General features: G+C 30.5%; 5 protein-coding genes and 1 non-coding gene across 6 annotated transcripts; 5 read left to right on the top strand and 1 right to left on the bottom strand.

The window, feature by feature from the left end:
- The first annotated feature begins 5,241 nt into the window (after window positions 1–5,241).
- On the top strand, window positions 5,242–7,032 carry LOC108337575 (uncharacterized). Its single transcript, XM_017574131.2, has 3 exons — window positions 5,242–5,888; window positions 6,003–6,396; window positions 6,469–7,032. Exons 1-3 carry the CDS (start codon window positions 5,641–5,643, stop codon window positions 6,877–6,879), a joined length of 1,053 nt encoding a protein of 350 aa, XP_017429620.1. The 5' UTR covers window positions 5,242–5,640; the 3' UTR covers window positions 6,880–7,032.
- A 4,491-nt stretch (window positions 7,033–11,523) lies between these two features.
- Window positions 11,524–12,860, top strand: LOC108337016 (uncharacterized). Its single transcript, XM_017573453.1, has 2 exons — window positions 11,524–11,857; window positions 12,043–12,860. The coding sequence occupies exons 1-2, from the start codon at window positions 11,524–11,526 to the stop codon at window positions 12,858–12,860; spliced, it is 1,152 nt and encodes a 383-aa protein (XP_017428942.1).
- Window positions 12,861–25,431: 12,571 nt separating this feature from the next.
- Window positions 25,432–27,462, top strand: LOC108336248 (strigolactone esterase RMS3). The gene is made up of 2 exons (XM_017572632.2): window positions 25,432–25,947; window positions 26,505–27,462. Exons 1-2 carry the CDS (start codon window positions 25,577–25,579, stop codon window positions 26,932–26,934), a joined length of 801 nt encoding a protein of 266 aa, XP_017428121.1. The 5' UTR covers window positions 25,432–25,576; the 3' UTR covers window positions 26,935–27,462.
- A 22,361-nt stretch (window positions 27,463–49,823) lies between these two features.
- LOC108336336 (U-box domain-containing protein 4) lies at window positions 49,824–51,985 on the bottom strand. Its single transcript, XM_017572754.2, has 2 exons — window positions 50,721–51,985; window positions 49,824–50,272 (listed from the first exon to the last, which is right to left on the bottom strand). The coding sequence occupies exons 1-2, from the start codon at window positions 51,696–51,698 to the stop codon at window positions 50,195–50,197; spliced, it is 1,056 nt and encodes a 351-aa protein (XP_017428243.1). The 5' UTR covers window positions 51,699–51,985; the 3' UTR covers window positions 49,824–50,194.
- An 11,617-nt stretch (window positions 51,986–63,602) lies between these two features.
- Window positions 63,603–63,676, top strand: TRNAT-AGU (transfer RNA threonine (anticodon AGU)). Its single transcript has one exon. It is a non-coding gene; the product is annotated as a tRNA-Thr (tRNA).
- Window positions 63,677–63,707: 31 nt separating this feature from the next.
- Window positions 63,708–66,368, top strand: LOC108337319 (mitochondrial outer membrane protein porin 2). The gene is made up of 6 exons (XM_017573816.2): window positions 63,708–63,847; window positions 63,928–63,995; window positions 64,411–64,521; window positions 64,633–64,719; window positions 64,791–64,999; window positions 65,847–66,368. The coding sequence occupies exons 1-6, from the start codon at window positions 63,796–63,798 to the stop codon at window positions 66,151–66,153; spliced, it is 834 nt and encodes a 277-aa protein (XP_017429305.1). The 5' UTR covers window positions 63,708–63,795; the 3' UTR covers window positions 66,154–66,368.
- Window positions 66,369–72,089: the final 5,721 nt, after the last annotated feature.

Below are 72,089 nucleotides of genomic sequence, written 5' to 3' on the forward strand. Positions count from 1 at the left end.
TTATTAGAGTCTCTAAGTTACTTAGAATTGTGCCACAAAGGGTATAATTCAATTTGGGTCTATAAGTTGAGTTTTTGTAAGTTTTTGGGTGAAATCTTGAGGCTACTTGTTTAGATTGATGTTAGAAGGGTTTAGACACACTTAGTTAAGTTTAATTGAGTATATAAAACAATCTAGGAGAGTTAAAAGTTGGGAAAAACTGTTAGAATTGGTAAAAATTGGTATAGGTTGCGTACTTATACATAATTGGTGTTGTAGACTATGCAGACTCGCTCAGCGAGTGGATTCACTCAGCGAGTGGTTGTAGAAATGAGTTTTCTGTCTGAGGACTTTCGCTCAGCGAGAGGGTGTGCTCAGCGAATGGTTGAGGTCTGGGAGTACTATCAATTTTATCTGGATAGCGAGTGGATTGCGCTGAGCGAGTAGGCTTTAGCTGAGCGAACAGACTTGGTGCGCTGAGTGAAAATATCAGATTTTCAACTAAGTTTTTATATGTTTTCTTTAAGTGTGTACAATGTATGTGAATGTTTGAATGATTGGTTTCTACTACTTGTTGTGAAGTATGAATTGAATTGTAATATGAATTGAAATACATAATGTTTGATTATTGATGTTATGTATGTATTTGAAGTATGTTTACTGGACGTAATTCCATGACTCAAGGTGAGATTTCATGGTAGTGCCTTGGTTGATGTTGATGTTGTTGTATGAATTATGGAGTTTTGAAATGGTAAGTCTATTCCGACACTCTAACGATCATTCATTCTCAAGTAAAAAGGAATGACGCATGTGGTGAAAGTAGCAGGAGGTTCTTGTCTATAGGCTTTGAATTTAGCCCTAGGCATTGAATATGGACTAACCTTATATGGTGTTGGAAGTACCAGTTGTACCATACAAGTGCATAGACTACCAATAGTTCGACATTCATACCTAATCTGGATGAGTCTTGATGAGGTCTTTTCATGTTAAGATGTTTGGGTTGATATATGTGATTTAAATGATTTATGTATGTTACGTTATAATTGTGATATGATTTCTTTGGTATCTAGCTTACCCTTGCTTTTTTGTATCTGTCTTTGTATGTTGTTTCTTTTTTGCGATTATCACCTAATGGTGTGAGCTTAAGATTCATCTTTTCAGTTGTTCAAGCAAGAGGTGAGGAAGAAGCATATGAGTTGCTAGATAAATCTAAAGGAGTAGATATCTTCTTTTAAGGAGGTTTGTTTTACCTAGTTGTTCTTGTAGCATGTATGTAAGTTTTATACTATTAAAATGGGATGTTACATTCACTGTATTAAAAGATAAAAATATATATATTTAACCCTTTATTAATAATATAATAATATTTACTAATTTTTTCTTTACTGAAACTTTCAATTTATAAAATTCATTTGTAAAATTTGTAAGATATGAAATCAATATTCACGTTCATCCTCGATTTAAAGTAAAATAATAAAATATATTAAATAAGATATTTTACAATAAATCATATCTCCTTCTTCAACTTTTCTTACGTTGTATATAATAATATTTTAATAATTATTAAAAAAAAGTAAAAGATAAAAAATGTCAAGACTATCTCACAAAAGTTATGATAATTGACGGAATTCTTTAGTTTTTAGTTTTATTTGTTAAGTTAGCATGTTATTGCATATTTAATGGATGATAAAAGTACAACGATAAAATTCAATAAAGAAAATATAGATGTGCTGATTTTGGTAACCTTCACGTTAAACATGTTTGTTTATTAACAAGAGGGTGAGTTGAATTAATTAATGTAAATATGTTGGATGAGTACAAACTTTTTGTCTGTATTAAGTGCTTATTTTAGATTAGTCTAAGATGGAACCCACAAGGAGACATTAAAAGTAAGGTTAGGTCGTGATTAGGTATGTGTCTCTGTAATCTCTTGTTGAGAGAAGGGGTCATTTTTTCCAAAACAACAAATAGTGATAAGTAACTAGTAATTATATTAATTTTTAATTTTTTTAATTGAAAAATTATTTATCAATATTTTATAGGTAATTAGTTACAATATTTCATTAAATAGACGAGACGTTAATTGGTCTAATTTATTACATAACATTGTTAATATTTGACAATTTTTTTTATCAACTGTATTCATCATTACGGAATTTTAATAATATTCTATGAATAACACGTGTTTAAAAAATATAATATGTTAATATAATGTAATATTTCTGTTAGAATGTTAATTTCTTTTAACCTAAATTCTCTCAATAAATTTAGTTTTAATAAAAAAATCAAAATGTTTTCTGTTTGGATTCAAATAAAAATAAAATAAATTCCATACTATAAAATTTGTTATACTCCATAAAAGAAAAAGCTGTAATTAAATTACTTTTAAAACAGTATATGAAATTATTACTTTTAATTAGTGATATCATTTGGTAACTTTCATAAAAAGAGAACTGAATAATGCAATAATATATAATATAATACAAATGTCCCCAGAAAATAGTAGCAGTGTTTTAGTTTAGCTGCAGTTGTGCAAGAACAGTGACATGTTTCATAATTCATATGATGCCAATATCTTCTTTGCATGTAACAAGTGAAAAAGAGATATTTACTTTTCTTTATATATTTTAAGAAAAAAAAAACAAAATCAATAAGAATAGTTATATATAAAAAAAATACGAGTAATTTCGTAAAAACTTGAGTAATTTACACTGTGTTGTATTATTAGGGGTGTGTATAATAAGTTATTTATATTTTTCTTCTATTTTTAATTTTAAAATACAATTAAGAATAAGGTAGAAATATAAAATAGGCTTAACTGTCTATAGTATGGGGTGATTTGTTCAAAGTAGTCCTACTCTTTTTCTGTAATACATTATTGTTTCATGTTTTGTAAAAACGATTCAAGTTGGTCATTTTTGCTTATAACATAAAAGAAATATAAGAGTATAATTACCTTTGTGGCCAAAAGTGAATGAGGTGTACAATTTTGTGCAATACGTGACAAGTTAAAATCAATTGAGGTGTAAATTTTAAAAATAAAACTGAATGACGTAGAAAATGTTTAACTGCGAGTTAAATGAAGTTACAGGATGTTAGAATCCATTCGCGATTTGAGGTTCAAGAATCTGGTGAAAGTAGTCTTCAATTTGGGTTCGTGATTCATTGAATATGAAATTAGAAAAATTCTGCCCGCCAAGAGCTTCACCAAAGTTACCATCGACTATTTTTCTTATTTATTGTTCAACCTTCTTCTTTCTCTTTGAATGGTTTTTTTTGCTGGTTGTGGGTGTTTGAGGTGAAGAAGAAGACAATGTTGGTTGCCGAAATGTTGAAAGAGAGTTGAAGTTTCTGATTTTTTGTTAATTAAAAATTGGTAATTAGGGTTTCTGATTTTGCACATGATTTTTTGTGGATTGGTTGCCGAAATGTTGGGAGAGAGTTAAGATTTCTATTTTTTTTGAATTGTAAATTGGCAATTAGGGTTTCTGATGGTGGAAATTGCAATTGAAGTTTTTGATTTTAAACATAATTTTGCACGAACCTAACCTTTTTCTTTTATCCAATTTCAACTTTTAACATTTTGTCAAGTCAATTTACCTCATTTTGTCACGCAATCAATAAACGCATAACTCATTCACTTTTAACAACGATTAGTGTTAAAGCCAGAAGAACCAACTTGTACAATTTTTACAAAATATGTGACAATACTGAAATGTTGGAAAAAAAAATAAAATTACTTTAAACACATCCTAAAATAGGAACCAAATGATGTATTGAGTCTATAAAATATATACACTGTATAACGAAATCTTCATTATATATATTATCACTATTATTATAAATATAATGTTGTAATAAAAACAATAACATAAACATTCATGTCATATATATCAAAACGATAAAATTATTCGAGAAAATAGAAGATCAGTGGACAAGGAATAAGTTAGGTCAAATTTATCTTTAATTATTCTCTCTTATTTTATGAACATGAAACTTAAGAACATATGCTTCAATTCCAGCTACATACCAATTGATTAGGACGATGTTTTCTTTTGTATAAAGTATTGATTCAAAATTATGATCAAGTCATTATTTAAATTTAATCTCATATCGATCAACAAATAAAAAAAAAGAATATGAAATAAAATATGGTTAATTTAGCAGTTTAACATAATGTATCACTCATCAAGCTTTCTTCTTCACCTTAGATAACTCATCAGGCTTTCTTCACTGAAATACAGAGTATTTTCATATCATCAATTCATCATTAGGATTTAGAGGCTCACTGAAAGTAAACTTAGCATGTTCTACCAATTCATACATACCAGAAGAGAGAGAGGTGCTATGTACTTTAAACTCTGAAAGATTAATTATGCGTCTATGAACTGCTTTTGCAGAAAAACAAAGAAATTGGATTGAACAGAACAAGGAATATCTAAAACAAGAATCAAGTGATGGTTTTCAAATTTCTAGAGAAATGCAGGCTAATTTTTGCAACCATCACCAGAAATCATCTGCAACAACCTCTTCCAATGTTGTCAAAATCGCAATCTCGGATCGTAGAATCTCACGATTCAACAATTCGACTCGTAGAATCGTACGATTCTACGATTTAAGATCGTTACGATTCAGCATCAAACATTCAAATCGTAATTTTAATTTGAAAATGGAACGACCGAATTTAAAGGCTAAACCCAAAACCCCTATACATCATATCGCACACCTCCACCGTTTAACCTAAACCTAAATTTGAGCCACCCAGAAACCCTAGCTTCTTGGACCCGCCTGCGAAACTGCGCATCCTGTCACTTTTTCGCTTCCACTGAAAATGGCGAAAAGACACGGGGAGGAATTGAACTTGAACCACACTCGAATCATTGAGAAGAGAAGAACCATGAGCGTTGAATCCAGTAGCAACGTGGATTTGAGAGAGGAAGCGTGTAGGCAAATTGCTAGGTTTTTCTACATCAATGCCATTCCCCTGGAGGTTGCCAAAGGTGAAGCTTTTCAGAAAATGGTCAACCTTATTGCAGGCCCGGGGTTCAAGCCACCCTCTTATGAGGAACTTAGAGGGAAATATTTGAAGCAAGAAGTTGCTGAGATCAAGGAATCAATAGAGGCGCATAAAGCTGAATGGAAGAACACAGGATGTTCTGTCTTGATTGATGATTGGACTAATAGCTATGGGATCACTATTTGCAATTTCTTTGTTAACAGCCCGAAAGGTACTGTTTTTCTTAAATCTCTTAATGCATCTGAAAACTGCAAAACTGTTGATGGCATTTTTGCAATGATTGATGGCATTGTTGAGGAAGTCGGTGAAGAAAATGTTGTTCAAGTTGTGACTAGGAATGAATCTAGCTATAGAGCTGCTGGGAAAATGTTGGTGAGCAAAAGGAGGAGACTTTTCTGGATGCCTTGTGTTATTGATAGCATTAATTTGATGCTGGAGGATTTCGTGAAAAAGTTACAGATCCATAGAGACACAGTTGCAAATGGGAGGAGAATTACATCTTATATATACTCAAGAAGTTGTCTGGTTTCTTTGTTGCATCATTTTACTAAGGGTAAAGATTTGATTAGGCCAGGAGTGACCAAATTTGCCACATGCTATCTAACTTTGAAGTGTCTCCATGAAAACAAGGGGCATTGGAGAAGATGTTTACATCCAAACAATGGAAATCCAGTTTTTTTTCTAGAACAACAGGTGGGAAACTAGTTCAAAGTCTCGTTATGGATGATAAGTTTTGGAAAAGTGTTGTGGTTTGCTTGCTTGGCGCTAGTCCTCTGATCAAGGTGCTTCATTTGGTGAGTTTGGACCAGAAACCAGTCATAGGTTTCATTTATGATGAAATGAAGAGAGTAAAAGAGAAGATACAGCATGCCTTTAAATTTGTCAAGAAACGGTAAGCTTTTTTAGTGTTTCTCTAATTCACTGTTAGTATGAATTTGATTTGTTACTTTGTGTATATTCTTTCTCTGTGAACTACTTCTGATGAAAGTGTTTTTTCTCTTTTTAGTTATATGCCTTTATGGGATATCATAGATGAAAGATGGGACGAAGAAACTCTTAGGCCTTTGCATGCCACAGTTTATTATCTTAACCCTCGGTTCCACTATGATCCTAGTTTCGAAGAAGATTTTGATGTTAAACTTGGTTTGTACGGGTCTTTAAGCAAGATGATAGCAAAGCAAGACTGGTCTAAGGTTGATCATATGCTTGAAGATTTCAAGCATGCAAGAAACTCTCTTGGTAATGAAATAACCAAGATTGCAATTAAAACCAAGAATCCTGCTGATTGGTGGGATTCATATGGTTCTGAACTTCCCGAGCTCCAACATTTTGCTAAACGAATACTGAGTTTGACAACCAATTCTTTTGGCTGTGTGGATAACCGGAATGCCTTTGATACGGTAAAATTTGTTAGCTCCACTTGTAAACATATCTATGTAGCCATTTTATTCATTTGGTTTTAATTTGTTTAGGTACACATGAAGAGAAGAAATCGTTTGAGGCAACAGATACTGAAAGATGTACTGCTAGTGATGACTAATTCAAAGTTAACCAAAAGGCACCAAGCTGAAAAATCCATTGAATATAGCATAGACGATCTTTCTTCTGATGATGAATGGATTACAGAGAGTAATGAAAGCGTATCTAACAATGAAGAGCCAGAGTTAGATGACTTGTGCTTGTTTATTCCAATTGAAGATGACGAGGCAGATTCTAAAAATGATAATGGTGCTTATGTAGATGATCTACAGATTCATGATGATGATGATATTGAACTTGATGAAGCGGCAGATGTTGATGATGAAGATGGGGAAAGTTACTCAACAGATGATGTCACGGATAGAGGTGTGTTCTTAAAGTCCCCTGCATATGTTCTTTCATAACGAGTAGCATGCTTCTTTAGTTTTACAATTAGTAACAGAAGTTTCAGGTGTTTCTTTTTTGGCTTTATCTTGTTGGCATTAACCAACAGTGACTGAAATCTCTTCCTTCACGACAATTGGCGTCACTCAAAAATATGCTCTGGGCTTTCAACTTTAATATTATGGTTTCTTTTTCTGTTTTTGTACTAAAAAACTTTGCTGTCTGGAGCAAGATTGGAAGCCTTAAAATACATAATGAATCATATATACCTATAGACTCTCATCCATACATACTAATATACTAAAATAATATAACACTTCAAACATCAGAATTCGATCTTGACTTAATTCACCTTCATACGAAACAAAGTCTTACATAGCATATAATAAGATAAGAACATAAGTTTATATACTTTTATAATATTGCAAAAGTTAAATGTTGGTGTTGGAACGTTTTACTATGTTAATATTTTTTTATTAATTGGCAACGTTAATATTTTTATTAATTAACAACAGTTAAAATTTTAAGTGTTGTAACGGTCAAATTATTTATTGTTTTTATTATCTTTTATTGAATTTATTCTTCTTTAGCTTCATAAATAGAGAGTTTTTTCTTCATTCTAAAACACATTCCAAATCAGTCTTTTCTCATTCTTCTCTCTTCTTTTCCTCTTCTAAAATTATTTCGGATTTATTTTATATCTTTTTAGAGATTATTGCTAGTTTTGAGATCATCGGATATATTCTGGAAAGTTCCTATTGTATCATGGGGGAACTTGTGCAATATACGTGAATAAGTCCTTTAAGGATAGTGAATCTATACGCCTCAAGAAATTTTGTTCGTGTTTCTATCCGCTTTTATCCAACATATACATATAAAATATCTCCATTGATAAGAGGTCTTTTAAAATGATACCAAAAAAAATTCGTGAAGACTTGACTAATATTTTACCAGTTGGAGATTTATGTGTGTTAATTCTTCCAATATCTTACTAGTTGGAGATTTATGTGTTAATCCTTCCAACACCCTCTAACACGAGAACAAAATTTGATCATAGAGACGAAGAAAAAAGGGTTATAAAGTAGCTAAGAATGTGTGGAATGGAGAAAGAGGGAATAAAAGCAAAGGAAAAACAGCAATGATAGGGAAAGTGTGTGATTGTATTTGAGGTTTACGCACGCGTGCACTCCATATCTAATCACACTGCTCAAATGCTTCATTTGGTTGGTGTGACTTGTATCAAGTCCCCACCTCCCTACCCTTGTCTCCTTATCTCTTCTAACTTATCCCATTATTTGTACCATCCATTTATGGTTTCACCATTTTTCTCAAGTCAAATTTTGGGGAATCATCCACGTCAAATCACCACATCAAAGTCTCCAAAGTTTTAACATATTATTCCACACTATCCCTCACCACATGAATACTAATCTCTCACTCTATCTATTTATAGGGTTAATATTCTTTTATTGTTATGTGTGTGAACAAAGTTACCCCATACCTAACTCTATTGGTTACTCAACCTTTTACTGTCATATTTTGCCATTATTTTCTCTCTTTTGAGTTGTGTCAACAGAGAAAGAGTTCAATTACAGTTGATTTGAGTTTGAGGTTAACGATAGATGCGTGCAATTATTTCTTATAGACCACACCGGACACTTCAAAATAAAACGTAATTTCATTGGTTTGATCATCATCACCACTTTCCAATTGTAAATTTATTAATGTATTTCTGTTTACAATTTTCTTCCAACGTTAGTGGTCAGAGCATATGATTTAGATACTCCTTATCTACAATAGTAACCGTTGTTCTTGTGAATATAATTTCAGTTATGGTTGCGTATGTAAAATGTTCAAATTGACATGCTATGTCAACAAATAAGTTAATCGTTATTTTTTATATTAATTAATTAGACCAAATTTAAATTCAGATATAAAAACATTTTACAAGAAATATATGTTGGCACAAATGAAAATCATGAGCAGAAAGTTGTTCCTTGAAGTATTATTCAATTCAGTTTTCCTAAACGATCTCTAGAATTCAACTTTAATAGAAAAAGTGTGGCTGAAATGAAAAAACTTCTAAGCAAAATCGTGATTTTGCAGCCGCGCCTATAATGTTGGTTGTTGAAAAATTATGTCAGAATTATTGCGGTGACGCTTTTTGTAATGTGGAAGTTATTTATAACATTGGTTAATTTAATTATAATCCATGTTATATGTTTTATGCAAATATTAATTGAAGATTCTAAATATTAATTAAACATTTTTTTTGTCAAAATAAAAATCACTACAGAAAAAATATAAATTTATTAATCTTTCAATATTAAAATAATACATACTTTTTATCCCTAATGTTAAATATAAAAAATAAAATTATATAAATATTAAATAACAATTATTGAAGAAATGTCAACCAATAATAAAAATAATAAAAGTCATCAAATATGTCTCTTAGAAATAAGTTAGGAAACTAAATATAAAAAAATGAGATGAACATGAAAACAAGTTCGAGATATAAGTATTGAGACAGTTATGAAGATAAAAATGAGATAAATATGTATATGTTTATCTCGTTTTCATACTCAATTTAAAAAATTATTTATTTAAAAGTATTTAACAATTTAAAAACAGACGAATATGCGTAAAGATAAAAATAGAATAAATATGGATATACTTATTTCATTTCCATATTTAATTTAAAAAATTGGAGGTTTTTTTAATCAAAATTAGAATTGATTTTTTTTTGTTAAAATTCTCACGTACTAAACTAGGGAGGTTGATAAACAATATAGAATGTCATAAAAAATAATCAATGTAAGAAGGTTCATTCTTTTAGAATTGAAACATGAGAAGTCGAGTTCCTAACAAAAATTAATTATAAAAAAATTAAGAATTAAATGTTTTTTTTCTATAAACTAAATATATATTTATTTTGTTCTTGTATTTTACGAGAGACATGTAAAATATTTTTCTTAAAAATTGATATATTAAGTGTTTATCATATGACAAACAAAATTTCACGGTGAACTATAATACAACATTGAAGAAGTACTGTTTGTTAGAAATAATGTTTTACATGACTTTTACAAACAAACAATATATATATATATATATATATATATATATATATATATATATATATATATATATATATATATATATATATATATATAGTTAGTTAGTTAGTTAGTTTACACAAAACATAATTTTTAAAAATAGTTTAAAAACAAAAAAAAATATTTAACCAAAAAGTTCAGAAATATATTTTCCAAGAATATATATTTACAAGAGAAAAGAAATTGGTGGAACTATAGAGATGAGAGTTTTCCAATACATAAAGGGTATAAATAAATTATAAACGAAAAGAAGTGCAATTATTTTGTCCACTTAAGTTAGTGATAGATGTAGGTATTTAGAAAAGGTGTAGAATGTTGATTTGGATGAGGAGTTGTAGGTGAATGGAGGTTTGATTGGGTATGGGGAGGCAGCAAATTTAGGTTAGTGAGATAATTTGATTGAAGGCATAGAAAAGAAATAGAAAGAAGTACAAATCATGCACAATGAAAAGTCAAAAGAAAGTCACATCGAAACCCTATTCTTAACGTATAGAGAGTTTGTTCGTGGAAAGTTGGTGGCTATACGCGTGCGAAAAAAAAGGAAAATTATTACACATTTCTCTTTATCCTTCCAAATCTATGAAAAAAGGAACAAGACTAGATACCTGCCTCTGTAGGATGAATCAAACATTGTGGTTTTTTAGTGCATCTTAATCATTATGTCTAAAACCCCTTCCAACATTATTCACGTCCCTAATAATAATACAATAGAAACACTTTCTCCTCCATCATTTATCTATCTTCTATTCTTCTTCTTTCTTCTTCTATTGCTTCTCTTTATAACTATCCCAACACTTCCTTTCGTAAAACCTTGTTCTTATTCATTCTCATTATCTAAAAAAAACGGCTTTTGCACGAGAATGGGCAAATTTGCCTATAATATTACCAAAATGGACAAATTCAACCAATTTACGTAAATGGGGAAGTCGTGGGGGGCCCAAACGACTTCAAATGAAGAAGTCGTGCCCCCTGCACGACTTCATACTGTACATTTGTACAGTACTGAAGTCGTGCACCCCAAAAACGACTTCAGAAGACTGTAATCGATTACAATGTTATGGTAATCGATTACACCTTTTTGAAATCGTGGCCACCCAGCACGACTTCAAATAATATGGGAAATACGCACTGGTAATCGATTACCACAGTTGAGTAATCGATTACCAGGTTGTTTTTGGTGGAAGATTCACATTGGTAAGCGATTACAGGGTTGTGGTAATCGATTACCAGTGTGTTTTTGGTTGGTTTATGAAATTTTGAATTGTAATTCTAGTGGATATTTTGAAGTTTATTAAGTGTGTTGATATGAAGTTGTGTAAGCACGCATTGTTGTTGATTACATTGTGATGTATTCTTTTGTATAGGAAGAGTATGTGATTTGATGTAATAGAAATAAGAGAATATCATAATATGAAAATAGAAACGTAAATTAGTATTTTATTGAATGAAAAGTGCATTACATAAGGAAGAACAACCTAAAATGAAAAGAAAATGACAGTACAAATTGAAAGGCATCTAGGAAGATGATCCACCGTGTGGACCAAAATGACGACGCAGATACTGGATGTCGTGCTCCACATTTTCAACTCTTGCATAGAAGGATTCAAATACTGTAAACCCATTATCCAAGTTGATGGCACATTTCTCACGGGTAAATATCATGGAACTTTGCTAACCGCCATTGGTCAAGATGGCAATAGAAATATTTTCCCGCTCGCCTTTGCCATTGTAGAAGGTGAGACAAAGGAGGCCTTGATATGGTTTTTTCAACTACTTCGAGAACATCTTTGTCATCAACAAAATATTTGCATCATCACTGACAGAGGAAAGGGTATATTATCCGCCTTAAGATCAGATGAAGTTGGTTGGGAACAAGATGGTTTGAACTCTGTTTATTGCATACGTCATCTAGCATCCAACTTCAACAGCAAATTCAAAAATCACGACCTAAAAAAACAATTCATCAATTTAGGTACTGATACAAAAATTCTTCTGACACTTATACTTTTATAATTTTTTTAACATTATTATTCTTTAATTTATTTTTTTATTACCTTATTACAGCTTACGAGGTCAAGCAACCAACTGTTACGACAAAACTTGCTGCATTGAGAAACCAATACCCACAACAAGTTCAATGGATAGATAAAATTCCATTACAAAAATGGTCTCAGGCTTTTGATGGAGGGAGAAGATATGGACATATGACGACTAATCTTGCTGAGTGCACCAACTCCATTTTAAAGGGAGCACGTTCATTGCCAATATGTGCTCTCATCAGAACAACATTTGAGAGGACACAATCATGGTTTGTTGAACGCGGATTAAAGGCGAACTCTATGCTACAAGCAAGACACCAATATCCTGAACAAATCGCCGACATCATTAGGAAAAATCAACAACAATCTGCATATTGTCATGTTCATCGCTACAATCGTGAAAATTCTGAATTTGATGTTCAAGAAATTTCAACACCTCACCACTACCGCCCTGTTCCACTTTCCTACAAGGTCAACCTAAATGAATGGTGGTGTGATTGTGGACACTTCCAGGCTACTCGTCTCCCATGTCATCATGTCATTGCTGTTTGTGCATTTTCGCATATCCCACTAACCCAAGTAATCGATCCAGTATACAGTCTTAACAACATTTTCAAGGCATACGAAGTACAATTTCACCCAATCCAAAATGAAGACTATTGGTCTCTGTATACAGGTCCAAACTTCAAACCAGATCCTAAAATGCGACGCAAAGCATCCAGAAGACCATCTACAAATAGGCTTCATAATGAAATGGATCAATCCAATCCAGATAAGCCAAAAAAATGCTCTTACTGCCGCAACGAAGGTCATCATAGGGGAAATTGTCCTTTTCGCCAATAGTTATTTCTTAATCTTACCAAATTGTAATCAAATCCATTACTGATATATTACTATCAATATTTCCTACATATATTTATTTTCTCTTTTCCTATAACATAACCAATACATAACGTATGTCAAATACAAAATCATTTTCAGAAACGAAACAAATACACACTGGTAATCGATTACACAAAATCTGTAATCGATTACCCGATTGCTTCTTGCTTCACAACCAACCTGGTAATCGATTACTCACATGCCGTAATCGATTACCAGTACGTTTTCTGTCTACAAATTTCAAAACCTTCAGCCTCTCCATTTCAACACTCTGTAATCGATTACTAGGTTCATTGTAATCGATTACATGACCCAGAAGTCGTTTTTGGGGTGCACGACTTCAACACTGTTGGTATGAACAGTGTGAAGTCGTGCTGGGGGGCCACGACTTCTTCTTTTGAAGTCGGTTTTACCCCCCACGACTTAACTTTTGGTCAATTTTTGCCTACTTCAGTAATTAATTGGTCATTTTTGCCTACATTCGTGCAAAAACCTTCATGTCATTCAAGGATATGAGTTTTTCTTCTTTGAAAAAAGACAAGACCACAACTATGAATTTATTTTTGTTTCTTCGTTTGTGTTAAACTAAGCTTTTAAAACTTTGTATGGATAAATAAATAAATCAAACATAATTTTTATAAGAAATTAATTTTGAATTAAACTCAACCTTATAAAATTATTATAAGCCAAATTTTATACTTATTTATATAATTTAAATTAGTTTTATCTTTAATTTATGTGAAACTTTCAATAAAAAAAACTTGGTTATATACAATTTTTGCTTGTAAGTGTTCGTTTCACATTGTTTCAAAAAATTGTAAATTCATATTATGTAATGCATGATAAATTATATATATAATGTTAATTTTTGTATGAAGGTTTTTCATCAAAGAAATCATTATGTTAATAGGTTAGTTAATTACATAACAATATAAATAGTTTAATATTTTACTTCCATATATTTATTTAGATTTTTTCATAATAAATATAGTTTAGTTATTTTTCCTAAAGTGTAATTTGTATATTGATATAGTGTGATTTTTCATGTATTCTTTTATTTTATTTTTTAATAAATTTTTAAGTGGTGACAAATAAGTAATGAATTTTGAAATAATTAATATGTCAAAGTTTATAATAATGTCTAAAATAATTTTTTTAAAATTATATAAAATAACAATGAAATAATTTTAACATTAAATTGATATATAATTTTCTTGATCGGCCATTTTAGAGAATATTACGGTCAGGGTAGTTTTGCATTGATTACTTTGAAGATTTAGTATAATATTACCAATATCCATCTAACATAGAATTGCGATAAAAAAATTATATTGGACATAAAAAAAATGTTTGGTTGGTACACAAAATGAGAGAGTATATCGAATATATATTCTTTTGATTTTAATTCATTTAAAAAATCAAAAAATTATAAAATCAGGCGCATAAATATAATAAAGAGCTTAATGACTATAGACTCCATTGTAAAAGCTTTTATATCAACTAACAAAAAATATGGTTAGTATGGTTCTAAAATAATTATTATAAAATTTAATAAATTTATTTTACATAATATTTGGTAGTTGAATGAGAATGTGCACTGTGATTGTACAAATGATTAATAAATTCGGATTTATGATTAAAATGTTGTGTATAATAAAGTTATTTGTTATATGGTATTATATATTGATTAGAAAGTAAAATGTTATGTTAAAGTTAAAGAAAGATTTTGTTGGCTGTGGGAGAGGCACGTGCCACATATGGATAAAATGAGAATCATTTAGTTGAACGGAAGTTCCACGCAAAGGTTTTTTCTTTTTCTTTTTGGCGCAGATGGGATTAATTCAACTTAACTCAATTCAACAACCATGATTTGGTGAGCAACAGATCATAAGGATAGGATTCGAATCCAATGTATGACTCTCTTTTTCTTGACCAGGGGAGCATCACCTCACCCCCACCCACTCATATATTTTTTTTATTTTTTTCTTTTCTATTTTCATAATTATCATTATATTTTTTAACTTCACCTTCAATAAATTATTGTAATAATACTTATTAGTCTAGAGTTAAAATTTAAGTGTTACATCTCAATACTCTTATATCTCTAATTTTAGGTATGATATTTTTTTTAATAATGAAATATTTTACAACTATAATAGAGTATTTTGGATACTTTGGTCTGTTTACAATATATGTACCAATATATACATAAAAACTTCTTTATACATATGTAAGTTAATGTTTATGATTTGAAAAGTTCTTTTCTTTTTGTAATAAAGTTCTAACTTATTTTTTTTTTCTAATACTATTTTAAAAAGTGAATTTTAAATATAACTCAACTCTACAAAATCGACATACAATATAAGGTTTGTACTTATTTATATATTATAAATTTGTTTTATTTCTAGTTAATGTATAATTTTTAACATATGAAATTGATGTTAAAGATTATTTAAATATATCTTCAGTTTTTTTTGCAATGTTTTTTAAGGATAAAATCATAAAGGAATTTCAAACTCTAAAATAGACAATATTTTGGATGTATACATTAATAGATTTGAAAATGCAAAATTGATGTCTTATGAGGGAACAAAAACTCACTTAATGACGATACACCAAATGGTAAAAAGGTTCCTCAGAAGATCCTCTGTCGCAGTTAGATTGGCTTGGTACTACTACTATCAATCCACTCATTAAATTAAAAAATGTTTCCTTTGTCCTACCCCCGATTTAGAGTTTCTACTTATTGCATATTGTCTTGATGGTTCCCCTACTAATTAGTACATTCCTTTATCTCTAAAGGGCTCCTTTAACTTCTTAATTCAAGAAAAGAAGACTCGTACTTGTTGCTGACTAAGAGTTTTCTATTGTTGCCTATTACTTGAACGACACCCTTCTATGAGATTAAAGGACAAACTAAAGATGAATCGGGATGGATATATTCATTAGTTTCATATCACTTATGATTCAAGAATGATGATAATTTAAATATATATTTTTCTTCAACTATTTGAAACACCTTTTAAGAACAAAACTAAGTTTCAAATTTCAGAAAAGACAATATTTCATATGCAATGATTAACTTTAATGATATTATCTCAACATATTTAAAATTAAATACAAATTAATAATTAAATTAAGATACTTCTATAATTAAGATATTAAGATGAATTATTTAATAGATTAAACCTAGTATAAAATATTATACATAGATAACTCAATTTTAAGAAATTATAGATAAAAGAATGGTTTTATTAAACATGTAACAAAAAAATATGTATCCTCTTGTAGATGGGGTTAGTGACAATGGTGAATCTTTATGAGACTTTCATGTAACATAGTATCTTGAATTGTGTTAATACTATATTAACAAAATTTATGTCACACATGAAAGTGAGGCAAATTGTTGTTGACTTTAAAAAATATAATTTTTACGCTACAAATCTTATCACCCAATATTCTTTCTTACATCCATCATTGCCTAAAAATTCATGTGTGATTTACATTACATTCGGTTTATTATTTTTTTGACATATACACATTATATGTAGGTATGACAAAATAGGTCATGATGATTTGTCATATCGCCAATGCAAGTTTGACAACACACAAACACAAATTTTGTGACTAAACCTATGAGAAATAAATTAACCTATACATGTTGTTTATGAGTTATGCTGAAAAAATCATGCAAACATTACCTTAAACATGGATTGAGTTGAATGTGGACATGTGTTATTTCACTAATTTGTTTAATGTTTGCAAGTGACCTCAAGTGATGTGATAATTTAGGTGAAGACAAGTTTGAATAAAGACTTCACCTATAATATTATGTTTTTGATGATTTCAAGATGTGAAGACTTGATAAATAAAATGTTCAAGTGTATATATTTATTGGATGTAATTTTTTCATAGTTGGCAATCCATAATTCAAATAAGAAGATCGGAAAACATTCTAAAATATTATTAGAGAACTAAAAATGTTTTAGGAAATGTTTAATGGTGTCACTAATTGATTTCTTAAAGATAAAATAGTTAAAAATTAACTTTGCATGTGAAATTAGGTTAAATAATGAATTAATTTATTATTTTCCTATCATGTTATTTTTATAAAAGATTACGAAGTTTCAAATAATTTACTATCACAAAAGTCGATCAATTATTTAAAGATTCACATTAACAAAGATGTATAAATTATTATTATTATTATTATTATTATTATATATATATATATATATATATATATATATATAACACTGATTATCTTATCAATTTCAAACTCATGTTGTTAGAACATCAAAACCATAAATTATATATATTTCTATTTCAGTCTTTATTGAATAATGAAATTTCAACAGAATTTGATTTTCTATAGAGGGACTAAAAACACATTTTGAGAGTATTTCAAATGTTTTATGATTGGAGTGTAGGGTCGAAATTTGTTTAAAGTTTGATGAAATGTTCGGAGTCTGAAAATTATTCTGAAATTCAAGTTTTAGTATTGTCATTTATTTAGTTAGAAAGTATTTTAAAAGATTCTAAAATCAGATTAATATGGATAGTTTAAATTATTAATAACTAGTGAATATAAATAACTTATCTTACCTTTCTATTTATAAATTTCGAAGTAGAATTTTAACCTAAGGAAACATGTTTTAACTCTAAATGGATCAATATTGTTGTTGAATCATAACCAATTAATTTGCTTCTAAACCAATCATTCTTGCTAATGACTCGCTTCGACTCACCCTCCTCTGTGTTACATTTTGTAAAATTCAGAAACCTTATATGATATTCCACGTTTACCACATGAGCATTAAATTGATTTAAAATATGATAAGGATAGGGCCAGCAATTAAATGCATCCAAAAATACATTTTGAAAATTCAAAACACCAGGATAAGAAGGAACCCTAAAATAAAATATTATCAGAGATCATGTCACATTAAAACCACTAAAAATATCTAAACTCATTATTCTTTAAATAGATAAGATTGAATTTAATACCTAAAACGCAAATTATATTTCCGGACATCAAGTTAACAAATATATTTTTAAATATATAAGATTATGCATTAAATTAAAACATTTCAAATAAATAATAATAATATTGGACGTTTGAATTTATTAGTTTAATTTAAAAAAAATAAAGTTAAATAAAATTACAAAAATTAATTAATCTTCACTAACTTTATTTATTTTGACATTCTTAAAGTTAATATAACGTATTTCATTCTTTACACCTTATGGTGAGAAGAATTGACAGTTCTAATAAACTTCACTAATTACACACACTCCCGTACCTACACGTACACGCACACCCACCCATATGCATTTGCACACACACACATATGCACTCGCACACACGCACCCATACATACACGCACACATATTATTTATTTGTATCATTTAAATAATACAATAAAAATATTTGTATCATTTAAATAATACAATAAAAATTGTTTTTCAAACATTTTAATTTTAACTTTTAATTAAAAAATAAACCCTCCCTTATTTGAACTACTTATTTTTATCAAACTTATATTTACAAGAATCGAGAGTAGTAATATTAGATTATAGGGCATCTTCTTTTCCAAGAGATTTATCATCACTAACACAAAAATAGCTTTTAATTTCTGTTATTTTAGACTTTTGACGTCTGTTATTTTAGACTTTTGACGTCTGTTAAATGTCCAACGTCATAGCGGGAGATGTAAATTGACGTATGTTGTCTTTGAACAAATGTCAATTCACGTCTGTTGCATTTATAACAGACGTTAATTGACGTCTGTTGTAAGAACAACCGACGTCAATTTATGGGCTTTTCTTAAAAAAAAAATCGTCGCCGTGAAGGTGAGGGACTAGATAGGTGCCGCTGTGAGGGTGAGGAGAAAAATGCGCATAATAACGGTTCAAAAATAGCCGCCGAAGTTATCCTAGAATGCGCCCAAGAACTGCACCAAAAGACATTGAAAACAAATTTTAATCGGTGCAAATGAAACATAATGGCTCCAAACATAAATAGTCCGTGCAAAATGATTTTAAACGGTGCAAAGTGTAAGAAAACTTACCTGAACGTTAATGACGAACGAGAAAAAGCAGAGGAAGAAGATGAATGCAGCGAGAGAGAAAACGCGTAACTAGTGAACGTGAACGAAACAAAAACTCAAACGAAAACGTGAAAGAAAGTGAGGCTCGCATTTTGAGAGTTTGGAGTTTAAAAGAGAATTTGACGTCGGCCCCACTCTAGATTTGACGCCTAATTGGTAAAAAAATCCATTTTGGCGCTACTTTTGGGATATTTTCGGAGTTTATTAACATCTGGGGAAGGGGATACGTAATCTATATTAGACGCCGACCCCTGCTATGTTTAACGTCTTATGTTTGCAAAAGTGACCTTTCAATTATGATTTTGTAGCTTCTGGCAAAGGATTTGACATCTGATCTGGGGGGCACCGACGTTTATTTTTGGACCTTTTTAACGTCTGATATGGGGGCTTCACGTCTAAAGAAGGATTTGACGTCTGATTTGGGGGGCCCGATGTCTATGTCGTAAAAAAATTAATATTGACACTTAAAATGAGATATTTTTGAATCTTTTTAACGTCTGATCTGGGGGGGCGACGTCTAAAGCAGAATTTGACGTCTGATTTGGGGGGTCCGACGTCTATGTCGTAAAAAATTAATATTGACGCTTAAAATGAGATATTTTCGGATCTTTTTGACGTCTGATTTTGGGGCCGACGTCTAAAGAAGGATTTGACATCTGATTTGGGGGAGTCGACGTCTAAAGAAGGATTTGACGTATGACCCTGAAGGAATTGACTTCTATAATAACATTTTATTTACAAAAATATCACCAGTCACTGTTTACGTTGAATTTTTGGTGGTAAAACGTTATAAGCGTGATGTTAAAGACATTTTTGCAATATTGCATATTATATCCTTTGTATATCGTCATCTCTTTCTTTTAAACCAAAATTTTTATAAGATTTCCTTTAATTCAAGGATATAATCCAAAAGTTTCAAATAAGATTTAGAGTCTTAAATTTTATTTTTGTGTGAGCACATATGAATGAAAAGATCTTATAAATTCTAGTTTTAAATTTATTACTTTTATATTTCAAAGGATGCCATTATTAATTTTCAAATATGGTCATTTAATGGAAAATTAAACTAGCAAACAAATGAAATGGTGATTAGTTATACATCTCTCTCAAGAATAATGGAAGGTGCTAAATCACAAAGCATTTCGTAGCTTTTTAAAGAAATAAGAGAGTCGCAGATGAGAGAGTTATGAGTCAGCAGAAGAATTTGAACATGGAAAAATAATTGTCCCAACTAGGTTGTTCCTTTGTGCCAACATCATATATAGAACCTTGGAACTTTTGAAACACTTGCATTTGTTTCTCTCTCGTTATGTTGTGTTTGGGGCCCCGACATTCAAAGCTTATCAACTTGCTTTTTGGATAACTTCCCTACCCATGCTCTTATCTTCCATTTTTCCAACTCTAAGGTGCAAAATCATTGTCATCATGCAATGCAACACTCCATAAATTGTTTCCTTTTTCACATAAAATTTAAAACACTTTAGTTTTCGTTCATTCATTATCCATTATAGTGGCTAAAACACAACCACAACACAAAAAATAAATTTCTATATTCACTCTGTATATAAGCTCCTTTTGATCATCATATCACTTTATCCACTTTGTCGGACCACACAAATTCCAACCCTGAAAACATGATAATGTATAGTTCTTTTTGCTATGTAGAGGTTAAATTAAAGCATTCAAAATGGTTATCATGAATGATAAAAAAAATGTGATCTGAAATGAAGAATAGATGGTGAGAGATATATATGAGTGGATTGTGAAATAGATTATTCAAACAAGTTCTGGTGATAGAAAAACATGGTAGAGAAAGAAAGCAGAATTGTATTTTATTTTTTAGGTTAAATTAATTGGTGGTGAAGATAAGGTAGAAGTTTATGCCTTTAGGTAGTGGTTTGGAGTAGCATATAGGTAGGGAGAGAAAGGAGAAGTTAAAGCATGGTACATCTTTGTCATATAGATAGTGATGAAAAGGTGCAGGCAACATGTCAAATCCTTCTGTGTCTCAATGCTCTATTCTGTGGCCAGTAACTTGGATGCGGAAACAAGAAAAAAAAGAAAATTAAATGGACCATCTAGATCAAGCATATATATATATATATATATATATATATATATATATATATATATATATAGTAATATTATATATAATTTTATTAATTGAAGTGTGTGGGGGTTTGCTTGGTGAAGAAAAAGAAAGGGTTGAAGGCAACTTCCATTGAATCAGATTCGACTATATATGATAACCTTATAACTCTAACCTTTAAGATATGATCTTGAACTGCATGCAGATTCTGGAGATGTATCTATCTTTGAAACGTCAACACTGAGCTACAGAAAACTGTGTAATTGTGTTATAGTAGTGGGTTGAACATGAATGAATACATGGAGGACCTAACCTTCTGTCATTCTTTTGTCGTCATCACCATTTTCTTTCTGCAAAGTGCTCTAATACTCATGCTCCATATGTTTCAATCACATCTTCTTTACTACTCTAATAACTTGTATCTTTTCTTCCTACCAAAATATAAGCCATTTAAAACATTTGACCTAGGTCCTTCCTTAGATTCTCATTGCACGTGTTTTTTTTTTTAATTTTAATGTGAATTTTGAATGAGTTTTTGTGTTTACTTATTTGAATTTAGAATTTGGATTATTTATCTGTTATTTTGTGTTGTCTTTTTTTGTTTGAGTCTTCGAAATACACGATATAAATATTGATTTTGATGTTTTAAAATACATTTAAAAAAATTAAATAACAATATCAGTATAGTTTGAAGACTCAGCAAATAAATAACATAAAAAACTTCATAAAAATTTAGAGTTCCGAAATTTAGCTTAATGTAATTGTTGTTATTGTTATAAATCTGATAAGTACTCTTTAAACATAAAGATAAACACTCTTTCTACTATATTTAGAAAATGTTTTTATACACCACTTGTATCAATTGATAATCTACTTCTATGTGGTCATTAAAAAAAATAACTTTTTGCACTTGTAAACAAAGAAAAAAAATTGAAGGATAAAATAATAGATCTAAATTGTGTATACAAAATTGTTGAATGTCAAAATAATAGTACTCATGTACTTTTTCTGTATAAAGAGAGAGATTTTATCGTGTTTATTAACTCAAATAAGAAAGAATAGTAGAAAAAAAGGTTGATGTTAGATCAAAATATATATATATATATATATATATATATATATATATATATATATATATTATAAACTTATTTATAATTGATGTTAGATCTTTAACATCAACTTTGTTTTATGAGTTAATTTATTTATACATAAAAGTAATGTAAATATCATTTTATAAATTAATTTTGTGAAGTTGAATCAAACTTAAAATTTATCTATTGATTTCGTAGGATTGAGTAAAACTTGAAATTTAATTCTTAACAATTGATAACTTATTTTATTTATAATTTTATATCATTTATAACCAATAATAATTATACCATTTTTTATATTGATGCCAACTAATGGAAAATAAGGTTCTTTTCTATACTAATATTATCTACATGGGTTGTATAAGTGATATAGGACACTCAAAACAACTTGAAAATAAAAGGTTAAATATGTTTTTTATCTTTTAATTTTAAGTGAAAATTAGAAATAGTTTTTTTTTCAAAATTTTGAACAAATTTAATTTCCTAACTTTAGAAAGGTTTAAATTTAGTTATTTTAACTAAATTTTGTTATATTTATATGATATTTCAAATGCATAATGACATTTGATGATCCATTAAATGGATTCGTCAAATAAATTTTCATTTATATAAATAGGTATTTCTACTTATGATTTTGTGAAATTTAACAAATATATATACATATAATAAAAATATAGCTGTAAAATTGGTTAAAACTTGTTTATCATGGAGTTAAATTAAAAAAATAAATAAATTTTGATATAGATTAAAAGTAAACTTGATTCACTAAAAATTTAACTCCTTGAGAGTTGAATGATAATCAGTTAAATAAATTTTAAATGTTAAATTATATTAAAATACAAAATCTTAAATCTTTTATTTTTAAATGTATTTAAATTTTAATGTGTTTTTGAAAATTTAAATTATATTTGGAGTTTAATATTGTTTTAAATTGTATTTGAATTAAATTTTATTTAATGTTTAATTAAAAAAGTTGTTTTTCTTTTTATAAATTAACAAAAAAATTATCATTAAGTGAACACGTTAATCATTAATTCGTAATAAGTCAACCCACATTACTCATTAATCCATTATGAATGAAACTAAATCGAATAAAATAGATCGTTTTCACATCTCTAAATAAGAAATATGATTGCTCACAAATGTGACAAGAGATATATTTATTTGTGATATTAGTTTTTGTTATTTTATTAATAAACTTTTTATGGCTATTATTGAGACCAAATTCTTTATTATATAAGATTGACTAATATTTTGTAAGAGAAAAAGACAAAATCTTTTAATAATATGATTAAAACGGGTACGAGGCAGCAGCTGAACCAACTGACAAAAATAGATGTTGTGACATAAATTTCTTGGATTATTTATTAACATTAATTGACCACTATGAGTATGGATGCGCCAACTCATACTCTCTTTATTTTATTTATTTTAATTTTCGAATTCACAACACAAAAATATTAAATCTTTTTATTTCTTTATTAAAAAAAATAAGAATAAGAATAGGAAAACAGCTAATTATTTCTTTTAATGTGAAAAATAAGTTTTCTTATCACATTTTTTTATTTGATGGTTGAATTGACCTTAAATTAAAAATTTATTTTTAACAATAACTATAAATTATATGTAATGTTAAATCAAATACGTGCGAAATGAATTTTGTGTAAAATATTAAAAAATTATATAAATTTATTTTTATTAAAAACCTCGCCATTTTTAAATTATTTTAAAAAATTCATAGAATTCAATGAATCTTATAAAGTTATAAAATGTTTTCAAACGTTTAAATTCTTATAATGTAAATTTAATAAAACTTGAACTACAAATTATTAATTGTACAAATCTTTTAATTTTTTAATGAATGATTACATTGCTACATTATTGTCAAAATGTACTATTTGTTTATCCAAAAACAATAACCATTCTTATAATTCTATGATAACCCATAATAAGATCACACCATCTTTTAATTTTTTTTCTTTTTCATTTTTTTCCTGTCGTGCGTGTATCAGCCAATATAACAGTCAAATCAAATCGTTTAAGTTAATAGATAATAACATTATCCGTACATAAAAATCTTAATCTAATTTAAAATATTTTAGTAAATTTTTACTTAGATGGTCAAAATTAACTTACTAAAAGACCTTACAATAATTACATCTCGGAATATAATCATTAAAGTAGTTTTTAATAAATTTAAAACAAAATACGAATTTGGAATAGAAAAATATATTCTTTAACATTCCTCCAATCTGAATTCTGAATAGGTGAAAACCAAAAAGATGAAAGAAAAAAAAAAGTGCAGTGTGAAATTTTCTGCGTCCGTACAATGGGATAATTGGACACGACAAAAAGTTATGATGATTGTCATGTCGCATCTTCATCTCATCCTCTTCAAAAATCTACCATTTGCTTTGTTTTTCTGATTTCTCATTAGTCCAAGTTTTCAACTAATCATACCAAATTCGTTTTCCTGAAAGTAAAATCACACCAAATAACAGTGTTTTCAATCACAAATGTTTAATCAAAATGATAGTTTCACTAATAAATCTCACATAATTAGCATATACTTCTATTCTTAGTTTTACTAATTAAAGTTTAACTTTCGTTGTTCTGTGTAATAAAGGTTAAAACAATTTCATTAAAACACCTCAAGTTGACTATAATAGTACTTTAAACATTTGCTTTCATCTACCGTTAACACCTTTTTACATTTAATTTTCGTTAATCATTTTACTATGCAACGTAATTTTATTCATCTTACTACGTTAACCACGTAATTTATAAAAAAAAACTCTTATTTTTAATACCGCACTGTACGTCAAAAGTGAAGAACTTCCCAAATAGAAGGAAATAAAAAAAAAATATTTCGTTTTCTAGTTGCTTCCATACGGCATCTGCTTTTGCAATAATAAACAAGTACGTCACTGCGTGTACCATTTAGTTTACTTTAACTTATGTAAAAGAAAAAAACACTTTTTGAATATATTTTTAGGAATAGAATTTTCATAATTTAGTAACTTATATAATAAATAAATTACAATTATTTTTGTGTAATGAAATCTAAGACCTAACCTATCTAAGTTGTGTTATTAAAAAGTAGTATAATTAATTAAAATAAAAAAGGATTTAAAGGAAAAAATATAGAAAAAGGTAAAGCAAAATAGAGGGAGAATGGTGTGTTGTGATTGAGTGAAGGGTGGTGGTGGCAGTTATAAATAGCACCCAAAGAGACAAAGGAAACAAAATATAAAATTAAACAACCACCTTCGATTCAACTGTTTCAAACCCCAAAGGCCACGCGCTCTCTTTCTCTCACACACAAACCAAACCCACTCCACTTGTGTGTCGTGTGTGTGAGTGTTCCTCTCTCTGAACAAATTCGGTATGGGGAGTTCCATTCTGGACGCACTCAACGTGCGCGTTGAGGGCACCGGCGACAAGTACCTGGTCCTGGCACACGGCTTCGGCACAGACCAGTCGGCGTGGCAGCGCGTGCTTCCCTACTTCACGCGCCACTACAGCGTCATTCTCTACGACCTGGTGTGCGCCGGCAGCGTCAACCCAGACCACTTCGACTACCGCCGCTACACCACCCTCGACGCCTACGTCGACGACCTCCTCAACATCCTCGAGGCCCTCCGCGTCCCCCGCTGCGCCTACGTCGGCCACTCCATCTCTGCCATGATCGGCATGCTAGCCTCCATCCGCCGTCCCGACCTCTTCTCCAAACTCATCCTCATCGGCGCCTCCCCCAGGTACCCTACCAAAACCTATCCTCATCCATTACTGCAATTTTCTTTCTCTCCGGTTCGATCTTTTGTTACCGCTCGTGTGCTCAGTCTCCAATTTAAACTCTGGATGAGCCGATTTTGCTCATGTAGAACTAGTATGTTTGGATTAAATTTGAAAACACTTTTATTCACTTAACCTTGTAAGATCCAACGAACTTGACAATTTCGTAGTAATTTATGTTGTTTGAGGTGAAAAGACTGTTGACAAGAGTAAAACTGTGTGACGGAGTGTAATTGTTCTGTGTTTGGATTGAAACCACGTAATGGAATCACAAGTTACATTTACCGCATCAAATGGAAAGGGTAATTATGAACATAATAACTAAAGATACTGCTCTTTAGTTTAATAATGAGTTTGAGATAAAAAGGAAAACACGATTTGGGAGTGTTGAAGTTTGATCCACGAAAAGCAGTGGAATTGAAAGGGTAATCGAGGGAAAAGAATTTAGGAGGATGTAATGTGTGAGTAATTGATTGAAGAAGAGTGATTAGAAATCTTACTGGTGGTTGAATTTTGTCAGATTTCTGAACGACAAGGACTACCATGGGGGATTCGAGCAGGGAGAGATCGAGCAGGTGTTCTCGGCAATGGAGGCCAACTACGAGGCGTGGGTGAACGGTTTCGCGCCACTGGCGGTGGGGGCGGACGTGCCGACGGCTGTGAGGGAGTTTTCTCGGACGCTGTTCAACATGCGACCGGACATCTCGCTGTTCGTGTCGCGCACGGTTTTCAACAGCGACCTGAGGGGGATTCTTGGTCTGGTTTGCGTGCCCTGCTGCATCATGCAAACGGCACGTGACATGTCCGTGCCTGAAACCGTGGCCAAATACATGAAGGAGCACATCGGCGGGAAAAGCACCATCCAATGGCTGGACACGGAGGGTCACCTCCCGCATCTCAGCGCTCCCTCCTACCTGGCTCGGCAGTTGGAGATCGCGCTGTCGCAGTAGCGCGTTGAGTGGCGGCGCGTGATAGTTCATTAATTAAATGATTAAGTGTTGCAGTAGTATTAGTGTTAGTATTATTAGCAGTAGAAGGGTAGGGTAGAAGCTACTACGAAGGGTACTAGAAGAAATGTACGAAAGGCTCCGAAAGTGGACACGTGGCGAATAACGTGTGGGTGTTTGCTTCTTGGACTTTCGGATTTTTATTTTAGGATAAGAATCTGCACGTGGATTTCACGTGATGCGTCCCCAGTTTTAGTAGTATCTCTCTATCAACGTAATTATTATTATTAAACTAAAACATTCTCTTTATTTTTTACTAAAATTTATTAAATCTCAATTAAATTTTGAGATTTTTATTAAATTTTAGTGGCGGATAAAGAGAGCGATTTTAGTTTTTTTTTATCGCTTTTTGTAGTTCTTTCCTATTTTTCGAGAGAAAAAGAATAGCAGAAATGAGAGAGACCTGTCTGTTAGTGTGATTGTAGTTTTTATTATTAATATTATTACGATTGCAGTTGGTTGTTGTTGCTATTGTGAAAGGTGTTGCTTTGATTTTGTGGCCCACTTATTATTGGGCCTCAGCCTTATTTGAGGTTTTTTTTTATTAATTTATTTTTCATGTTGCTGTCTTTCATATTTATTCATTTTAATACTTTTTTTTATCTTTAATGGTTAATTAATATTTCTAAGTAGATAAAATTAAGATGATGATTAATTTTAGATGATAATTATTCAACTAGAAATAAGGTATTGCACATTTATAAGAATAATGGAATACAAATTCCTTTTTCTTTAATTTTATAAATTTGAAGGAACGCTTTAGAGGGCTTGGCATTTAATTTTAAACTATTGAAAAGCATTTGTGTAGAAGTAGGTTTATTATATATTCTATAAAAACTAATTGTTTCATAAGCACAAGATGCATTTAAATTTAAGGAAAAATACTTAATGAATTGTAAATTGAGAGACTTGTTTTTCATTTTGTAAAACCTATGACTACTGGTTAAAGCATGGTTGTGGAGTCTGATAGATAGATGAATTAACTTTAATATTATGCAATTATTAAACAATTTATGGTAAAGTCTGATTATCAACAATTTCACTGTAATTAGGTTGTTATTAATAAAAGTTTACTACAAAATCTATAAATATATGTTTAAAGTAAAAAATATGTAATTACATTTACTATGCCATTAAAATATTAACCATCTAAGATTGAACTTTGACATCAAATTGACTTACGTATATATCATTCTAACCGTTTAAACAAATTATTACATAAACTTAGAGTAAAAGACAACCTTTGAATTCTTTCGACGGCTTTCTAAATGTTGAACATTAATCTCAATTCTATATTCCTAAGAATGTGACTGAAATTTAGAAAATTAGTTTTGAATAAAGAATATTAAATTTTTAAGTTAAGCTGTTAGAAACTTTATTATTTTCCAGAAATAGCATTTTAATAATTTTCTATATTTTTTTTCTTCTAAATTTTTAACAACGTATTATTTTTCCAAACATGTTTTTTCTAATGAAAAAGTAGTCGAGGATAAAATACGTTTATGAGATTGAAACTTATTTTTGTATTAAGTTTTTTTTTTACTGTGTATTTGATTATTAACTTTCCTATACTCTAAACTTTAAAAAAATATAATCACTATAAATGTATATTACTTAGTGAAATGTTGGTTTTTTAACGAGGTTTTTTTAAAGAAAGTTAGGTTTTATACCATTATTATGAATTTTTGAAGCTAAATAATAGATAATGAATATATGTTATGTAAATAAAGTTAACTTAAAATTATAACTGATATGATTAAGACAATAAAAAACATTGAAATATTGAAAATAATGATATTTTAGTCAAAGTGAACTCAACTTTTTTTCATCTTCCCTTCCAATTTAATCATCAAATCAATCTTTTAAGAATATATATTATTATAATTATGTATATTGTTTTGATATGAAATATAGATGTAAAAATTGATACACATATTTTTGTGCACACATATTTAGTTGTAATTTTATTGTACATTGAAAATATTTTAATTGTGTTTTATTTTCAATTTCAAAATAATTTGTTATTAGTTGAATTAAATTTGTTATAGGCGCATGTTGTTTTATAATTTTTCTTATAGATATTACTTTTTGTTGATTCTAATTACATTGGATTTTATATTTATTTGATTTCAAAATAATATATGATTTTATTTTTAAAAAAATGGAATCTTATATTATTTTCTAAGATTTTTGGAAGTTGGGTCAAATGTACGAAGTTTTTATGTAGAAACTTACGTAAATTTGGTTTTTCTTGTTTTAGTTCTCATTTTTCTATTTAGGTTTATGAACTTAATTAGAGTCCGGATTTAGGTTCATGTTTATATATGATTAGAGAACATTAAGCATAAATGATTCATTTGTTTAATTTTTTATTTTTAAAAATTGTCCTTTTCCTCCATTTTTAGTTGTCTTTTCGTTTCTTGATCTCTTTTGTGTTTTTTTTTTTCTTATTGAAATATCAATTCAAGAAATAGCATACCGTTTGAATTGATTTTTGCTCTCACCCTTTAACACTTTGAGTTTGTTATTATTTTCTCTAAATTTGATTTAAATTTTTATTTAAAAAATAAATAAGTATTCATTGAAATTTGATTTGATTATAATTTTATATTCGAATTAGATTGAATAATGTTTTTGTGGAATCGAACATAACATGTAAAATATATTTTCAACCTACTAACTATAATTAACTTGGTATTCGTTTTCCAAGTTTCCTTTGTCTTTACCAAATGGAGGGATGTTTGTAGAAGATTCTTTTACGCTTAATTAGATATTATGGTCAATTTTCGGATTAATGAAAAAAGGTGAAGTCAAATCATGATTAAAATAATATTTATAGAGATATTTTGTTGATCATGGCCTCATCTGATTGGGCCTCAATTATGGGCTCATTGGTTCAAGGCCCAATGGCTAGCTTACTTATGAGAAGTTACCCTTGTTCTCTTCTGACTAAGTTACCCAACGTGAAAATGTTCTTAACAGGCATAGGAATGCACCAGTAGGCGGTACCCGAGTTCAACGAGCAACATGGTTGTAAAAAAGATTTACACCTTAATGTGGGAGACACGATATCTAGTACACGACATTCGGTGCTTGATACTTGACACATGGTTATGTGATCCATTCTTCATGGTCTTCAGTATTTGATACCTCTAGCCTGATGTCTCATACCCCGACTAGGTTTTTGGTAGGTAATTACATCTCATTTGCATTTAGTCCTGGTTAAGGTTTATGAGTAGCATGACTGAAGGATCTTTAGATAAGTAAATAGTTTCAATTTAAGAAAATATTTATCTAAATTCAATTTCAAATCAAACATGGGTTCTACTTGTCACATAAGTCACTTAAGTGTTGGGATGATTGTTTGAACATTACTCAATCAATGGTATTTAATGTTGTGACAAAACATTATCGTATAAGTATTCATATGATTGTTTAAGAGATAAAGTTCCTCATTTAAGACATGAATTATAATTTAAGTGAGAAACAAACTAAATTTATTCTTATTATTTTAGGAGTTTGATCATTCAAAGGTCTAGATAAACAAGCAATATAGTACAAACTAGAGTTGTTAATTTGGTTTAGCCTAAAGGGCTTAGACCTAGCCCACGTGGGCAAAGAAAAAAGCTCATAAGATCAAAAAGTCCATATATTAGAAAAAGCCTATGGGTCATCTCGACTTGACTTGGCCTTGAACTTAAGCGGACTTAGGACGACCATCAGCCCGAGTCGACTTGCCTCAACCTTTGGACCAGGTTAACTTAACTCGATCTTTGGCCCTAGTCTACTCATCTTGGCCTTCGGTCTAGACTATCTTGGCCTTCGGTCTAGACTATGTCGGCTCAACTTTCGCCTTTAGTAGACTCAGCTCATCCTTTGGCTCAAGTCAACTCATATTGACCTTTGGTTCAAGTCGACTCATCACGACCTTTGGCCTAGACTCACTCGTCTCAACCTTCATCTCAAGCTACTCGGTTCAACCTTTAGCTTAGATTGACTCGTCTTAACCTTCGACCTTGATTCTATTTATCCTTTGACCAAGGTCAAATGTCGACTCAGCTCTACCTTTGATCCTTACCAACTCAGCTAAGTTTTCAATCTAGGTAGACTCGGTTTGACCTTCGTCTTATATTAAAGGTCTTATATTTGGAAGCTATTTAAAGTCTTGGCCTTAACCATAACCTACTTTAAGAATTTAAGGACTGAAACTTTTTTAGACCCTTATTTAGTGGACCATTTAAAAGGGAGACTTAGTTAGGAGTAGAATGGGCTAACCCATCAACCATTGATCAAATTGACACTTCTAGTGTGAGTCCTTAAACGCTATTAATACACCTAAGCGAAAGATAAATTATGGATCTAACCCATTTTAAAAGAGGCTTTGAGAACTAAACTTTTTTAAACTCTTGTTTAGTGGACCATTAAAAGGAGATACTTATTTAAAAGTAGATTGGAAATACTCCATAAATCATGAAACAAATTTACACCTTTAGTATGAATGCTTAAATGTTATTAGCACACTTAAGCAAGAGATGAGTTATGGACAATTGCCTCTATCTTGGAAAATGTTGCTCGAACACTGCATTAATCATGTTGTGTTAAATTAAATGAAATATAAGGATTATATTATATGATTTGATTTAAAATGATGTATTGGTTTGGGACGGAACATGAATACAAAGTGAGCTTTGTTTTTTGTTTTATTGGTGAGAATTAAATTATTTTCTTTCAACTTTGTTATTATTATAGATTATTATTATTATTATAGTGTTAAGTAATGAAACTTATTACGAGTAAATTGCGATATTTTGATTTCACTAAATGAATTTTTTCATCATGTTATGAGAAGTAATTATCTTAATCACCATAATATTTTTTTTTAATTTATGTTAAAATAAGTGAAATATTATATTTTGATGGATGTTACTTACTATTGAGAATATTTTAGAAGATAGCTTTATCTCTTAAACTTTTATGGACACTAAAGATTTAATTTATTCTTACTTAGATTTTTGTATATATATCTATATATATATATATATATATATATGATTTTTATCTCCTAAACTTTTATAGAGATTAAAGATTTAATTTATGATGCCTAGATATTTGTGAAGATATATATTATGATTATGGATTCTTAAACTATTCTAGAAATAAAGTGTGTGTGATCTTCTGTGTAGATTTTAAATTAAAATTATTTAAAAGTTTATATATATATATATATATATATATATATATATATATATAAATTGATGTTATTTACAAACTTATCATAAAAGGACATATGAAATTAGTACTAAATTAGAAGTTTGTGATCATTTATGGATTTTTAATTAAATTGTAGTCGCATTGTCTAAGGTAGTACTAGAAGGAAAAACACACATGATTTGTCAAAGCAAGAATCTAGTTCCCTTTTCTATTTGAATAATAAACGAATTTGGTTAAGCTAATTTCTATTTTCTATTTTGTCTTAATGTGAATATGAGTAGTTTGTAATAATTATTATTAAAGAGTTTTTATTGTTAACTATTTAAACCCTTTCCGGAGGTGGGTATCTGATGCTTGTCATACTTGAGAATCAGAATTTTTATTAGAGATCTTTGAATAAATGCTGGTTTTGATTAACACATGCCATCAAGTTTTTTTCTTTCTCAAGCCAACTACTAAGTTTTTCTTTTACGAACATGTTAAACTTCAAGTAAACATTAAAAAAAAGATATATAAGACTTATAAAAGATAATATATATATATATATATATATATATATATATATAACAACAATTATTAAATATTAAAATTAAATGATATAGATAAATAATTAGAACCATAATATGTATTTAAAAGAAAAAGGTTAGAATCACTTAATTAAACTAATTAAATCAAATAATAAATAAAAATGAGATTATGAACACTTTATTTAAATAAATTAAACAAATCAAAATCATTAATAAAAATGAAATCTTTAATAAATAAATTAAATAGAGAGAATAATAAATATAGACAAAAATAAGAATATAAACACCTCACTAAATAAATTAATTAAACAAAATAATAAATAAAAATAAAAATGAAGTTATAAAAATCTCAATAAATAAATTAAATAAAAAAATAAATATAATAAAAATAAGATTATGAACACATTACTAAATAAATTAAATAAAAAGAAAATTAAATATAAATAAAAATAAGATTATAAACCTTTCACCAAATAAATTAAATATAAATATAAATAAACAAAAATTAAGTTATAAGCATCTCACTAGATATTAAAAATAATAATTATAAATAAATAAAAATTTAGTTATAAACACATTATTAAAATCAGGTTGTAAACACCTCATTAATAGAGTAAAAATAATTAGCTGATGAGATATCACTACTGACCATTCTTCTTTTTTCCAATCTTTTACCAAGAAACACGTTATTGATAAACCTCTTCACGTTTCAACCACCCTTCTGTCAAGCATTGATGATTTCTGAAACTCAGTCTCGAACTTGAGCTCTGGATACCAGGACTTGATTTGATAAAAATAATAACAATAAAAAAATAAAAATCAAATTATCAACACTTCACTAATAAAATAATAATAATAAATAAATAAATAAAGTTATAAACACTTCACTAATAAAATAAAATAAATAAATAATTAAATAAAATAAAAATAACGACACTAAAATAAAATAAATGAATCAATACATATAGATAAATGACATGTATAAAATGATAAATGTATAGCTTCCCTTATCTCAAAATAACTTGTGTAATTAACTTTATTTTTCAATTGATTGAATAATTTCTCCAAACTAATTTAAAATCTTGTTCAATAAAGATTTTTTTTTCTTTTGAGAAATAAAATAAACAGGAACTTTGAAGTGTTTAGATTTTATAATAATATCTAACATAATCTTATTTAAAAAACAACAAGAAAGGAAATATAAAATTCCTAATTGTATTTTAAATTACTGTTTTCATTCGTAAAACATATGATAAAACAATTAAAGGTAAATTAATATTGACAGAGTAGTAATTCTCATATAAACAATCTTATGACTATTTACAAACTACAACTAATAATCTACAAATATAAACACAAAAATCTTCACATACGTCTTTTATGATATCAATCATTTTAGGTCATTTAGTTATATTAATCTTAATCTCATATGTCAATTTTGACCAAAATTTCATAAGAGTAGTTAAAAGACATTCTCACATTTTAATAACGATAAATCCTAACATTTTTAATTTATGTAATTTAGGTAATCAATAAAAGACAAATATCTTATTGATATTAATATATTCATGTAACTAATCTGTCAAATCACATATTTTTCATAGTACTACTTTAAGAATGTGCATTGTTTAAACCGATTAAATCATTAATCAAATTCACACGTACATCATATAACTCAAAGTCATAGCAAAATATTCAAAGACATGAATTACATGATTTTAGAGAAACATAACTTTAAAAAACATTATTTTAGACACTATTACTTAAGTGACTTTTCTTCTCTAAAAATGAAAATGTCATAATTATTTTTTGGTCAAATTGTAAATTCAGCTTGAAAGATACATCATATAATTTAAATGATTTTGTATCATGGGGATAACGAGAGACTTAAAAGAGTGGGAATTTGTATCACATATTTCATGTTCAAGTGATCTTTGGTTAAGGAGTGGTAAAAATGTCAGAGGAAAAAAAATAAAATTATACCACGTCTCTTTCACTCTAATTACAACATATATATTTTGAATGGTAAGAGTTATGAGTGACATGAAAATCATTTAATAATAATATTTTGTCTCAACTTCCATCGATGAAAAAATTTCAATTTTTATATATTATTTTGAATCTTTCAAAAAAATACGTAGAAATGTCAAAGTGAGTTAATCCGATTCACACGAATTGGAACACCACAAGTTGGGTTAGAAATAGATTCAATTGTCTAATTTTTTAGTGAATCATAAATTTTGTGATCTTATTCGACCTATTATGGATTAATGGATTGACTCACTTACGATGTTTTGTTTTTACAAGTTATTTTATATATTTATTGCAACACAATGAAAATAGATTGATTTAATTCATTTTTTTAAAGTTGTGGAATCAAAGTGTTTCCTTAATTATCCAAATATTATGATAGAAATAATAGTTTGAAATTAAAGGATAACATATATAATTTAGCAAATAAACAAAATTAAACCTCTAAATTATTCAAATATATTGAACAATACTCCAATATTTAAAAATATCAAAATTTGTACCTAAATAAATCAAATTAGTAAATAATTATAATAAAAAACTTATAAAAAATGTAAGAAAATTAATAAAGTGTTACCGTTGGATTAATTCACCTTCAAACTAGTTTGAAACTATATAATTCAGTGTTAAGCGAACCTAATTTAATTTAATCTATATTTAAAAAAATGAAATTTTTTCTATTTAGTCTAACTCAAATTTATGATAAATCAGATTAATTAAAAAATTATAACTCATTTTATCATCTTTAAACACATAAATTAAAATAGTTTCCACGAATGCAAAAGTAACAATCAAAACACCATAATAAATTAATTTAATAAAAAAAATCTTATTTGTGAACTAATTCATTCTGTAAAGCCTAAATATAATGACTTATAAATGGAAAGTAGAAAAGAGAAAATTTGAACTGCAAGAAATACAAAAACTCACTTTATTACCAATTTAATAGGTTTATCTTGATTTATTTCTGGAGACTTTCCACTCAGTCAACTTGGCCATGAAAATAATAAATAATTAACAAGAAAAGCTTAAGATAAAATAAATGTTTTATATTTTAAATAGAAGAAATTTTTTAGTAGATAAAGAGTGAATTTGTTTTTAAACAATTTATAATCTTCTTTTGAAAGTTATTTTTATTTTTTATTTAGTTTAATTTCTTCCTCTTAAATTCAATATGTTAGATAAACAAAACAGATTTCAGTTTATTTCAGTTGTATAAAAGCTGTAAACCTACTCTATTTGTGGTTAATGAAAAATCAGAAGTATATTCAGTACCTGTGTTGTGATTCTCTCTCTGTAGTCTCTCTTTTCTCTTGTGTGTGTGTGCTCCGGCGTGTGGTGGTGGTGCCTGGTGGAGAAGGGTGAAAACCCTAGCAAAGAGTGTCTCTCTTTCGTTCCTCTCATTTCTCTGTTTCTCTCTCTTGGCACGTGGGTATAACTCTTAAAAGAGTAAAGTGCATCTTTTTGGTGTTTTACGTTTCTGCCCTCAAAATCTAATATGGTATCAAGAGCTACGGCTATTTCTTGGTGAAAGTGTGAAGTGGGTGTGTAATCTTTGTCTGGAAGTGTGTGTATCTAGAAAAGAAAATCTTTGGCTGTGTGAAAAATCAAAGAAACCACAAGATTTCAGCAAGAAAGGATGGCAGGATTTGGAGGTATACAGGGACCATTACCAGTATTTGATGGAAAGCAGTTTGATGACTGGCGCATCAAGATGCAAGCCATCTTTGGGTTCCAGGACGTTTCAGAGGTGATACAAGAAGGGTTACCTGAGTTGAGTGACAGGGCCACTGAAGAAGAGAAAAGAATTTACAAACAGCAAGTAAAACTGGACAGCAAGGCACGGTTCTTGCTATACCAGTGTGTCAGCCCAAAGATCTTCAACAAGATCTCCAAGGCTGCCACTGCTAAGGAGGTATGGGACATCTTAGTGAAATCCTATGGTGATGGAGACAGAAACACAAAGGTGAAATTGCAGGCATTGAGAAGACAGTTTGAGATTTTAGTCATGGATGAGAGTGAAACTGTGGCTGACTATTTTGATAAGGTACAAGAATTGGTGAACAAGATGAGGGCCTGTAAAGATGGGATTTCAGATGAATACATAGTTGACAAAATCTTGAGGACTCTATCATCCAGATTTGACAATGTAGTAGTTGCAATTGAAGAGACTCGAAGGAAAGAAACTATGGAAATAGAAGAGCTGTTGAACTCATTAGAGGCACATGAATTTCGCATCAATGAGCGAAAACAGTGTTATGAACAAGCATTACAAGCCAGATCACAGTTGAAAGGCTGGAAAGGGCTCAAGAAAGGAGGAAAAGGGTTCAAGAAAGGGAAAGACTCACAGGACCAGCAAGGAGTAGAGTCCAGTGGGTCAGGAAAAATGAAAAACTCAAAGAATTCTGATGCTGAGTGGAAATTTGACAAGAAAAAGGTAAAATGTTACAATTGTCAGAAGCTGGGTCACTATGCTAAAGAATGCTGGAAAGGAGAAGGGGCGAAAAATAAACCCAAGAAACTGGCAAACTTGGCACAAGAGGAAGATTCAGATTCTGAACCAGTGATATTAATGGCTCAAGAAGATGAAAAACAACCAGAAAGTACTGTATGGTACTTAGACTCTGGATGCTCCACTCATATGACTGGAAGAAGGGACTGGTTTGTGAAAATGAAGGGGGTAGAACATGGAAAAATCAGATTTGCTGATAACAGCAGTTTGGAGGCTGAGGGGTCTGGCAGAGTTGTGCTCAGAGGTGAAGATGGCAGAGAAGTTATCATAGAAGAGGTACTGTTTGTACCAGGTTTGAAGACCAATCTGTTAAGTCTGGGACAACTTTTACAGAAAGGTTACATGATGAAAATGGAGGATAATTGCCTTAGTATTTTCAATCAGAATGGGAGAGTGGTTGTGCAGGCTAAACTGTCACAGAATAGGACGTTTAAGGTTGTGATGGAAGCAGTAGATCACAACTGTTTTACTGCTACAGAGAGTAAGGATGAATGGATGTGGCACCTCAGATTTGGACATTTGAATTTCCAAGATCTGTTTCAGCTAAGCCAAAAGAAGATGGTGATGGGTTTACCTAAGGTTGATATACCAGAAACAGTTTGCAAAGAATGTGTACAATGCAAACAGACAAGGGGAAGTTTTAAAAGCATCTTACCCCAGAAATCAACAGAAAAACTTGGGGTAGTGTACTCAAATGTATGTGGGCCTATGCAAATAGAAACACCTGGGGGCAGCAGGTATTTTCTATTATTCATAGATGACTGGACCAGGAAGTGTTGGGTTTACCTATTGAAAAGAAAAGGTGAAGTACTGCAACAGTTTCAAAAATTTAAGAGTATGGCTGAAAGGCAAAGTGAAAAGAAGTTAAAAATTCTGAGAACAGATGGAGGAGGAGAGTATACCTCCACTGAATTCAGAAACTACTGTGAAAGAGAGGGAATAGTTCATGAAGTGACTCCTCCCTACACACCTCAACACAATGGGGCTGCAGAGAGGAAGAACATAACTATTTTAAACATGGTGAGATGCATGTTGAAGAGCAAGGAGTTGCCTAATTTTCTATGGGGTGAGGCAGTAATGACAGCCACCTATATCCTGAATTTATCTTCAACAAAGAGATTAAATGAGGTTACACCAGAGGAGGCCTGGACAGGAGTTAAACCAGATGTAAAGCATCTGAAAATTTTTGGTTCCCTATGTTATAAACATGTGCCAGAACAACTGAGAAAGAAACTGGATGATAGAGGAGTTCCCTTGATACTGGTGGGATATCATGTTACAGGAGGATATAAGTTGTATAACCCTACAACAGGGACAGCTTCTATCAGCAGAGATGTGGTAATTGATGAGACTGGTACATGGCAGTGGGAGTCAAAAGAAGATGGAGGACCAACTATTGAGTTGGAAGATGAATTTCCAGCAGAACCCGAGGTAGTCAGGAGGGAGGAGAATGTAAGAAGGTCATCTAGAATGACTCAACTACCAGCATATCTGAGAGATTATGATCTAGCCTATGATGCAACTGTTTCAGCAGAAGGAAATTTTGTTCATTATGCCTTGATAGCAGAAGCCGAACCAATGGAGTTTGAACAAGCTGTGAAAGATAAAAGGTGGTACAAGGCTATGCTAGAAGAGTTGGGTTCAATTGAGAAGAACCAGACCTGGGAATTAACTGAGTTGCCTCCCAACAAGAAACCAATTGCACTTAAGTGGATTTATAAGTCCAAAATAAATCCACAAGGAGTGGTGACAAGGTACAAGGCTAGACTAGTGGCAAAAGGATTCTTGCAGCAGGCAGGAATAGACTATGGTGAAGTATTTGCACCAGTGGCTAGAATGGAAACTATTAGACTGGTGGTCTCTGTGGCTACAAAACTAAACTGGACCTTACATCAATTAGATGTAAAGTCTGCATTCCTAAATGGTAATCTGGAGGAAGAAGTGTACGTGGTTCAGCCGCAAGGATTTGAAGTTAAGAAGCATCCTGACAAAGTATACAGGTTGAAGAAGGCTCTGTATGGACTTAAGCAGGCTCCTAAGGCTTGGAACCAGAGAATAGATGCTGTCATGAGTAACATCGGTTTTGAGAAGTGTGCTTCTGAACATGGAGTGTATGTTCAGTGTTATCAGCACAGTGGAAGAAGAGAGATGTTAATAGTGTGCTTGTATGTGGATGATATGCTAATCACAGGAAGCAGTGTTGAGAGAATTACTAATTTCAAATTCCAAATGTTACAGGAATTTGAAATGAGTGATTTGGGGCAATTAAACTACTTTCTTGGGATTGAATTCACTAAAACTGATGAAGGATTGGTGATGCATCAGTCCAGGTATACATTGGATATGTTAAACAAGTTTAACATGATTCATTGTAATTCTGCAAACACTCCAGCAGAAGTGGGATTGAAACTTGAGAAGGATCCTGAAGAGGAAGGGGTTGATCCTACTGAATATAGGAAAATGGTAGGAAGCCTAAGATACTTGTGCAACATTAGACCAGACATCAGTTACAGTGTTGGTTTGGTTAGTAGATATATGCAGAATCCTAGAAGTTCTCATCTCATAGCCATTAAACGGATTCTGAGATATCTAAGAGGTACACATAATTTTGGGATTCTACTGCCAGGAGGAGAATCAGAAGGAGAGGTAAGAATTAATGCTTACTCTGACTCAGATTGGTGTGGAGACAAAAGTGATAGGAAAAGCACTACAGGATATGTATTTTTCTTGAATGGAGCACCAATCTCCTGGAGCTCTATAAAAGAACCAGTAGTGGCTCTTTCCTCATGTGAGGCTGAATATATTGCAGCCTGTGAAGCTACTTGTCAGGCAGCTTGGCTAAGTTCCTTAATGAGTGAATTGAAGATTGAATTGGAAGGGAAGGTCAGACTGCTTGTGGACAACAAGTCAGTCATAGACCTGACCAAACATCCTGCATCACATGGTAGGAGCAAGCATATTGAAACTCGTTTCCACTACATCAGGGAACAAGTTAGTAAAGGGAAGCTTGAAGTTGTATATTGCAGATCCGAGGATCAGATTGCAGACCTACTCACTAAGGCATTGAAAGGAGAACGCTTTCTAATACTTAGAAAGCAGATCGGAGTAAAGAAGGTGGAGATCAAGGCAGATCTACAGAACAGAGCTACGAAAACCTAGGGTTTTCATCTCTAGAAGAATATTCATCTGGAGAAAAGTGTTTTTCACGAGTTTTAATCTGTGAAAATCGTTTCCGAGTCAAAAGGAAGCATTTGTACCGATTATTAATCGGTGGAAAACGCTTAGATTCATCAGAAGCAAAGTTTTACCGATTCAATCAGTGAAAAAAGGTGTTTTTCATCAAAATCATATTTTGTTTAGGAGGAGTGTTAGATAAACAAAACAAATTTCAGTTTATTTCAGTTGTATAAAAGCTGTAAACCTACTCTATTTGTGGTTAATGAAAAATCAGAAGTATATTCAGTACCTGTGTTGTGATTCTCTCTCTGTAGTCTCTCTTTTCTCTTGTGTGTGTGTGCTCCGGTGAGTGCTCCGGCGTGTGGTGGTGGTGCCTGGTGGAGAAGGGTGAAAACCCTAGCAAAGAGTGTCTCTCTTTCGTTCCGCTCATTTCTCTGTTTCTCTCTCTTGGCACGTGGGTATTACTCTTAAAAGAGTAAAGTGCATCTTTCTGGTGTTTTACGTTTCTGCCCTCAAAATCTAATACAATAAACATCGCAAATCTAAAAATATATTATTAAAGTATATTTATTTAAAATTCTTTCTACAACAAATTTTCATCACTCTTAACACTTACATTGCATCAGTTTTACAATTGAAACATCACGAAATGCCCAAACTACGTCCAAGTAAATCAAACGATGCTTGTTTATATAATTGCGTTGCTTTAACGAGTGATGAGATAAACTATACATAAGTGCTTATAGGAATAAGAAACAAGCATTACGATTATGTCCACAAAAAATTATTTCAATTGATTGAATATAATTAAGATACGAAACATAAATTTGCGATTATTTAGCTCTTAAATTAGATACGAAACATAAATTTGTATTGTTGATTTTTTCGAGACAAGTTTATTATGAAAATTCAATACTAAATGAAACATAAGTCAAAATATATTTAAAACATTATACCCTCTTTAATTCAATCTTAAAACAATAAATTTCACACTTTTTTTTTCACAACTAGAGTCCAAACATGTGTGTATACAGTTGTCTTATTTATATAGTTATGTTAATTTTAAATTATCAAATGTTTTTAATTTATTTAAAAATTTATTTTAAAATGTATATAAGTTTTTATTAAATTCGATCGTTTTATATTGTTTAAGAATCGAGATTTTTTTTCACTTTTCGAAACGTCTTTTAAAAATAAGATTATAACAAAATACATACTCTAAATGAACAATATTTTAATGATGGACTATAATGATGTTTTTTTTATAGATTTAGAATCGAAACAATATCCATTATATTTTTTTAAGAGAAGAAATATTACATTTTTTAACATTGAATTTTTAAAAATCTTGTGCTTTCTTTATTTTATTTTACTTTCATAAAGAAATATATAATAAATACTTTTATGAATAAAGATGCAACTACGATACAAAATAAAAAGTAAAATAATTTGTTTACTATTTATTTTCGTAATCTAAACCTCTATTCTACTATTCTTAATCTAATAATTCTTATTAATGTTGAAAAGTTAATTTCTCTCGTTATGTATAAAAACGTTTATTTTTTCTACCAAATCATGCTTTAAAGAAAAGAAGAAGCTAGGGTTGAAGGTAAGATCTTTAAAAGCATTCATGCATGTCTTATTAGGTAGCTTTGGTGAACATTATTGACCCAACAGTTCTCTTAAGTTCCACATTTCACACGTGCGGTAAATGCATACATTATATAAATTTAATTTAATTTTGAAAAATACCTAATACCAAATTATATTCATTTAATTATCCATAACATGTGGAAAAAATGTGACTTGCACTCAATCACACATACTGGTTGAACTACAGTATATCCAATCCAAATATCTTTATAATTTTCAATTTTTTTTTCTTTAAGTATTCTGTTAAAATAGATTTAATGTAGATATACAACATGATAATTCATACAAAAGTTGATATAACTAAAACCTAAAATTTTAATATTATGAATTTGAGTTTTGTTTTATTAATATAAACATTAACTTTCTTATTTTTATTTAATATAAAATTTATAACTACTTTGGTCTTTATATTTTTATCTATAATTTGTTTTAGTTTTATATTTTTTTATTTAATTGAATTTTAATATTTTTAAATAAAATCAATTTGATTCATTTCATTAAATTTGTGTTAATTTGGAATATGTCATGTATATATGACTAAATATAAAAAGTAAATTACTAATTAAATCAAAATTAAGCTCATAATTATATTTCTAACATCTCGTAATCAGAACTAAAACGATGAAAAAAATAAAATCCATGTTTTTGCTTGCTAATTTTGAGAAATTTTTACGCCATCCACATGTATTTAGATTATATTTTAGTTGACAAATTAACATTGAATTGGTCAACTTCGGTGGCCGAATTTTCATTGCATATAATTTTGGCTTCTTCTTAATAAAGTCTCACCGTAATGATGACACCTTGTCACCTAAACGATAGCGTGTGTTAACAATAATATATATAGTTTTAAATTATTATTTTTTATTGCTGAAGAGTTTTATAATGAAAAACAATTATAAATAAATATGAGAGGAGATCGAGTAGAGAAATTTCCTTTATTTATATTAAATTAAAGACTGAATCTAATGAATTTCATATATTATTTGGAGAGAATTTGCACCAACTAGTCACAAGTAAATTTATATAAAAAATTATGACACTCTTTTAGTTTGAAATTTAAAATTTTTCTACTATTCCTATTTTTTATTTATTATTTTGATTGGGTAGGATATTGTCAATGCAGGCTTATTATCTAGAGAAGCGTTGGAAATTCTGAAACCACAAAAAGTAGGAGACTTGGCATTTTTTGATGGGACAGAACAACTAACTCCTACTTTTGTAAGACAACATAATTAGAAGAAAAATAATTAATGATGTTATGATTGAAAATAATTTTAGATTGTTTTGTTCCTCAATTCCGGCAATTAAGAATGGTCTTTCGGATATACTTTTCTAACATTCTCTTACATCTTTTGCTTTCTTTTCTTTCATCATATTTTTTTTAAGGTTTTGGGTTTTGTTCCTCTAGGTTTGTTTATTTTAGTCCTTTTAATTTTGAAAATCTTATGTTTAGTCTTTAAAACTGAACGGCGTTAAATTTTTGTATGAGGTGGCTAACGGTGAGTCAGGTGTGTGTCACATTTGGAGTTTCTCATCTCTTTCACACCCACCACTATTCCCTCTCTTGAGTCTCCATTTTCATCCATTTGGAGTTTCTCATGGTGTAGGTTCAGATCATGCAAGAGGACAATCACGATCTCACTACCCCTCTGCTGCCTCCTCCGCCTCCCCACCAATGACAGCCTAGGGTCCAAGGGTCTCGTCAATGGTTTCGAGACAATCTTAGTAACATTTCCATTTGAATCTTCTTGTTTCCCAAAGCTACCAGACTCGCACGCCTCCGCCTCTTTCTATTCTCGATCCACAACAATAACACCAACAACAACATCAATTTCGCACTCACCGATCCCAAACCCGAGTGGCAGTGGTTCGTCGACGCTCTGGATTATGTTCAGGTTCCGCTTGTTGAAGGTTCTTCGCCGTCGCATACGGCATCGCCGAATCCAGATTTTCTCTTTGGATTAGATAAGCAGTCGGCGGTGGCTGCCAATGCTCCTACGAAGAATCCTTCGCCGGAAACGGAATGCATCTTCGAGGATCATCCAACGGTCAAAGATGCCGAAACCGAAACGGAACGCGCACCCGAGTCTGAGATTCGAAGGTTGTAGATTGGTCACAATACTGAGCAGCAACTCCTGCAACGGAATATGAAAATAGAGGAAGATAATAACGGTAGGGTTCACGGGGTTAACGGCGCGGAAGATTTCTCTCAAAAGAATATAGGCTATTCGCTGGCGGTTCCTACGACCGGGAGTGAGTATGAAAGAGATGAGCGTTTTGAGTGACTAGGGGAGAAGAAGGAAGGGTTTGAGAAAAACGTAGCAAATATTTCAGAAAAAAAATAAAAAAACATGGCACACACCTGGCTCATCATCTCATACCAAAATTTAACGTCGTTCAATTTTAAGGACTAAATATAAGAGTTTCAAAACTAAGATGACTAAAATGAACAAACATTTCGAAGAGGAACGAAACCCAAAATCATTTGATAGTATAGGGACTACAAACATATTTAATTCTTTTTTAATCACATCTACGAAACTAAACATTTTTTTTATCTTTATTATTAAAAAATATATTTTGACACATAATTGTTTACATATATGTGATAATACCATTTTTTATTTTTTACTCTACTTTTTAAAATATAAAAATTTATTTTTTTATAATTATTTTATTTTATACTGTATACTATATGTCAAATAAATATAAAAGTATCAAATAAATATAAAAGTGTATTTTTTTAGTATTATTATTTTAACTTTTATCCATGATACTCCACATCATTTATTTTTGAATATCATTTATTAATATTGTTATTGTAAGAGTTTGTCAGTATTATGTGTTATCACCTTCACTATTGTTGTCATGTTGCTATTAACGCAGTTGTTTCTTCCACTGTTACAGACCAAATGCTGCAATAATGTTATCTAGTAGGTACAAACCATTTTAGAGTTTATCTTTATTTATTGTTAAATCCTACTATATTCTACTGTATTTTTTTATCACCATAGTCGAGTTTAACAAATACACTTTCTTTGAAGACTAATACCTTTGTTCTTTTTACTTCAGTTAATTTTTTAAAAAGTTTGGCATTTATAGTAAGTGAAATAGATTAAATTAGACTTGTGGGCATAAATTGAACAGTTTTTTTTTTCATCCCTTTTCACCCCTATATCAACCTTAATAGCTTAATTTCTTTATTGTAAAAAAAATGTTTAAATATTTTTTATTATTTTTATTATTTATTTATTTTGTCCAAGTTGTTTCGTCTATAAATTATTTCAAATAATTTACTTAATTTTTGAAATCTAATGATAATTTTAATATTCAAAGCTTTGAAGGGAGAAAACAATATGAACTTTCCACTTTAATATAGTCTCATTATAATTATTGAACTTTTATTCAATAAATTTTAAAATTTTAATTTCAACAAAAATATTTATTAGTAATGAATTAGTTGGTAAAATGTCAAAATAAATTATAATTTTTATTAGCAATGGAAATATTTATTAATAATAAATTTGTTAATAAATTCTATCAGTAATTTAGAAATTTTATTATTGATAAATATTTTTATCGTTAAATTTTTTAGATAAAATGAATGTAAAAATTTCTCTTTGACCTATGACCATTTTATGATAAAATTTATTGATATTTTTTTTTAATTTATCTGGAAATTCATTTGTAATAAAATTTTTAAATTTTTTTTGATAATATATATTTTAAAAAAAAACTTGTCAATTATTAAGATTTTTTAAAATTCATCACTAATTTTTTGTTTCAATTTTGTTGATAAAATGAAAATCAATTGTCAAATCCAAACAAAAATTTACTATAAATCAATTAAAGAATAATTAAGAAAAAGAAACATAGCAATATAACCATTTTTTTATACAGTCATCTATAAAATTATTAATCAATAAATATTAACAACTTCAACTTACAATACATAATGCAATTTATAAAACCAAAATAATCAATCTTAACGAATCGAAGATTACATTGTTTCGTATTTTATAATTAAACTCGTTGACTAAATCTTAAGAGAATTATATTGTTGTATTTTTTAGATCAAAAGACTTAATGAAGTCTTTTACAAATACTAAGACTAAAACAAATAAATAAATAAATAAATAATAAAAATTTAAATATAATTAAGTTTAACCAATACAAGCAAATATTATGTACAATAGCGTATAAACTTGCCGTTAAAAGCTTGACTTCATCTTTACACTAACTTCATACATGTTAACAATAATTAAATATAACTAATTTTTATATAATTTTGTTCTTTTATAAACATTTTACTTTTACAAAACTAAAATAGCATAAGATTGAGATTAAATTGTAGCAATCTTTAACTGAACATATGCCGAAGTAGATAAAACATTACAAACAAAATTGGGTTTAGTAGAAGGATTAGTTTATCTGTAGTACATCAAAGTTTGAATCTCAATTAAATAAAATTCCTTATTGTACTATAGTTATGTCTCAAACATATAATTACCTCAAAATGGGTCATCTTTTTTAGAAGAAAAAAAAAAACATGCTACTTTAAATTTTAACAACTTTTGTTTATTTGTCTCAATAGTTACTAAATTATCTTTAAATTTAAAATTTATTTATGATGAAATCAATATAAAAGATTATAAAAATTATAAGATTGGAAATGTATCAATTTATACCTTTTAAAATTACAAAAATATGATTAGACAAGAAAAATATTATTTTTTTTCTAAACAGAGAGAAAAGTACTATCTTTTGTTAGAATTAAAAAAGAGATTCTAAGTCTCACATCTGGTAGAAATAAAAAAGTTAAAATTATATAGGATTGAAAATCCATTAATCCATTGTCTTAAAATTTTTAGTAGAAAATGATATCAATCATTTATATGGTTAAACTCATATTTTATTGGTTGGTGTTATATTTCCCCTATAAATCTATCTTTTCTATAAACCCTAGACCCATGTGGAAACATTAACCTCATTTGCCATTTAAATTAGGAGTTGTTTGTGGTTTTAAAGTCTCTAATCCTAATATAAAAGAGAAATAAATGAAAGCATGTTGATGAGTTGACCTAAATGGTGAAATGAACATGGCTTTTAAAAATAGAATATAGCCTTAAGAATACTACCATATCATGTCATGTCATTTCCTTTCCTATATTCAATGATAGTTTCAATAGTCATGTTGAAAAAAATTATTACAATTTCAAAACAAAGTAAACTTCAAAACTGAAAGACATGCACAACAAGTTTATTACCATTATCAGCAATTCAACGTATAAATAGTATTTGCCATTAAATTTTGGAAGGACTATCTAAAAATAAACTATCCAAATGTTAACATTTATTTCACACACACTTCAAGAAAATATCACATTACAAATCACCTATATTTGTATATATTTTTTAACATTTTAATATAACTAATATTATTAATATTTTTTTCTTAAAATATATAGATATGGAATGTTTCTTTCTCTCTAATAATAATACTCTTTTTAATTGATAATAATTATTTTCCACTAATACTAATATAAGTTATGTTTTTCTACTCGTATGCGTGTTTTGACCATTTGTTCGCCCAGTAAGCACCCACCCCGAATATCGCATTTATAAATGATTTAATCTGAATTTTCCAAACGGTAATATTACTTAAATATATATATATATATATATATATATATATATATATATATATATATATATATATATATATATATATATATATATATATATATATATATATATATATATATATATATATATATATATATATTTGGATCAGTTTCAGTTGTTTGCGGCGGGTTCTCTGTTTTTTACTAGCCCAATTTTAATAAGAAGAGTAAAATATGTTTTTTTTTTTACGATTTTTGAATTAACAGTAATAGGAACAAAATAGTCCTGTATTTATTCATAAGTTAAACTTTTGTTTATATAAATAATTTAATATGAATAAATAAAGAGAAATTAAAATTATTTATTTAATAAACTTTTGCTTTTTATATAACGTATTTTGAAAATTTGAAATTCTAGTGGATTTTCTTTATGATTTTTATTATGCATTAGTTAAAATTTTACCGATACACTCGTTTGTGATTTGAATGCATTAATAATATTATTAAGTAATGTCATAGCATTAAATTTAATAACATTTACTATATTCAGTAACAATTAATTGTCTAAGCATTCTTATTTAAAACAAAACACTTGAAAGGTCTGTTTTAAATTTAAAAAATTAGCGAAATGTCTATTCCATTTATTTTTATTATTATTTATTCGGTTAGGTTTTAAAAACAATAGAAATATAAGACAGAGGCCAGCCTTTTAATGGTCAGATTCAAATTCTTTTTTTTATTAATTTTCAAATTACAAATCAAAGGAGTTACTAATTAAAAACATGATGAAATTGTTAAAGAAACAACTTACAATTTATCTTAGGAATCAAGATATTTTATAATAAATAAAGAAATCTGAGAACTCTCGTATGTTAGTGCGAACACTCTTAATCTATTGTTCCTTCGTATTATCAATCTATTAAATGTTATGTATTTACTGATTTATTTCCAGATATAAAAATTAAAAAATGAATTGAGTAATAAATTTTAATAATTTATAGTAGTTGAAAATTGTTTCAATTTCAATAAACATTTTTGGTAAATGATTTTTAGTCGTTGGAATTGCTTTTATTTTAATAAAGACTTCGGTAAATTATTTTTAAAAGTTAAAAACTGTCAAAAACATTAATGATTACTAAGATATATGAAACAATATTAAATTTAACGTCAAATAATTACTTCAATCATGTATAATTAACTATCATTTTTTATTTTTACACATAATAGTTACATAAACCGATAATAGTCTATTTAAAAAAAAACTAAGTACGGATCAAATGAAAATAAATTATACGAAACCAATAAATTTTTTATCAGGTAGTAAAAGGGGAAATTTTAAAAAATCTTTTATTTTATCTAAATAAAATAAAAAAATAGAAATTAAAAATAATATGCAGATGCTTGTAGTGAAAAGTGAATGTAATAGAAAAGAGAGAGTGGAGTCAACAGCCGTCAACAAGGACCCACATCCCAGACAGCCATCCTAATCCATAATGGGACCGAACGGTTAACTGCTAATCTTTAACGGAATACAGTACACGTGTCATTTCCGTGCCACTTCTGTTCTACTTTATGCCTTTCATTTCTGCAGAAAAAGGAAATTAAATAATAATAATGAAACCTGCTTACGACTCCCCGCTCCAAAAGTCGTAACTCCTAACCCACTTTCCTTTTCAAATTTTGTTCCTTTCTTCCACGCTAACCATGTGGAACCCTTCTACTCAAACCATCCTTTTCCCCGCTCTCTTCTTTTTTTCATTTTTTTAATGCTGCTTCAAACATCCTTCCATTATTCCAATTTTAAATCAAAATAAAAATCCACCGAAAAAATCTCCACCAATTCATCCCTATTCCAGATGTACACGCACTTGAAAGAACTTATTTTGATTTTTTCCAATATTTTAATTACATCTATTCACTTTTTAAACACATTTTCATTTTATTTATTCTCTTTTTTCTATGCTTTATCTCTCATCCTACCTAATCCCAGTACAAAGACAAAATACCACTGGTTACTTTTCGCTGTTGGAGTCTTGAAGAACTCTCTTCTTTTCAGAACTGTGTTCCTTTTCTTATCTCACTATATCCTTCTAATTTTAAGGCCAAATAAACTAGTACCACACTTATAACGCCAATAATTACATAAATAGTTGAGGGGCCCAAAAGCTATAGCATCAGCCCTCACCTTCACAGCAACAAAATATAAATAATGACGAGAAAAAAAAAGAAAAAAAGAAAAAGAACCAATGGCGTTGAGAGGGAGTGCATTATTTTGCACAGCCCAAAAACCAAACCAACCTCAAACTCGTATCATTTGTGCCACAAACTTTACAAAGCTTCTCGAAGATATTTACAGAGTTTAATTAACTCTCCGTCTCTCCTGGAAGGACGCACGATGTGTTTTAACCAATTCACAATTTTGCTTGTGGTGTTTGTTTCCACGGCGAATAAATGATTGCCAGAGTTTACACCGCCACTTCTGACGCAAGACCACCGCCGTTGCAGGATCTTGGTTGCCGCAGAAGCTCAATTAATTTCTCCGCCTACATACCAAGCCATAAACAAAAATAAATAAATAAATAAATCCAACAACAATAACAAAAAAAAATTAATGTCAGCACTGAAACGAGCTTCGTAATTAAAATATTCCAAAACCCAACCAATGAAATTGGCATAAACGATGCAATGGGATAACTGAGTCGATGCTCACTAACACAAATTTATTTGCACAGTGGAGATCCACTGTGCAATGAGGCTGATGTGGCACTACATGTTACAAGTTATTCTAATTCTAAAGGAGAACTTATATTTATATAATTTGTTACATAAATAAGATGGCAAACAAATAATAATAGTAAAAACAATTTTTTTTTACCGTATTGCAGTTTGGTCCTTCAACAGTTATCATTTAATTTTAATGTAGAGCCACGTCAGCGAGGAAGTTTGCAGAGAGTAGTGGAAATGTTGAAGCCAAAGGGAATGGAATTATACCTTTTGCTTGGCGCGATTGGTGCCGGACTGAGACAGAGCCACCAAAGGAGGAATCGCACCTTCGCGAGCCACCCTAGAGCGATACGCCACGCTATCTTCACACACCTGCAACAGAATAACAACCGCGATTTCCTTCTGCCTCTGCGTTCCCACCTCAACGATCTCAACCAGCACGGGCACGCCGCCTTCCTCCACCAGCGCCGCCCTCGCCTCCGGCACTGACACCAGCACGCTCACCACGTACGCCGACTTGTCCACCATGTTCGACTCGAAGTCCGCCATCAGCTCCACCAGCACCTTCATGATCCCCGCCTTCACCGCCCTAAGCTTGTTCTCCTTCACCGTGCACAGCGAGTACAGCGCCGTCGACGCGTCCTTCTTCGCGCGGAACCCGCCGCTCGCCAGAAGGCTCACCAGCGGCGGAATCGCGCCGGACCGCCCAATCGCCGCCTTGTTCTCCTCCACCTGCGACAGCCGCAGCAGCGCGCACGCTGAGTTCTCCTTTGCCGTCGCGGTTCCCGTGCTCAGCGCGCGAACCAGCGGCTTAATCGCTCCTGCGGAGGCGATGGCCTCCTTGTTCTCGTCGCAGAGCGAGAGATTCAAAATCGCGGTGACGCCGTATTCCTGGAGCTGGAGGTCCGGCGAAGAAATGAGTGAAATCAGCGGTTTGATTGCGCCGGCTTTGGCTATTTTGACTCGATTCTCCGGCTTGTTTTTGGCGAGCAATCTGATTTCCATGGCGGCTTGCTTCTGATCGTCGAGTGAGGCGGAGTGAAGATCGGCGACGAGTTGACGGATCAAATCGTCGGAGTTTTCGGTGGCGCAGGTGATGAGAAAGCGGCGCGTTTGCGAAGAAGCGGTGGCGAATTCGCCAGATCTGTCACTGTTGCAGTCGCTGAAGGCGGAGGAAGAGGAAGCGTCGTTGATGCTGAGTTGGCTGAAATTGCGTCCTAGGTAAGTGTAACTCTCGGTTCCCATGATAGGGATTAGGATCCGAAGCGGAGGTTCGTTTTGGGGTTTGGATGTGAGGTTCGGAGCAAGATTAATGTGAAGGAGAGAAAGGGGGCTGGTGAGGGAGTTGCGAAAAGCGAAGATTTATGAATGGGCAGTGCGAGTGGGATAGCATTTTTACATGTGTATCCCAACCTTGCCTTCTGCGGATGACACGTGCACATATGAAGATTGATTTTACCAAATTCCAATCTCTCAGGCACGTGCCGGGACTGCTCCTTTAAACGCGTGCGTGCGTACCAACATCGTTTCTCGATGAACCCTGTTCTTATTCTGCTCAGTTTTTTGTAAGTAATTAATGAAAAAGAAGTACAAATTTAAAACAATTAAATTCATCGAAAAGTGTCTCATTTCCAAGGCATTTTCTAAAATAAAGTTTAATAAAAAAATTAATTTATTATTCGACATACTTTCAACAATAACAATAAAAAATCTGCTTTAATCGCATTTTATAATTCTACTTCAATAATATTTTTTTACATTTGAAATAATTCTTTTAATTTCTTAAAATAAAAATAAAAGTTTTATAAATGTTTATGACCACCTTTTAGGTTAAAATAAAACTTTTGTAAATGCCTCTAACGACCTTAGATTTAAAAAATTATTGTATCGATTAATTTTAAGGTAATCTTAAAGCTAAGGGCAATCATATGTTTAAATTTTTTAAAAATATTCTGACACACATTTTCTTATTAAATTTAGTCAACATAATAATAAATAAATAAATAAAAATAAATTTAAAATAAGTCAACATAATAATAAATACATAATAAAAAAATAAATAAATTTAGAATACGTTAACATAATAATAAATAAATAATAAAAATAAATAATGATCGAGTAAAAAAATAATATATATAATATACTAAATATTCTTAAAAACATCTATGTCATAATATTTTCTTTTTAAAATCTAAAAAGAAAATGCGACAAGCAACTTTTATTTACCTAACAGTTTCTAGAGATGTTATATTTGCTGATTATTCAATCAGTACTAACAAGACCAGGTTGAAGACATAATATTTGCCGTAATCTTAAATTTTTAAAATAATAGTAATATTTTTTCTAAAGTATTGGAATTTACAATAATAGTTTTATTATTAAGTTGATAACTATTTTCTTTGCATAATTTTATTCTTAAAACGTGGTTCTACATTCCTTTTGTCAGCAACCATCACCCATGAAAATAATTGATATAAGGGATATATAAATCTTATACAACAAACAAAACTAATATTATGATGTATTTAGACCCATTGTGTCTCACTAGCAAATAAGTGACTTGTTGTACCACTTTTTTTTTTATTGAATATATTTATTTTAAAATTGCAGTGATTCTTTTTTCTCAATATGCTCCATGTCATTTGAACACCATAGTATTTGTTCCCTCCATGTGCTACCATTAGTGTGCATTTGCACAATGTAGTAATACCATATTCAGTTGAACATTCTTGTCCCACAATTCTTCATATATATTCCTAGTCGACTTTCTATTTTAATGTCATGTATACATTGATTTGCAGGTCTAATATATATTCCAAGAAATTGTTTTTTTCATAAAAGTAATTCGCTCATCCATTTTAGATTACATTCCATCGTTCGCTCTCTCCCATTGTCTCATCTTATATATTGCTTTTATTTGTTATGTAGATACACTAAATAGCCTAGAATGTGTTTTTGTTGAAGGCTTGGTTGTTGTTGTAGCCAAATATCATCCTAAAACTTCATTTTTTTATTCCTCAACAAAAACTTTGCACATTTGCTTCTCAAACCATCCATAATCGTTACTTTTCCACCAACATGAATGCTTTAAGTTCCTTTCATTTCCACTTATCTCTCAATTTTATATTTTGATTGTATAACCTTGTACCAGTGGGTGGATATTGACCAATAATTTTAAAACAGACAAAATAATATGTGCATAAAATTTATATATTTGATCATTGTTACTAATACAACAAAAATACATAATTTTTAGTATTGAAATTTGTTTGAATATTTTACCTCCAAAAAAAATGGTAATTTTGAAGTTGTATTTGATAAGGACCTCATTTTATATTTCACTAATTAAATATTATCATATGTAATGACGTTCAAAAGAAGTAATATGAAACTCCTCTTATATTATTACTTTTTGAAAGTTAAAAATGGGATCCTCTAATTAAACAATTAGACCATTAATATTATATTTTAAATTAGGAGAAATTGAATTTGTCTTGTTTTCATATGCAAATATAAAAACTGTACTATGAAATATATATATATATATATATATATATATATATATCACTATCAAATAGATAAGACAGAATTACCTTCTTTTTCTTCTTCAAGAATAAAACATAACAAATGAGAAATGAAAGCAAAATAATAAATTTGCATTTAATTTTTTTTCATAAAAAAATAAAATAAAAGAGAGCATACGAGAGGGTGGGAGATGGACACCAATTATAAGTAACTCATAAGGAAAAGGGAGAGAAAATAAGATCCGCATTTTTTTATTTATTTAACTTTTTCCCATTTATATATCGTATTGATTTTTTTAATTTAGTTTTTAAAGGTGAAAAATTGATTTAATTGAGTCTCTGTCCTTAAATTAGGTTAACAAAGTTAAATTTTTGATGACCTAACACCTTAAAGTGGTAATGATACAAAAAGATATATTAGATTATTCATGGTTACAATTATAAGATTAAAAAAATATTGACAAAATATATTTATAAAAATTTATAACATAATTTTAAATAATGTAAGCTTTTACTGTTGGGGCAGAAGTTATATGTAACATCCCAAAAATATAGCTTTAAACTATACTTAAGGGTCCTTACATTTACAATAAAAGAGAACAGTTACAAGGAAAAAATAAAGTTAATTTACAGTTATCCTAAAATAACCATAAATTAAGACTTTATAGAAACAACACTAATACACACCAAAAGAGCTTACCGATCGGTCATACAAGAAGTGTATCGATCGAACGGTCCTACACAAATACAACATGAGTACAAGGCCGAACGGTCTTGCTCTTAAACTACCTTCTTCTTCTTCCAGCGCTTGCTCTAGAGAGTCATCTGCACCTTCTGCTCACACCCACAGGGTGATCATTGCAAAGACAAGGACGATCGAACGGACCACATGACAAAACAGGAAAAATAAGGGTAAGCTAGTGTAATTTAATTAACTATTAAACATACATTTCATACAAACACATAAAACAATCATACTTCTACATAAATCACACCAACATATTATAACCGACTACTTTCACTTTGACTGTCCGGACTGTATGAATTATGTAGCTACGACGTTCTTGCACTCGTGGAAAGGTAATCTGAAAAATCATCAGAATTACCATAGCTGGAAACCCAAGCCGCCACACGAGGTTAGCCCTTCATCCCTCACTGTAGCTGGAAACCCAAGTATACACATGAGTTTAATCTGATAGCTGGAACCCCAAGCTATACGCAACCAGGCCTCCTGCTATTCTCACCACATGCGCCGCCATTCTCTACTTGAGACTTGGTGACCATTAGAATGTCAGGATGAACGACAACTTAGTCTGACCATATTCATACTTTACAATTCCATAACCATTTCTGAGATATTCCTCCTTGGAACACTCGTTCATATCCATATAATACAAATCACATCATACTTCTTCATAATCCATACTATTCTATTCATATCACATTTTAAATACCATACTTCATTAACAACATATTTCCTCATCCATAACACCTTTAAATAACATCAAACCGAACATTAAAACAACATCACCATTGAGCACAACTGACTCGAAAATATCAACACTTATTATGAATAAAACCTGACGGTAGAACACCCCCATATGTGAACATGACCGTACGGGATATTGTTTCCCATGGTGAACATGACCAAATGGTCATGTAAAGAGTGAAACTCAAGCATGAGTCGAACGCTATTAGCTTGATCTGAGTACTATTGAATTAGACCGAACACTTATTGATTAATGTCGACCACTAGTAGACCATACCGAACACTATTATCTTAGACTAATCACTATAGGTTTAGGCCAAACACTAAGGGCTTATGCCGAACGTTATAACCAGGCTAAACACTTTAGTTGAACCAAATACTTATTGTGAGACAAAACATTTTCTCATTATTCAAAGACTATAACCTAACTGTATTTACTAGACAGAATCCAAAGAATTGACTGAATACTATAGAACATCTATAATTGGACATAATCAAAATCTAAGAGCTTAGACCGAATACTACGAGCTTAGACCGAACACTCTTAGTTTCAATTTCAATTACATAATTTGGTAATATGACTACACCGAGTGCTTAGTGCATCACCGAGCACTACTGAGACTGAGTGTTGGCATCTAACCGAGCACTACAAAGACAGTTCAAGACCGAGCGGTCAATAACAGTTATAGCCTATGACAGACCGAACATTGTTTATAAACAAAAGCTATGTCCAGACCGAATGCTATAATTCATTGAAAATCAATACTAAACCGAACGGTCATTAACTGAGAATCCACAATAGCAGAACTCAATTAAGATTGTTAAGACTTTGGCAAGTGTACCAAATCGTTTCAAGTAATAAACCAGTAAGACCGGATATCGTTTCCCAAGAGACTCGTGTCACCAAACAATTGTATAATTTCGAACTAACTTAAACTAAAGAATGATTCCATAATTTGAGTTTTTATGCAATTAAAGTAAACATGAAACATAAATTGTAAAAGTGATCTTTGATGACTCAAACACTTGGAAATGGATAAGATTAGAAGTGATATGAATTGATATTGTTGGGGGGTATGATTTCACCTACTTCACTCTTATGCATGTAAACTTACACCTTCTTCATTTACTTACTAATACTAATCTTCTAATTTACTCAAACCCAATCCTTTGGTTGAAGGAGTCTAGACTTCCTTATTAAGCTCCAATTCCTTGGAAAACCTACAAGTTAATCCGCTTTAAGACTTGAGACCTAAGACAACCAAAAGTTCAAGTTCTATCCCTAGATACAATTCCCTTTGGGTAATTTGTTCCAGTTCTAGGTTCACACAATATTTCCCAACATCAAGCAAACCCTAAAATCATGCCATGGATAACAATGTCACAACAAGCTTTAAGAGAAGGAACAAAATACTAGTAATCATGAAAGAAGCATCAAATACATTCAAATCAGTAGCAATACATAAGAGTTTGGTGGCTGCATCAATCCCCCAACAACAATGAAACTAGCTCTCCATGAATGAAGAGCTTGAGCTTACAACAATGATGGAAATGGAAGAACAAAGAAGACCCAAGGAAGAAGATGGACTGTTCCCACAGCTCCTAGCTTGCCTCCAAGAGCTCCAAATGAGAGAAAACACGTCTGAGTGTCAAAAGATCCAAAGCCCTTCGAGTTTCAGCCCTAAATAGACCAAATTTGCCACATCAGCATCGCCACCGCTCAGCTTCGCCCCAGCGGCAGCATTCTAGTAACAGAGCCCTCAGTTGCACCCTAGCTGCACCCCAGCAATAGCAGTCCAGAGAATAGGTGCTCAGTTGCACCCCAGCGGCAGCAGTCTAGAGAGCAGGCGCTCAGCTGCACTTTTGTTGCACCCGAGCTACAACACTTATGTTCAATGTTCTTCTTTTCACACTTCTTCATGCTTCTATGGTTCTTTGATTCATTTGATTGGCGCACAAGCTTCATGTGAGTGATCTCCAAGTGAAAAGTGGGGATTAATGATGAAATTCAATCAATACAATATAAGATGTAACTACTTAAAAACACAATAAAATGAGGCATGAAGAAGGTGGAAAGCTAAGAAAGAGTTGATTTTGTTTACTTATTCATAAAAGAAATATAGGTAAAATTCAACATTATCAAAGATCAAGCACCAGATAAAAACTGAATGGTCAATTAAAGACCTTCAACAACTACATAATTCTGCAGAATAGCTACAAAATTAAGATCAACACCAAACCTTACCAAATTCACTCAACCACTATTCCATAATCATACAGATACACAATCATCATAAACACAACATCAATATTCCACCCAACAGCACCGAACACCCAATTCATCCAATTTTACACTCATACAGCTTTATCCAAATCAATTTCATACACATGCATAATTATCAAACAACATATTCATACATCAAAATCAAGTAATTAAATTATCTAGCTTCCCTTACCTCGAATCCAAGAGACCACTTTTACACGTTTCAATCCCAGAATTTCTACAACAGCTACAAATTTCTAGTCGGTGTAGCGAAACCAACCGAAGAAATCAAAAGAGAAAAGGCTTAGGAATACATGCAAGAACACATGCAAGCCGATCAATGCTTGCATGCACAGAAAACACATAGAATTTCACAGGAAGAAGTTTCGGACCTTACCAGCTTCAAAAGAGGATTTTGATCGGTGCCAAATGAAGCTCTTGACACCAGAAGTACTCAGGCACCAACTGATTCTTGATCGGAAGAAAAAGGAAGAAGAAAATTTAGAGAGAAGGTAGAGAAATATAAGGAATAAAGTGATGATAAGGAGGAGAAAATGTGCAGAAGCTTGGTGGAGGACAAGGTTGCAGCAGAAAAATAGCACGATTTTTCAAAACCCCAGTTTAAATACTGCTGCTAAAACTTGTTCTGTCATTCTCTTACTTACACCTGGCTTCCACTATCTGCACTTTTATCTGTTTTCGTATTATACAAAATCATCAATTTTAGTATAAATACTTTTGTGATCTCTTAAACCATTTAAATATCCAGTTTTTTTGGTTTCTTTAGTATATTTATAGTTCGAGTATTATAGAAGAAACGTATGTTTTTAGTTTCCGATAGAAACAACAAAATCCCTTTATACATGTGTGTATATAACTAATAAAAGTATCTTAAATTTTGTAAAAATTAAAATCATATTTTCAAATATTTTTAAAATAATTAATAATAATAAACGTGCTTCACTCTTTATTTTACTCAGCATAATTTTATTGGTAAAGTTTAAATGTAAATCCATTATAAATCTAGGATGATACGATATATTTAATGAAAAATTTAATTGGTACACTAAAAAATACTTAATTCGGCTGCGAAACAAAAATAAATAAAATAAATACTCCTATTGGTTTTTATTTAATTTTTATTATATAATGAAATATATTGCTAATATAGGTGAAGAGAAAACCAAGAAATAACTATCACAAATTCGAAAATGAAAATAAAGATAGAAAGTAAAGTTGAAAGAGTAAAAGTGATGTAGTCTTACACCCATTATTTTTCTTTATATATAACAGCGTAAATACTGGTGCGTGTATACAATTTTTTAAATATCTATAAATGATTTCAATTTTAAAAATAATAATTAAAAGTGTAAAATTAAAGAAATAAAAGATGTATGTAATTATAGATGCATGATTATAAATATTGTTATAGATAAAATTTTATAAATAATATCGTGTAAATAACCTTTTTATTATAAGTAATTATTTAAATTTGAAAAAAAATTAATAAAATAATAAATATTTTTTTATAATAAGTAATTAATTAAATTTAAAAAATAGTTTTTTATTATAAATAATTACTTAGATTTAGAAAATAATAATTAAGAAAGTAAAATTGAAAAACAAAATAAGACACTAATGTATCTTCTTTATTAACTTACTACATATAATACAGTAATGTTTCTTCTTTATTAACTTACTATATATAATTAAAAGTATATTGTCTCTATTCTAATAAGCGCTGAATTAAATATGTCCCAGATATAGTTATTGTTATTAAAGTCCATTTGTGAGTAGATCAAACATTGTTATCATATGATAGCAATACGAATAATACACTTTTTACACTGGATTTTATATTATTTTTTGTCGAAAATAGTTAATTGAAATTTATTAAGAATTATAAAATCACCAATGTCATCTCTCTTGCTTTTTAAAAGATTATCAATAAAATCTCTCTTTGTTATGAAAATGATGGTTTATTAAGAATTAAAAAATTATCAATAAAATATCAGTACTACTACTAAGCCTAAAGAAAATTGTATAAGGAAGAACAAAGGAGTAAATAATAAAATTATAGGTAACTCGAAATTTTTAATTGTGGCATAAACTACATAAATTTCTATTACATAATAATTTGTGTATTATAATTAAAGATGAAAACGAGTTGAGTGGAGTATTCACAATGTTTATCTGGAAAAGATTATAATTAATAGCTTAATAAATATTTGATTGTAATATAATAATAATAATATTTGAGAAATTATAATTCAATGGTTTAATAAATATTTGATTGTAATATAATAATAATAATATTTGAGAAACGAAGTGACGCAAAGGTTAGAAGTAAGCGTTTTGTAATGTCTAAGCTATTCTACCATTGGTTGGTTTCTGAAGACTTTTAAAATATATACCTTATTAAATAAAGGACGAGAACGTGGGGCTTCTTCACACATGAATCTATCAGCCATACATGCTAGTGGGTCGGTATGGTCTACATTTTCTATAATTGTTTTTAAATTTCTATATTGTTGTGTACAGTTGTTTTTAAATTAAAATAATTAATTATTTTATTGTTATTTTATGATTAAAAATATATTTTTTGTTCTAGTATATTTTACTGTATAATTTCTTATTCATTTGTATTAAATAGTAAGTAAATTTAAATTATCATATTTACAAATGTGAATGAGGAGTTAAAAAGAAAGTAACAAGGATTAAAAAACGAAAATTTATTTGGAATTATTTTCTATCTTTGTAGATCATGTCAATGTTTTTTATTTGAAGTTCATTGAAATTATTTTGTTTCGATCGATTATTATATACTAGGTTCACTTTAAAACTTAGAATGTAATATAATTTTGTCTTTTTAAAAGACATTTTATAGTATTAAGAGAAAATCAAACTAACAAATATAGTTTTCAATAAAACATTTGATTAAATAAGTTACATCAATTATGTCAAGTAACACATCGTTGAATAAATTCATATTCTACAAATAAAACTTTAGAATAACGTAATCATGAAAATTACAAGCCAACAATAAATAATGGACACAATAAAATTATTATTTTATTATTATGGTTTTCTCTCTTTTTTTCCGAAAAGATTATGAGTTGAATCAATAATTAAACTGAAAAGGAAGTGTCAAAATTGAACCAATAGGTACTTTGTACCCACCATGACAGTTTCAACTAAATTTCAAATGATTGATATAATATACTTATTATGGTGTTTATTTAGTTATCTAGGTATAATGTGATCTTTGAGGTTATGGAGCTATGCCTCTTAAGTACTATCCCTATTCTCTTTAAGGCTTCTCCACTTTCTACCCAATTTTTTCATAAAGGTCACTTATGGATAGAGACATTCATTAAAGAATACATTTCTGTTTAATAAATTTTCTGAGATTGATGATGTTGGTATAACTAAAACTTTTGGACTTAGTCATTAATTTCATGGATGTTGGCAGAGGATAATAACGAATTTTGTTGATAGAATTTCAATAATGGAACATAAGAGCTTCTAAATAAAAGAAAAAAAAACGTATTTGATCCAATAAATATAATAAACAATAAGATCTATTTAGTATTATTAACATGTGATTAAATAATATTTTAAAAGATATATATGTTGGTATAAATATTTATTAATATATGTGACTAAATATAGTATAAGTGATTAGTTTACTATATTCATTAATATCATATATTTATATAATATTTTGTATGATATATTACATTATTATGTGATTATTATTCTAATTATCATATATACGATGAGTTGTTATTTTATTGATATTTTTTCATATCAACCTTGATACTATATATTTTTATTACATGAGTCATAGAACCTAAAAATCATATATAAGTATATGATATTTCACAGAAAATACATACATTCACCCATATTCATTCTCTTTTGTTCAAAAAATTTAAACTCTATTATTGTCTTAAGCATTAGAGAGTCTTTTGTAGATAGGTAAATCTTCTTTTATGTTCCAATCCTCAGGATTCTTCAATTCATTAAGACTGTCACTTGTTTGAAGGTTCACGTTTTCGCTCCCGGTAAGAACATTTGGTACCCAACGTGGGGTCTGGTAAAACTTTACCCTGACTTCACTCCTTCATGGTTACCACTCAGAGTCAAGTGTAGACATTGGTCCGAAAAAATAAGTAATTATGCAAGTGCGAGAAAGAGTTATGAGCCATGCAAACCCAACACTAAATAGACCTCTAGACACTAATCCGAAAGTTGATCGACTTGAAAAACAAGACGATACCACAACCTCCTCATCCTCAAAGGAGAAACCCTCATATGATAGTCCATTTGTGGCACTCAATTGCAAGATAAGAGTCTCCCTCAATAAGAATCAAAATAGGAGCTTGATAACAGTAATTCTTACCATTATCGAAGTTCATTTTAGAGACAAAATCAGTTCCCATTTAACTTATTACTTGCTTAAATCCTCTCTTTTATCTTGTTTTAGTGTTTATTTATATTTTGGGCTACAATGGTATAAATTCATCATTAATCCCCTTATTTTGTAGCTAATAGTGTGTTTGGAAAAACCTCCACTAATGTATAGAGTTGAACCACCCACAAGATCAAGCAAATCTGCACAAAATGAGAGAAAGAAGCAATGCTGCCAAAATCTCGCGCCTAGGCGTCCCTCTAGGGGCGCTTGGGCGCCATAATCTCATGCCTGGACGCCTCTCCAGGAGTGTTGATTATGTCATGATATTCTTTAATACCATATATTTATAAAATATTTGATATATTAGGTTAGATTATACATTATTAATATTGTTTTGTTAATTATCATATATACAATAAATTATTATTTTATTAATACTATTTGCTTTTAACTTTGATACTATCTGATTTTATCTTATAAGTCATAAGGTTTAGAAGTCCTATAAATTCACATGGTAATTCACAGAAAATATATACACTCACTCATAGTTATTATTTCTTACTCAAAAGATCCAAAATATTTTCCTAGCCAAAGTCTCTAGCCTTCAAAAACATATATCATATCACCTCCACACTCTATATCTCTAACACCATTTTGTTTATTTATTTTTTAATTTAGATTGAATTATAAGTAATTGTGTACCGTTGTATTATTACTTTTTATAATATTGATCTTTTTTAAATTGCAGTAATTTATTAGTAAATAACATTGTAATTACATCAATAAAAATGTTGTGATAGTTGTTCACTATGGGTTAAATTCACACTAACTAAATGATAATACTCAACCCTTGCAAAATTTCCAATGGTCCCAACCATTATCAGTTGAAATTCAAGTCTGCTGTGAAACTGAGTCATGAGATTGAAAAATTTATTCTTCATAGCTAGTTCAGCCATTTGGTTTTGACTTTGTACTGGTTTTGACTCGCTTATATTATATATATATATATATATATATATATATAGATATATATTATATATATATTATATATATAAGTTAAAATTAATTTGTATAAATTTTCATTTTTTTTCAATTTTTCTTTTTAAATATTGCACAAATCAAATTTAGCCCAGGTGTAAATATTTTTTTTCTCGGAGAAATCTATTTTAAATAATTAAAAAAAATTAAATATATTAAATCTAAATTACTGATTTACTATACATATTTATAAACTATTCGGTAAAGTCAAAATCATTATTCGGTCTTCCATTTATCCTAGAGTGGCATGACGTTTACTCGTGCATAACCTGAACTAACCACGAATTATCAAAAGTTTTTCTTTTCCGCAATGCCTTTGAACAAGTAAAATGACTGTGTCAAACCAAAAACACTAGATACGTTAAGAATATCAATGATAAATAGGATATTAAATAACAAAATATAGGGTAGGCAAGCAGCTCTCGTAGCTCAGTTGGTTAGAGCACCCGTTTAGTAAGCGGGAGGTCTTGAGTTCGACTCTCAACGAGAGCAAACGCTTTCTTTTAATTAATCTTTATCTCCTATTTTATATTTTTTTAGCTTTTATTTTCGTTCTGAAAGGGTTTACATAAACCCTTGGTTCTTCGTGGTGTCTCTGTGCTGCAGAGAAAATGTCAGGCAAAGGACCAGGTTTCTTCTCCGATATCGGCAGGAGTGGGAGAGGTATTCAACTATCTCTCATTCATTCTCAGTTTTTTATGTTTTCGTTCTTAACTAACTAAATTCTGATTCCACTTTCGCAGATATCCTCACGAAGGATTACAACTCCGATCAGAGATTCACCATCTCCTCCTCCGCCAACTCTGGTCTGGTGCGTTCACGTTTTTCTCTCTTCTCCGTTTTTTCACTTCACTTCCTGATCCTTATGTTTCTCTATCTTATCATTCGCTCATAATTATTTCGTTCCGAAATTTTTTACTGATGATTTTGATCACGTCGTTCATTTGCATCTCGAGAAAACGTAGCCGTGTTAGGTTTGTTTGAATAAAATATTCCATTAATATTCATATGAGAAATGTAAAATGAATTGAAGTGTAATCGATTTACGCACGTCCTTTCGGAGAAGATATATTATTCGAGAAGTTCATTTCCTTTATTTTTTTTGTTTGATTATCTTTTATGTTTTTACTTAGATGTTTATCAAGTGAGACCTTAGTTTTGATAATTCATTTTCTTCTTGTTTGAGAAAACCGGTGATTGTTAATTGTTACGTGACACAAATTCAGGACCTGAAATCTACATTGGTGAAGAGCAGAGGGCTTTCCTCTGGTGATGTGACTGCGGAATTTAAGTATAAGAACAAAGTGGTGAATTTCAAAGTTGATACTGAATCAAATGTATTTCCCTCTCTCTTTCTCTCTATTTTTTCTTCCATTTTATAAATTTGACAGTATAATGTTTTCTACTTCGATTGGTAATTGTGTTTTTTTTTTCTTTTTGTGCTTTAGGTGCTGACTACATTCACTGTCTCTGATGTTATGCCGTATGCGAAAACAATTTCTTCGATTCGTTTGCCTGATTACAATTCTGGAAAGGTACTGAGATTGGACTTTTGGATTGAAGTCTGTTATCTTGGACTTGTAATGATTATGTGCTTTTGGTGTAGTTTGAGGTTCAGTATCTTCATGATCATGTGGCTTTTACTCTTCGTGTTGGTTTAACCCGCTCCCCTGCTATTGATTTTTCTGGGACGATGGGCACTCCCAGCATTGCCTTTGGAGCAGAAACGAGCTATTCTACAAGTCTTGCTAAATTTACGAAATACAATGCTGGTCTGTGCTTTAAAATGCCAAGTTCCAGTGCTTCAGTAATTTTGTAAGTAATTGAGGTGTTTTTTAATTGTCAGATGTTAAATCAGTACCTGGAATGCGTATTTGCAAAGCCAAGTATTTATGGATGGAATCTTTATTTGTCTTTAAAATGAAATTGGGATGTTGTTTCTATAACAATTTTCAGTTTTTTTTTCCTCTTTTTTCCAGAGAGGATAGTGTTAGCAACACATTTTCTGAAACGTTTGTTCTGTTGAATCTATTACTGGTTGAAGTTTAGTAGTAACTACAAAATAATGAGCGAAGGCACATTAAATAGAAGTGAGACTTACTCAATTTCGTAACTTCTAATAAATTTGAACCAATAATGAAAATGTGCTAGAGAGTTTATTGCTAGCAATTTTCTTTTTCGTGTAGGTGTTTTAAGACATTGTGATAGGTAACGCCTATAGCTAGTTACATTAGTTAGTAGAGTAATTAGAGTTAGTTGAGTTGGAGTAATTAGATAAATACGGCATGTTGCCTATATACATATATTGGAAGAGGTGTTGAGAGAGGAGTGACTAGTCAATTGGAGAGTTAGTATTGTGGCTTGGGAGAGTCCCGAGTTTCTAAAATATCCAGGAAATTGACTATTCCTTGTATAGTTTCAGTTCTTGATATTATACTCACATTGCGGCAGGATTTGGAGCTAGGCCTCTTCTATAAAGATTTTTCACTTACTATCTCATCACATCCAGTTTTATAACATTGTTAACCCTGGAAAGTTATCGAATAAGTGTTACTTGCATTGATTGTGTAGAGATAAACCCTACAAATTAAGGGCATAAATTAATTTCAATTTTGGCAAATTTATGTTTTGGTACATAGTAGTACACTTTTCATTTTTGCAGAGGTGATAAGGGAGATTCCATGAAGGTGTCATATTTACACCAGCTAGAAAGATTGAATGGAGGAGCTGTTGTTGGAGAGATTAGCAGAAGGTTTTCTACAAATGAGAACACATTAACAGTTGGATGTTCATTGGTCGTTGATTCTCAGACAGTTTTGAAGGCAAAGCTGAACAACCACGGCAACCTTGGCGCTTTATTGCAGCATGAGCTAACAAGCAAGTCATTCTTGACAATCTCGGGTGCTTTTGAAACAAAGGATTTGGACAAGAATCCCAAGTTTGGTTTCTCACTCTTGCTCAAACCATAATGGATTTGTAAATTGAGGTAATTTATTAAGTTATATCTTGCAGCTTCCTTCGATTAAGTTGAATGAAAGGAAGAAAGTAGAGGAAATTGGTATAGATTGCTGATGTATTATTTTTATCTCATTATCTTCAAGTGATTGATTGGACAGCATGAGATTAGAAAGGTATTGTCACGGGGAATGCATCTAATTATTTTATGGCATCTGATTCAAAACTAGTTGTCTGAAAAAAAAAGCTTTTATTTATCCTGAACGTCTGGTTATTGTCTGAAGTTTGTGAATTTTATCTTGAGGATGTTGACATGCCGTATGTTGCTTAATTCACACACACTTAACTGTAGATATTTGAAGGGCATCCTTTGTTTGCTAAATGCCAATGACATCCCAGGATATAGATTATGTCTGAATTCTTTTGAAGATAAATGTAATGGCCAGTAATTCGAATTTAACACAAATCAAGGATCCGAGCTCAATCAATATCTCCCATTGACATAAATCTCACACGAATCACATCCTTTAACCCTGACCCTATGGACTATTTTGGTGGGAAATCCACTGTGTTTGTAGTTCAGGCACCATTTTAAACAATAGCAAACTTCCTGAAGCGGTCTGTGAGATTGAAGTTATGTAAGCATATTGTCCTTAATAAATTGCGACATTAGGCTATTTTAATACCTTATCATCTGCTTCAAATCTTGGGTGCTCAACGGTATTGTGAGACCTCAGGTATCTATCATACTCACAATCATTTATTATGTACTCGGAATCATTATACTCATGTCTAGGAGAATAAGGTAGAATGTTTGGAATATTTTATTTAGAATTTATTGACTTATCTTATGAAACAAACACTTGTGTAAGGGTATATGGATAATTTTTTAAGCTCTTCACAACTTATTGCAATGAGTTATACTATGGAAACAACTTAAAGCTTGTACAGAAATAATTTGATTCCATTTTAGTACCAATTATAAAATCAAGTCATGCACAATTACTTAGCAGTAAGAGCTTCATTAGGTGTATTTACCCAATTACACATTTATACTAGGTGAGCAAATTATACACAAACTTTCTTAAAGCACGTTCTTGTTGATGTTAGCCATCTTTGTTTGACCATTTATATGTGGGTGTTCAATTGATCAAACTCATTACTTTATCCCTAGTTGTTTGTAGGAACTGCTCTAAACCTTTATTTATGAATGGACGACCGTTGCTTGTGACAACTGATTGATGAGGGTCATGTTGACAAATGATGTTCTTCCAATAGAATTTTTGTACTTGCTCAGATTTTATGTTTTCCAAAGGTTTAACCTTTATCTATTTAGTAAAATAGTCAATGACTACTATCAAGAATTTGATTTGTCCCTTAGGCAAGGGGAATAGGCTGAAAATATTCCATTTTCCAAGTGGTTAAAGACCAAGGGATAACTATGATATGTAATTCTTCTGGAGGAAGTGTATAGAGAGGTCATGCTTTGAGCACATACCACATATTCTTGGATGGGGCTTGACTAGAATATGTTTGTTTTTATCATTGAAATTGTAGCAGGGAAGAGATCCTCATCTAAAGAGCTCTTTGTTGAACATTGTATAATATGAGTTTTGTTGTTGTATCTTTCTAGTCTCTTGTGGTTCACTAGGAAGTATGTTGTCATTTAGAAACTGAATGATGGGTGATTACCAGCACATTATCATCATCCCAATTTGATGTTATGAGAGTTTCGTGTACGAGGGTCTGATGTCCAACTTTTTCAATAGTTGCAAGTTTTGAAAGAAAATTGATTCAATCGTTTTACTCTCTTAGGACATGAGCAATGCTGAATATATTTAAGTGATGATATTTTTGTAAACTAGCCCCTTTGGTTTGGTACTTGTTGACCATGTGCCCAATGATCATTGGGGAATCACTTTGGAATTTTAAAAGTTTGACTCCCCCTTTGTGAGCTAGTCTTAGATTGGGAACGAATGTTTCATGGTCAGCCTAATTGTTTGACGTTTGGAAGTCAAATTGTAAGACTTGCTCAAGGATTTGAGTACCACATTGGCTTCACTACTTTTTTGTTAGCGGAGTCACAAACCCTTAAAGACCACCATTCATGCTAGTCATTGAGTTTGAGTAGCTCGACAGGGAAATCAAAGGAAACCGTGCCTTCATTAGACATTGAGTTTCAAAGCATAATCTAAATTTTGACAATTCAACATATCATGTTGTCATCCTTCTTGCTAATTTGGGTTTCTACAATGCTCGCTGGATTGGGTTGTCAATATAAACCACAACGTCAAAGCTTTGAAAATGCTGACACAATCTTGCTAAAAACAAATAAGAGCCAGGACAAGTTTTCTGATCACCTAATGACGCTCTTTGATGGGTAGAAGAGTTAGACTCAAAGTAATTAGACTTTTGGTTCTTATTTTCTTTGAGCACCAAAACTAAGCTGGTTGTCGAGTAAGAAACAATTACGTAAAGATTGAGTACTGAGCTTACTGGTGGATTAACAAACATGGTTAAGCAGACAATATCTTGCATGATATTTTGAAACATCTCTTCACACTTTTGGTTCCAAACAAAATCTTTTGAACCCTTTAACTACTTTGAAAAGGGGTTTTGTGTTTTTTTGCAAACTAAGGTAGGAATTTCAAGAAAGTTGTTAGCTTTCTATTAAGTCTTTAATCTTTATGAGATTGCTTGGACACCTCATACATGAGATAATATTACATTTATCGGGATTGACTTTTTGTTCCTTGTTGTGTAATTATAAATATGAAGAACCACGTAGGGTTTAAACACGTTATATTATTGTACCTTTAAATGACTTCTTGTTTTAGTGACCATGTCATCAAAATACTTATCGATTATATTGTCAAAGAGTTCTTTAAACTCTTTGTTCATCAAGCTTCCTCTTCCTTTGTTTATCAACATACCAATGATTGATGTGTAATTCAAAGAACTCCTAGTCAAAACAATTGACAATCGTGGTCTATATTGGTGTCATGGTCATTAAATCAGTCATTCAAGGTCCCCCAACATCTCAAGAAGGTCATTTTTAAGATACACCAATATTACACGTGTTTCCTCATGTTTACAATCACACAACAATTGAAGCTAATCCTGATAAATGTAATGTTATCTTGTTTATTAGGAGTTTGAGTAGTCTCTCTAACGACTCAATGGAGGGCTGGTTGTCTTCTCTAGATTCCTTCCAACCAATATTGGAAGAACAAGCAAAATCCTTTTCAAGTTGTTAAAAGGTTTAGAAAAATTTGTTTGAAATGACAAATGTGAGAGATGTTTCAAAAGATCAAGTAGGACATTGCCTCCTTACCAGTTCTTGTTAGTCCACTAACAAACCTTGTCCTCATTATCTACTAAGTGGTCTCTTACTTAACAATCAATTTTGGTGCTGGAAGAAAATGAGAAGCAAAAGCCAATTACTTCACAAGTTGAACTCTTTAATCTGTCAAAGATCCATGAGGTAATAGAAAAACTTGTTCTAGCTCTCATTTTTTTCAGCGAGATTGTTAGTACTTTTAGAGGTTTGATAATGTGGTCCTTATTGCCTACATGATCAAGCAAGTGGTATATCAACTTGAATTAGCATAAAGTATGATAACTAGATTTGTGTAATTGTCAAATTCAATTATGTTTTTAAAGTCGTCTTCCTATGAAAGCATAGTTTCTTGTTGATTTCTTACTACCCAAATTCAATGAACAACATGAATGGTGGTCTTAAGCGAGGATGATTCCTCAAACAAAGAAAGTAGGAAGCTGTTGTGATAGTTGAAGGACATGATGAGTTCATTCTTTAGCCAGGGTTGTAGTTCGATGTGTAACAATCACAACCGATCTGACTCTCGCCCATGAGGTGGGAGTCAAGCATTAAAATGCCAAAGAAACTCCAAACTAAATAGGTGAACGACAAGTGCCAAGCCAAATAATCTCTTCTAGAAAAATACTGTTACATTGCCAAAAATATGGTTGATCACTTTGATGGTTTGTATGCAAAAGAGCAGAGAATAATTGAGTGGATATCCTCTCAAAACTTGCGAGCATCAAAACGGAAAGATAACATCGTACCTTCATACAAGAAACTTTTAGAGCATTGAGTTGGGATCATGATAATTTGCTACAAATAAACTTAGGTAATCATTCATTGATGTCCTAATGACATACTTTCCCGTGTGCGACAAGATGCCAGAAAGATATGATGACAAACCTCTTATTATGTGATGTTCAATAAACAACTCTTCAGACAAGAATCTATTCTCTCATATGCTAAAATGTCTGCATGATGATCATGTCAAATATGTTCTAGTTGAGCTTCATCCAGGAATATGCTACATGTGCTCGAAGCATGACCATCAGAGTAGTTTGGATTTGGGTATTACTTCTCACTCTTTACAAGGATGCACGACTCTTCGTGAAAAATGCAAAAAAATGTTAGCAATTTGTCTTGTTTATAGATGGATATGCATACTTGTTGGTTGATTATTATCTCACCATCGTCTTTAATCCAGTTAAGTTTATAAGGTTTTAGATGGGGTACAGGAGTTAAGGCTAGCTTGTCTACCAAACTAGAATTACAACAGTTGGAGGAAGAGTCAGTTTCCACAATTAAAGAAGTGTTTTAAAAAAATTTACATCTAGTTTGGAATAGGTTCTGTCTTTGTTGTTCAAGTTCAAAAGATTGGCTTTCAAGAAGCCTTCTTACCATTAATAAGTCTCTTTCACAAGGGTGAATTTCCTTCCCAGATTCTAGAACTTGTTTATATATAGGTGAAGAATGAAGCTTTTTCAATCCTTTGAAATCATTAATTTTTTTGTTGGGACACTCCAAAAGAATAGTGTCCTCTTCCAAGATACTTCTAGCTCCAGGTTCCTTAGAGCTAGAATCCAACAACCAAACTCATCGCTAGAAGGGTTGAAGAACAAGTCAAAAAGAAGACTCTTATACTTTGGAGTAGAGTACTAGATGATTCGTCTTGTCTTCTAGTTTTGTAAAAATATGGGTACTTGTGTATGATTAATTTCCTTTTGTCAAAAACTAACAGAAGCATAGGAAATAAGGCTTGCATTTAGGCCTCATCCTAGGTCAGGACCCAAGATCACATGATTAACCTTTTCATATGGCTATGCCCATTGTCTAAGTGTCAAGCCTTATAAACACTCCAAATTCGCTAGAGTTGTCCAATGTAGGACTTAATCTACCATAGACGCTGGTTTTTCCAATTGTTGAAGTATGCATGCTTCTTGTCCCACGTCTCTTAGATCATGAGGTCCAAAGGGATTATGTATCTATAAATAAGATCTTTGCCCCTTGCGTAACTCACATTTTGTTGAATGAGAATTTATATGTATATTTTTGTAATCTCCTTGTTTTTTAAAGTCTTTTAATATAGGACTATTTTTTTTCCTTTTGGGGTTTCTCCAATGATCCTTCCTTGAGAGAGTCCAACTTTCAAGAACAGACAGTTTTTTTTAAGTCTTCTCATCAAGGACGTTTCCATCAAAATTCTTAGTAAATTTTTTTAATTTTTTTAGTTTTGTTTGAAGTCGGTCGGTCAATGATTGAAATACTTAACCATATTAATTATATTATAAATTTAAAAAAAGAGGCAAAAAAGAGTAAAAGATGTCTAAAATTAATCATCTCAATCATTAATGGAAATTAAATAAACCTAATGTAATAGAATTAAGAATGTTGTATTAAGACCTTTTTACCACTTCGATAATGAATTCTTGACAAAGTTGTAAGTCAAATTCTTGATAATAACCATGGATTATTTAGGAAAGAGGTTGAACTTTTGATAATTATATTAATTCAACAAATACAAAACTTGGTTTGAAAAGTATGCCCCAAGCATTTATATTTGGCGAGAATTGCATATGGAATCCTTAAACTTAATAACTGGTTCTTTGAGTATTTTGATTATTGAAGAAA

The sequence above is a fragment of the Vigna angularis genome, chromosome 7 (assembly GCF_016808095.1).
Source record: "Vigna angularis cultivar LongXiaoDou No.4 chromosome 7, ASM1680809v1, whole genome shotgun sequence".
Classification (NCBI taxonomy): Eukaryota; Viridiplantae; Streptophyta; class Magnoliopsida; order Fabales; family Fabaceae; genus Vigna; species Vigna angularis.

Excerpts from the sequence above, each read along its gene's own strand:
- LOC108337575 (XM_017574131.2), top strand. The coding sequence starts at position 5,641 with ATGTTTACATCCAAACAATGGAAATCCAGTTTTTTTTCTAGAACAACA. Across the intron at positions 5,889-6,002 it reads TTTAAATTTGTCAAGAAACG|TTATATGCCTTTATGGGATA; the intron begins GTAAGCTTTTTT and ends TTCTCTTTTTAG. Across the intron at positions 6,397-6,468 it reads ACCGGAATGCCTTTGATACG|GTACACATGAAGAGAAGAAA; the intron begins GTAAAATTTGTT and ends TAATTTGTTTAG.
- LOC108337016 (XM_017573453.1), top strand. The coding sequence starts at position 11,524 with ATGACGACGCAGATACTGGATGTCGTGCTCCACATTTTCAACTCTTGC. Across the intron at positions 11,858-12,042 it reads AGTTGGTTGGGAACAAGATG|CTTACGAGGTCAAGCAACCA; the intron begins GTTTGAACTCTG and ends ACCTTATTACAG.
- LOC108336248 (XM_017572632.2), top strand. The coding sequence starts at position 25,577 with ATGGGGAGTTCCATTCTGGACGCACTCAACGTGCGCGTTGAGGGCACC. Across the intron at positions 25,948-26,504 it reads CTCATCGGCGCCTCCCCCAG|ATTTCTGAACGACAAGGACT; the intron begins GTACCCTACCAA and ends GAATTTTGTCAG.
- LOC108336336 (XM_017572754.2), bottom strand. The coding sequence starts at position 51,698 with ATGGGAACCGAGAGTTACACTTACCTAGGACGCAATTTCAGCCAACTC. Across the intron at positions 50,273-50,720 it reads CCAATCGCGCCAAGCAAAAG|GCGGAGAAATTAATTGAGCT; the intron begins GTATAATTCCAT and ends CTTGGTATGTAG.
- LOC108337319 (XM_017573816.2), top strand. The coding sequence starts at position 63,796 with ATGTCAGGCAAAGGACCAGGTTTCTTCTCCGATATCGGCAGGAGTGGG. Across the intron at positions 63,996-64,410 it reads CCTCCGCCAACTCTGGTCTG|GACCTGAAATCTACATTGGT; the intron begins GTGCGTTCACGT and ends ACACAAATTCAG. Across the intron at positions 65,000-65,846 it reads TCCAGTGCTTCAGTAATTTT|AGGTGATAAGGGAGATTCCA; the intron begins GTAAGTAATTGA and ends TCATTTTTGCAG.